At 39.6% G+C, this 63,394-nt stretch overlaps 2 protein-coding genes and 1 long non-coding RNA gene across 4 annotated transcripts; 1 reads left to right on the top strand and 2 right to left on the bottom strand.

The window, feature by feature from the left end:
- Positions 1–6,130: 6,130 nt before the first annotated feature.
- On the bottom strand, positions 6,131–22,231 carry tmem201 (transmembrane protein 201). Of its 2 annotated transcripts, XM_028583345.1 has the most exons (11): positions 22,002–22,231; positions 20,868–20,988; positions 20,529–20,723; positions 20,253–20,432; positions 17,557–17,921; positions 17,219–17,452; positions 12,631–12,842; positions 11,929–11,991; positions 11,532–11,819; positions 11,166–11,294; positions 6,131–7,443 (listed from the first exon to the last, which is right to left on the bottom strand). In XM_028583345.1, the coding sequence occupies exons 1-11, from the start codon at positions 22,109–22,111 to the stop codon at positions 7,346–7,348; spliced, it is 1,995 nt and encodes a 664-aa protein (XP_028439146.1). In that variant the 5' UTR covers positions 22,112–22,231; the 3' UTR covers positions 6,131–7,345. The 2 variants fall into 2 exon arrangements, with proteins under 2 accessions (XP_028439146.1, XP_028439147.1); XM_028583346.1 differs by lacking the exons at positions 6,131–7,443; positions 11,166–11,294; positions 11,532–11,819; positions 11,929–11,991; positions 12,631–12,842 and having other exon boundaries at positions 13,615–17,452.
- A 1,001-nt stretch (positions 22,232–23,232) lies between these two features.
- foxl2l (forkhead box L2-like) lies at positions 23,233–24,755 on the bottom strand. Its single transcript, XM_028583695.1, has one exon. It carries the CDS (start codon positions 24,546–24,548, stop codon positions 23,766–23,768), a length of 783 nt encoding a protein of 260 aa, XP_028439496.1. The 5' UTR covers positions 24,549–24,755; the 3' UTR covers positions 23,233–23,765.
- Positions 24,756–34,864: 10,109 nt separating this feature from the next.
- LOC114559457 (uncharacterized) lies at positions 34,865–47,783 on the top strand. The gene is made up of 3 exons (XR_003693094.1): positions 34,865–34,973; positions 40,079–40,213; positions 47,408–47,783. It is a non-coding gene; the product is annotated as an uncharacterized LOC114559457 (long non-coding RNA).
- Positions 47,784–63,394: the final 15,611 nt, after the last annotated feature.

Below are 63,394 nucleotides of genomic sequence, written 5' to 3'. Positions count from 1 at the left end.
AAGTTCAACAAAGCAAGCAAACGACTTCTAATCGTTCCTCTTTATATGATAGTTAACATAAATATATTTAGGAAGTATTCAGATCCTGTGAGTCAAAGCACCACAATGTAAAAAAATGTAAAAGTCATGTTTTAAAAGTGCAGAAATGTACTTGAAGTATCAAAAGAAAGAAGGACTCAATGCAGAAAAGTGGTCCCTGTGATGTGTCATGGCCTAATACAGTTTTGTATTATTATTACTGATACATTCATGTGGTAGTCGCAATGTACGGATGTATTTGATCTAGGTGGAGCATTTTTTTTAAATCTATTTTATAGATATATCACAATCATCTAAAATAATGCTTCATTCTTTATAAGCTCATCAGATCTTTCGTATGTCAAATATTTATCTGTAAAGTATCTAATAGCTGACAAATACATGTAAAGGAGTGAAAAAGTACAATATTTCCCTCCGAAATGTAGTGGGATAGAAGTGGCATCAAATAAAAATAGAAACTTCCTCAAATTTTAAGAACAGTATGTACTTTGTTCGATTTCTCCAATGGATTTGGACGGTTGGTCAGATAAAACAAGCAATTTGAATATGTCACTTTGGGCTCTGGGAAATTAGAATGGGCATTATTATATAGACAAAATCTAATCTAATCATCATCTAATCAGAAAGTAAGAAATCGGCCAACTAATCAATAATGAAAATAATTGTTTGTTGCAGCACTAATCTCACGTTGTCACTTCAATCTCTAAGGACGGTTCATCGTCATTAAATTAAGAAAGCCTCATTAATTTATTAAACACACTTGCGACCTTGCACACTGTGACATAAAATAGGCAAGACGCATCTCCTAGTTTTAAAACATTCTTGTCTCAGAGGTTAAGTATATTTCCAGGTACTATAGTGTCACTTAAGAAAGTCCAGCCCTCTGTAACGTGACTGTTTTTTATATCAATAAAAGGAAGTTAAATTGTGCAACCTCTCTTTAACTTCCATTTAAAATATGCAACCCATCATAAAACAGAGAGAAAAAATTTCAGAAAAGGATACATTTCATTTTTGTATTGTGGCTGCAAATTTGTTACATGCAGGTCTATAAGAGTTAATAAGTTCCAAAATGTAAATTCTTCTCAAATATGAGCCAATAGAAATTTAAAGTTAAAGGGTTCAGACGACCTCTAACGTTTATAGTACCACAGTGAACTTTACTGTTATGCCAGCCTTCATTTATCTGGAGTTTTCAAGAGTTGGATGTCTGTAATCAAACGGAAACTCTTAGATGGGAAAGCTGCCTTCCTTTTTCATATTTCCATCGGGTAACCATCAGACCAGTGGCAAGTTTAGTTTGCAGCAAATAGTGAGCAAAGACACCACTCTCATGGAAGTGGAACCTAAACCGCAGTAGTACTGTAGAAAGGGGAAATGCAGTGGCCATTATCAACAGCATGACATACTTCTTTTTCTTTTTTTTTTTACTCTCAGGAATTTGACACACAAAGTACATCATTCTTGGACTTGATATCTATGCCAGAACACATCACAGTAAATAAAAAAACAAACATAATATTTGTCAGATTGTTTTGCAGGTGTTAATCCCTCATGTGTGCTCTGAATCTTGGTGGTCTAGTAGCTCTGGTGAAAACAGGAAGTGATTGTACAGAAGAGAAACTTTTGGCTAGAGCTGCAGACTGAGTACAAACCTGCTTCCCACCCTTCAGTCAGTGAACTATTTTCAACTATAAAACCCTGTCAGTAAACTACTCTACCAGCTTTGTTAGGGGAACCGCAATACTGTAAGCATCAGAGTCAAAGAGTTCAGATCTGTTGTGCTGGGATTAAAATGAAACTGCAGGTATTAACTACAGAAATTGAATAACAGTTAACTGGATTCAATTTCCAGTAACTGGAAACTAGCCGTATTATTTGAACACACAGCAATTACAGCCATCACCAGAATCACCAACTGTTTCAGTGCAGGAAAACACCTAATACATATATAGACAATATATTTACCCTGACAATGAGCGAACACATTAATAGGTTGGTCATGTGATATTCAGATGTGTGACCTATTTACTTACACGCAGTGCTCTGTGTGTGTGTTTGTGTGTGTGTGAGGGGGGTTTGAGAATAGGGTCTTGACTTCCTGCATAAGCATTCTTCTGGCCCTCACAGCCAGAGAAAAATAGTCAAGGCTTTAAAATAAAAAAGGTGCTTTTTCTTTTTCTTCAGGTCATAGTCGAACCCAGGCCAGCTGCATCGAGACATTAGCCTCTATATATGAGTGCCTGCTCTACCAACTGAGCTATCTGGGCGTCCATCCCTCTCCTTTCTCTCTTGGCCGATTGTGCAACATAATGGTGTTGTCATTTTGAAGGAAATTCTCATGAAAAAGATTAAATTAATCTCAAAAGACAATCTGAGTTGAAAAGATTACGTAAAAAATAAAATAATACAGGAAGGTTAGATGAACAAATAAAAACGCCAAATGCAATGCTAGAAAATGAAGTATGCAACACCAAAAATCATAAAGGTGGAATGAAGAAATTGTCATTCTTACACATTGTTTTTGTATTTATTAAACTAATGAGATATAAGGTGTAAGTCACTGAGTTTTAGAGGTGCTGGTAGGTGGATTTTGTTACCTCTGGACAGAGCCAGGCTAGCTGTTTCCACGTTTCCAGTCTTTATGCTAAGCTAACTGGCTGCTGATTTCTGCTCCGTATTGAACAGACAGATATGAGATATTAGCAAGAAAGCAGATAAGCTTATTTCCCAAAATGTATTCCTTTGAGCCATGAATAACCTTCTTCTGACTGATATAAAAGGAAGGGCTTAAAAATGATCCTCGGTTAGAAGAAACTGGACCTGACTGCCAATGGTCAGAATCAAAGATGACACCATTTTTTGCCGATTTAGTCTCATTAAGCTGAAAACAGCCATCCAACTTAATCCCAAGGGGCTTTAAATTACACTGATTTTGGTTTTAGAATGATATATAAGAGCATGCTATTGGTGCAAAGAAGTGCATGCAGTACCTCAGAATGATTTGATAAAGTGGAAGCAGACTGTAAAGAAATGACACCTAACATGGATCCTTGAGGGACGCCTCAGAGGATGAGAAACTGCCTGTTGACTCGAACAGTTGTCTGTAGCAGGCTTGCGCACAATTCAGAATTGAATTGAGAATGACTCCTAAATTCCAATTCAATTCTTGAATTGAATTTGAATTTATGTCAAAAACAGAATCCAGAATTACAATTTGAATTTGAATTAAAGGAAGCAGAATTGCAATTCAATAAAAATTCTAAGAAATTCATATACATAATTTAAGTGAAGTGTTTACCAAAGCTTTACAATATATGTCAGATATGATTGCATTACATATTCTATCAATTATATTAGTTTGAACTACTTGTACAGATTACATTAACAGGAAATGTTTCCCCCCTGCAATGAATGTTAAAAGCTTTAGTCACAGAACAAATGATTAAGTTTGATTTATTGTAATTGTTATTTTGTGGAACATGATGGAACATGACTCCATTTCCCAGAATGCTTTACTTTAACCAAGTATTTAAAATGGTTGCCAAACAATTTGAGGTGGACATTTATTTGAAAGCTTCTTTTCTACACAATTTGATGGTCAACACTGGACTTTTTAAATTTCAGAAGTCCCTTACAACTTCAGATTACAAACATTTATAGATTTGACACCTGTAATAACAGCGGCATGGAAAATAATAGCAGGCCTAAAAGGTCATCTGTACTAGTTCATTTTGAAGAACCAATTCCAACAAGAACATCTGGATCACAGAGCCATATGCAAGCACTGCAGTGCTCCAGTCTGTGGCTCCATCATACTTCACATTTCAAAAGGCATCTAAGTTAACAGACAGACACAGTCTTATTTTGAAAACCATCTCTTGTTGGTATACTACTGATATTTGATCTCATCAGTGTTGGGGTCACTACTCAAGAATGTGTAATACACATTATTCACTTAACAAAACACAATGCATTACCTTATCACGGTGCAGACTCAATGATAAATCTTTTGAGGAGCTATTGAGAATTAGATGAGTGAGCAACAGTGTTGCTCAGTGAGTTTTGCATTGGAATAAATGCATTTACAAAGACTTTGTGTTATTTGATTACTTTGAAATGAAAATAACATTGGAACAAAACTAATTAAACACCATTGAAGGGGTAATTTATGTCAAGAATTTGATCATTATCTATATTTTGGAACAAAATGTATGCAGGGTTGAGGAGTGACTACATGTAATGAAATTATGTTATTAAATTACAAAAATGTAATAGTATTTAGTTGTATTAATGAGGTAAAATGTGTAATTGACAAGTAACTTAGAATGGAAGTGCTAAAGAAAATGCATAAAACCAGAAGAGCTTAGCTCAGGGTTAAGGAAATGACATGAGGTATTAAGCACAACTGACCGGTGATGAGATTATTATTTTTTTTACCTGTGATTACATATGAACACAGCTATTTCAACATTTTGGATAGGAAAATTTTCAAAGTATACTTATTGCATACCTTTTGTTAATGGCTGGATGCCATTAATAAGAGTTTTAGTGATTTGGGTAGATCGATAAACTCATGAGCAAGCAATTTAGGAACGCTGAACATAACTGTCATGTAGTCAAAAAATTTAATTCAGTCAGATCTAGGTATGTTAGAGGGATTAACAGACAACTCTTAATGTTTTACTACCTGCGTACATAATTAGTTTTATTTTTTTTTTGATTTGTAGGTGCAAATCTGTTACACAATGTGAGTGCATCTCTACATTTTTGTTTTAAACTTGTGTTATCTAAATCCACAGAAGAATTTTATTTGTCCTTGACCGTTTGTTCAGCTCCCTCCCAAATTCAGTCTATCATTGCTATGGCAACATTTTCCTGTCGATGTCTGACTTCCCTCAAGGTTTCAACGTAAGCTCAATGACGCAAACTTTCAGTTTACCAAGCCAACCATCACACTGAAATGTTCAACAAAGACACTCAGACTAAACAATGTTAAGGGAGAGATGCTGGTGAGTGCGGAGAATATAACGTGTGTAGACACACATTATCTAGTAATAACTAATTTATGTACCTGGATAAGTAGATACTTAATACATCACACATAATGGAGAAAAAAAACTTTATTAAAAAAGCAAGGGTCCAGACGAAACAAGCCAGTGTTCCTTACATTCACACAGACCATACAGCTGTTGCAGACAAACATTTGCATTGCTAAACAATGGAATAACAACCCTTCAAACCAATAGCGAGAGAACATAAATTCATACTTCTTGTCAAAGAGTCTGAAATGGACAACCTTTGATTTGACATAATGGTGTTGTGCACAAAATACTTCATTGCACTTTAAATACAAACTCAAAAATATATTCATTTTATCTTCAACTGAAAGGTTAGAATTGTCTCATTGAGGAAAATTCAAGATGGTTGAAAAAACATTTACATTTTAACATGTACATGATCCTTTAATGAATGAGCCTTCATTAGAGAAAATAAACATACGCCAGGTTATACATCAAGAACAAATGCACAAGTCTGTATACAGTATGTTGAGGTTACATTACCTTTCAAAAACCATTATTCATTTTAAGGTTGTCTAATGATAAAGCTGTCTAAGCCATTAGTCAACTTCCAGTTATTTAGAGGTCTTTCAGTAGCAAGCTTTAGTTTTTCTCAGAAACTTAATTTAGTTTAATTAATTATTACTTTGGCTCAAGGTAAGAACTTCAAATAAACTGCACTTTCAAATTTGCATTAGTTATCTGAGGCAAACCACATAACCCAATATTTCCTCAAACAAAATGATTCCTCTCAAAAATCAAGTGTGTTGTATTTCAACTTGTTAAATGTTAAATTTAAACACCCCAAAGCCTAACAACAAAATAAGCTAACTAACCTTTTTATACACATCTTACACATGTCCAATATGTACAACTTGTTGTAACTCATGTTCCACACACACACACACACACACACACACACACACACACACACACACACACACACACACACACACACACACACACACACACACACACACACACACACACACACACACACACACACACACACACACACACACACACACACACACACACACACACACACACACACACACACACACACACCTGTGCTCCTCAGCTCTAACAATTTCAAATCACATATTCAAAATACAACACAACCAAACACAAAAAGTTGACATACACTTCAGATAAAAACAAGTGCAAATTGTATTCCAAATTAATATGTAGATGTTTGACTAAACGTTCTAAAATAGGTTCTGTATAAATTAGTTCACAGCTCAGTTAGGAGTAAAATCTGAATTGTTATGCAAACATGTCAATGTGAACATGATTTCTTTTTATAGATTGGAAATAAAACCTTTTTTTTATATATATATATTGCACTTGACCTTAGGAGTTTTGCCTCCTTACAAACTAGCCTGTGAACAGGATATATATAAGAGATAATGGAAAAGGAAATGGTTTAGTGAAAGAACTATTTCTGTAGTGAATGATTGGGACATGTGTCACATTGGTATGAGATATTAATGACCATAATATTAAAAATGTTGACTGTAAACCGTATAACAAAACAACCGGATAGAGTTTGACACACCACTCTTTCCCAGCTGAATATACATAGAGAGACAATGGCAACACCAGTGCTTTGAAATTATGAAACTATGAAGTGAAAATGTGTAAAAATATTCAAAATGCAAAACTAACTATACGCCACAAGCGTATCATGCTGCTTAATGTTTAAGGTTACATTTTTGGCAACCAGAAATGTTATTTAATTTGGAGATGTAATGCAGCCATCACAATCAGTATAAGTAGGTAAGACATGACTCTCTGTGTCCAAGCAGCATCAACTGAACAGTACATGTTTATTGCAGATTTCACAGCATCAGTGCAAGAATTTAGCCTTTTAAATCAATTACACATGTACCGGTGTTCATTTAAAAAGGAGCAGTGACAAACTAAAAAGGACAAAACCCAACAAGACCAGATCAAAAAGAAAAAGAAAATGTATGTCAATCACAAATTCAAAGGCGTAATATTTGATTTCACCACAGTGGTTTTTTTTTTAAAACTCCAATGAAATGGGAGGTATGCTGTTGAAAATCTGACATCTGTATTTTCAACATAAGCATCAGCAAACAATAAATAGCTGCCAGAAATGGGATGTTTTCTGGCATTGCTGAATAACCTCCAGGTCTACAGACACGACAGGGTTGTCAAAGGCCAGAGGCCGACTCACTCTGTGCAGGTCACGAGAGAACAGCAGCAGACCCATCAACAGTTCATCTCCAGTTGTGGTACATGTAGAGGCAGGCGAAGCACAGGTTGGATGTTAGGCTCACTAACAAAAGCCCCGGCCAGATGAGACGCTTAACGAAACCTGGAGATGTCACAGTAAAAGCAAATTAAGTTCATGAGAATCGTCATCTTTATGCATCATTAATGTGGCATGAAGGTTTTCCAGTTTGTGTAAATGTTTTTCAGTTTTACGGTCAGTCAATCCATTTTCCTTTAGAACTGATACAGGTGTGCAAGGTACCATGAATATAGTTAGGCAAAGGTAGAATTAAATAATGTAACACAGAATAAAACAATGGAACGTTTGTAAATACAAAAAGATAAGAAAAAGTTGAGTTCAGTTCATAGCTCTGAATCTTAAAATAAATAAAAAATTAGGAATCAAAGGGAGTCTAAAGCGAGAGAGTAAAAATGCATCTTCAGATTTGATTTAAAACTAGCAATTGTATTACATGATTTGATACGGGGTGGGAGGGAATCCCAGAGTTTGGGGGCTACTACAGAGAAAGCTCGGTCCCCTCTGGTTTTTAGGCGTGTCCGGGGGATGACAAGGAGTTGTTGGGTTGTGGACCTGAGTTGCCATTTAGTGATGTCATGGACATCCATAGTAAGGCAGGTCTGTTAATATACCGGTCGGTCAATAATATAAAATACTGTAGATCAGTGCTTTCCAACCCTTCTGGGTTCACATACCACTGTAAACATTTAGGTTGGTTTGGTCAGAAATTCTACTAGCTAGGCCTTTTACCTGAAGTGTGGTTAATGTTTCAAAAGTCATCCATTACTTTTAGCTAATCATTTCAACTGTTAGCTAAGTCAGTAGGCCACTTTTAACTATTTTTTTTCTACCATTGATTACTTCGCTATATGTTTAAACATATGTGTTGAGCTGTCTTAGCTGATATGTTTTAAATCAATCATAATTAAATTATTATTTTGATTAGTTAAGTTGCAATCTTTCCAAGTACCCACTGGCTACAGCAGAGATACCCCTTGCGGGGAATCACTGCAGGTGTTGTGTCAAAGACCCCCGTAGATGTGTTTCCTGCTACATGCAATCTAATTGGAAAAGAACAGCCAATCCGAATTGACCTTTTGATTCTGCGATTGGTTGGTTTTGTGGCACACTTGTAACGCTGTGAAAATCTGAACGAGCGTGTATAGAGTTGAGCGCGCAGAGAGAAGAGGTTGAGAGCGAGGGAGAGATGACCGGAGCACAGCAGCGTCTACCTGTGAGCAGAGAAAGACATGCAAATACATTTATTGTGCATGAAATAGGTTTTTGTTTACTCAAACTAAATTATTTTTTTCGAGTGTTAATTTCTGTTCAAAATGCAATGTAATGTGCTTGCAAAATATAGTTATCTGTGCTCAAAACATACAATTACTCGCTCAGGAATGTGACCCATATATAACACCATACACGCCCCACAAAATGTAGCAAAACGTTTAAACTGAAATGGGGGTGCGTTGGAACACCCTGCTGTGTGTGCAAGCGCACTGCCTTTTTATTACGAAAAACATTCCTCAGAGCTAGGTTGCACACAGTTCCGATGAAATGTCAAAATGTTTTAAGATTGAACGTGCCCCAGTTGTTGTGTTACAGTTGTATGCTCATGTCATACAACTTTGGTCAGGAAGTTGACGTAGTAGGTCTGCATTGAGACTCTGTACAATCTGCATCCATCTTCCCGTTTGTTGTTGGCAGCCTCACATATGTTTAATTGTATTCATACAGTTATCGTATGGGTTACACAGTTTTACTTTGAATTTACAACAGGTTGAATCATGCTGTAGAAACATCTCAAAGATGATCAAGAGAAATGGGGAGGCACCTGAGCTAAAGTTCAAGTTCCATATTAGTTTTTCTTTTTACAAATTTGCAACAAAATCTAAAATCCTGTTTTCGCTTTAACATTATGAGGTATCGAGTGTAGATGGATGAGGGGGACAAAATGATATAAACGGCTTTAGAATAACACTGCAACATAAAATGTGAGAAAAGCATATGTCTGAATGCTTTCTGAATGTACTGTATGCCTTGAAACCCTACAGCGGTGCTGTGTGCTTGTATTTCATTATGGTTTCTCACCCTCTTGGCTCACGACAATCCTTAATTCTTCAGATTCTGGTCTATCCATACAGTTGCTCATTCCTCACACTGTACTTAGTACAGTAACACCACATACTGGTTACAGTTACATCATCTCTCCTCTCTGTAGTATCTGCCGAGTGTTTCCCTTATCTGGCAGTATGACTGGACCAACACACCAACTATTCCTATGGATCAAGGCAGGGGGAACACTAAAGCGGTTCAGGAAAAAGATTCCCACTGGGACCCTTCCATATTTTTTATTCCCCGTCTCTTAAATTCACATTGCTTTAAGAGGGAATCTCTTTGCGGCCAGTATGGACATAAGGTACAATTTCATTGATAAGTAGTGACGGCATAAACCTGTAGAAAGCGATATTTCATTCTGCTCTGTCTGCTCAGTTCACTCTTGTCCACCGCGCTGTTTTACGCAAACACAGCTCTACTCTGCAAATAGCAAATTTTTACAAACAAGCTAAAACAAAAGCTGTCAGTTTGTAGTCTGTTTCTTAGTTTGCCGGGAATCTGAAAATTTGGACAAAGTCTTGTGAACCTCACTGCTAGCTGAACAAACCAAACTCCGCTGGAGCGGTAAATCTATGGAGGTATTATAAGTGGCTACTTAATATGCACGTCAATGACGCGATCGTTGTGTTTGAGTTCTTCAGTCTTGATGAGGATGATGCTGGTTGTATTATTTTGCAACAGCATCTTTCATTGCAAATGAGGCATACATGACGAGTGCATAGCCTGCTTATCAGTCATTCATCATTAAAGCTGGGCTTTTGGCTTTTCCACGTCAACTTTTCCTTTCAGCCTCTTTGACAGTGACATGTTTACCTGCCAACAGCCATTTCTTTCTGCAAGCATTTCCACCAATCAGGACGCTGCATACTACAATAATGTTTCCATAATCACAAACTTTAACCATCACTCCTCAGTGAACTGCCTCCTAGTCTGAGTCATTATATAGTTAATGAGCCAGTTATCATTATGGAGTTTCCGTGTTTTTTAGGAGTTTGCTCACACAAATACATGTACAAAAAAAAATATAGCATTAATTCAGTAAGAAAGTGAAAATTTCGAACAAGAATAGGCGTATTAGGTATAAATTCATTTTATTTCAAAGTCTGGCCCCCAGAGTGTCTGCTTAGAAAAATTATGGCCCTTGAAAAAATGTAGTTGATGACCCCTTGCCTAAAGGCTCTGACACACCAACCCGACGACAGAAAATGCAGTCGGAGCGACTGCCTCCCCGAGTTAGTCAAAAAAGTGCCTCGGAATACAATCTCGTATTTTACGAAAATAGTACACCAAAATGTGTTTCTGAAAACATTTTGAGCGAGAAATAGGCCATGCAGTTGCTGAATCGGTCTTCATTTCAGATTGACAAAGGTCAATTTGAAAGATTTTCGTCAGATTTTGAGAGGGGTCACGTTCACCCCACTTGTCATTTCTGGTAATTGGTCATTGAGTCCGACTGCCCACTGGGCGATTCAACAAGTCAAATCTGCCCAAATGAAGGTCGACGGCTCTTCCGACTGACAACGGCACAGAACACACCAACTGTCTGACGGCCGATAATCGGGTTGGTGTGTCAGTGCCTTAAGGTCACGACACTTATGACACCCAGTAATCAACAGGCATAAAACCAAAATGAAACGCAGTGTCGTGGACCCATTTCCCTGCCATGTTGTAATTACACTGCTTACCTTTTGGAGGAGGGGTGTTCTCAGGTCCCTGTGTAGTAGTGCCAACCAGGCACGCGGAGGACCCTGAGGAGCTGCCTCGCTTCTCTTCCTCTTCAATTACACTGCCGTCCCTTAACAAAGAACTCAAATCTGCAAAGCAATGGAACCAAGTAAATCGTGAGGCTATAAATAAAACCATCTCAACATGAAGTTATTAAGGAACAGGACATATTTTCTCTCTGTAAAGCCACTATACATAGGATTTGGGAATGTTTGCCATCTGGTGGTGATATCATGAATGACACTGAGGTAGACAGTAATTCATGTAGCTAAAACCCAATACAATGTACATTTCACTTTTAACATTTTAAGCTCAGCTGTACTTACCATTTTGGCTTTGGAAGGGCGATACGTCAGGTGAAAAGCAGCCACTGTAAATGGAAGAGGCCGACTTTACATGGAAATGTGACGAAGACACAGATGGGGACATGAGGGTGGGGTCTGGCTCCGTTGAGAAAAGCCGGAGTTTCCGTCCACTGATGTTGAGGCGAGCAGGGCTGATGAGGGGGCGCCGTCCGGCAGAACCTGAACTGGATGTAACTGACCCAGCTATTGAAGGAGTTGGAGAGGGGCCCGGGGATGATGGGCGGCTCCCAGTCATCACTGAAAAGTAGTCTGTGCCAAAAAAAGCAGCGAAATGTCAAACAGGTGCTCTGAAAGGGTGAGGAATTGTTTAAAATAGAGGGATGAGTGTATACCACAAAATCACCTGAAGTTTTAATACCTGAGGGAGGGGAGTCTTTGTATTGTGAGGCCCGTCTGCTTCCACTAAACAGGTAACCAGAATCTGAAAATATACAATCTCACCATTAACCACAACCATAACCCAGGGCTTTCCTTAAACCTGCAGAAACACGACTCAAAATAAAAGCTAATGTTTTGTGTCTGATAACCTAAAAGCTAACTTTATGCTAACATGGTCACATTATTCAAATAAAATACAATATATAAAATGGATCTAAAGCAATAAATTGACCAGGGTTGAAATATTAGCTTATTGCAGATATATCTGTGTGCATGTTGGCCGATAAGTGAAGAAATCAGTATTAAAAAGCCAGTAATAAACTGTCTCCATTACAGTTTAACCTCCATGCGGCTCTGACAAGTTTTATTCAAACTGTAAAAATTTTTGTTTTGTGCATTTGACCATCTTTGCTAAGAAATGCCAATTCTTAAATCCTAAATCTTATCAATTATAAATCTTGTCTGTATAAAAGGCTATACATTGCAAAAAGCAACTCAAGAGCAAATGTGTCTGAGTAGCTTTTTTATTTTTATTTATTTTATTAGGTATGAAACCACAAAAAAGGCAGTAACCTAATCACATAAGTCGTGTTCAGATTATGCCAAAAGGCATCTGCATCAGATGATTAACTGCTCTTTTTGGTCGGTCAACTCAAACTGAATGAAATAATTTCAATGTTACCGGTCCTGGTGAGGGAAGGGATGGTGCCAAGGCAGAGGGCTCTGCTGAGGCGCCCAGGCAGAGATGAGGGGGAAGCCTTGCGCTCGCAAGGACTCTGCTGATGGCGGTTGATGAGCTTGGCAATGTTGGGTGGCGGGGTGGGGACGAAGGAGTCTGCCAAGTTCGGAGCCTGGCTGTAAAAGGGGGGCACTGCAACGCTGCCTGCAAGGTATCTGCAACACAAGAGCAACGCACTGGTCTACTACCCGAAATCAAAATTATAATCAAAATGTCAAAAGGTTGTAATGCTACAGATAAATGGTTCACAAAGAGCATTACAAATAGTGCTTTAAGGACATTACATTTTCAATTTGTGATTTCTTGTGTAAAGAAAGTATTAAAAATGTGATTTATTCTTTCCACACCAATGTCAATAGACCACATTCTTGACATTAAAATATAAACTCTGAATTACGTTCAAGTGCAAGATGTCTGAAATCAAATTGGTCCAGAAACGCTGTATCATACAGCTCCGATATCCATTTAATGCGAGCACTTTATTAATGGCGGCTGTCACTGAAATGCTGCAGCTGTCGGACAACGTGCAGCAGCTGAAAGCTCCTAACGAACAAAAGCTCTAGGAGAAATTCTGCCCAACAATACAACTCAACTCTCACACACAACATGCAGTCAGTGGCCCATACATGTTATTTGTCAACATAGTTTTCTATTTAGTGGCAATCAAGCTTTGGCTTTCTAGAAAAACAAATCACAGCAGTCCTGGCCAACATTAAGGTGATATTTTCCTTTGACTCCAATGCTGTGTAACAAAACTACTTTCTTTAAAAACTGGGGAGAAACATACACAAGTGGACCAGACAGGGTGCTTGTGTTGAAAACAAACAGAGAAGACGGATCCTTTCAGCAGTTGTTTTATTACATTCCATTTACAGCAAGGATTCCTACTAAGTCTTCAAATTGGAGCCCGGCATTAAAAGACCAATTTCAGCATCTGAGCATTCAAAACGCAGTATGTTTCATTGGGTACAGTATGCATGCTGTATGGAACCCTATCAGCATGGACGGAGCTCCATTTGAGGCTACTACACAATATATAAATGCATAGTAACGGATCAGATTGAGATATAGTTAATTAGCTTATTTAGGCTATAGTTTGGAATTGCAAAGTATTGCTTCATTGTGTATAAAGTATGAATATTTGGCATAATAACCTCACCACAAACTACATTTTTAAGTACAGAGTCTTTTAGTGTTTCTGCAACATATTCACACACATTGCTAAAACATTTAGAAATGACAACCTTGTTAGCTACATACTGGATATCCATAGTAAAACAGTGCAGTAAAAACATGGATATTCACAGCTCCATTAGAAAAAAAAAGGTAGTTCTACAGCTATCACTGTTAAGCACCACAAAATGTTTGTAGTAACAATATAATACTACAGTTGCATTTGGCAAGTTGTGATTAACATAAAAGTTTGAATGTAGTGCTTCTAGAGCTAAATACTTGACGGTTTACAGTCATACAGCTTAACAGGTAGCTAGAGAAATTCTCTAAAAACCACACACACAATTAGATAAATACAACCTGGAAGTTCATAGTGAACACAAACTTTCTAGCATGGCATCTAAAACTTTGGCAAAGATAATACATTTTAGATGTAACTTATGCAAACAAACAAAAAAGGTAAAAATATACAATATTAAATATTTGTCTTACTTTGAGAATGCAGACAGTGAGGTGCAGACCTGTGTAAGCTTAAATGCAAGTCCACCCAAATTAAAACATGTCACACAACGCTTCTCCAGTACACCACACTTTATTCATCGGACGTTTTCAGTTATCTTGACTTCATCAGGGTGGATGAATAAATTGGATAAATTTTTATTTAGCCCAAATTTAACCAGGTAAGACCCATTGAGATCAATTATCCCTTTTACAAGGGTGACCTGGAAAAGAGTATTTGAGAAGAGTTGTGCGACATTTCATTTTGATAAAATATTATTTTTGTCAAGTGTTTAAGATGCAGTTTGTCACATGATGCGGTTTATGGAAGGTAGAAAAGTAAGTGATAACGCTTACTGATAGATGCTATAGCATGATAAATCAAAGTATCATTCATCATGCTAGAACACTATATAGCACTGCAATATTTGAAGTCAATTTTTCAGAGAGAAAAGTCAAATCATGGAACATGGAAATTACTTTGAGTTGTAGAGATTATAAACAGAGTCAATACTTTCCTCATAACCTACAAACAACATATTTAAAGTCTTACATTAAGCAGTACTTTTGTTGTAAAAAAAAAAAAAAAAAAAAAAAAACACAAATCCCAAAACTTTGAGACTACTATACCAAAGGCGCTGGTTTGAGAACATAACTCCAACTACAGGACAACAAGACATGCAATTTAAACCACCAAATACAACCTATAAACACTTTCTACAGCTATTAGTTTGTAACACATTTTCATATTACGGTCAAGTAAATATACCCCTTCACTACAATACATTCCATCAAAGTAAAACAAAACCGGTTAATGGAAATAATTTGGCGAGAGATGAAATGTTAGCGCATGCAACTAGTAAGTCCATCAGTGTTTTTAATACATTAACATGCAAAGGGATTAAGGGTAGCAATAGATAAGTGCAATATAAGTCTAATAATTTTAGTTGCAAATGGTAATGCAGCAATTTCAGATTTACTATAACTAAAAATATTACAGTCCAGCATTACGTGACTTGACTTGGTTAAAAATATTAAAATCTTAGGATGAAAGATAACCTGCCTGGACAAGGGTAAACCCTGCACGTTAAGTACTTCTAATACAGCTGAGTTTGAAATGCCTGATCTTGAATGAGCGCAACATGTTAGGTATAAACTACACACATCAAACTACATTGAGTCTTATAACTTTGACTTACCTACTCAGCAGAGCACTTGCTTGCTGCTTGGAGTTTACATTACAATTGAAGCATTTCCCGCCAAATATAATATTCAGTTGCAGAGTTGAGGCCTTAATAATGTTTGCATGTTCAAACACTGTTCCAAGGACGCCAGACTACTTCTTAGACATGATCAGAGCAAATGCCAAGACAAGTACCTGCCAGGTAGGCACTACTTGTAAGCATCAGCTTTCAAAAACATAATTCAAATACAGAATACAAAGCAGAAAAGGGGTCATTGGTTTACAGTGAAGGTCATGCTTAATTTCAAGGCAGAGGAAAAAAATGAAGCATGATCCAAATAATAATCACAGGGGTACAAGATCACAGCAATGGGGACGGACAAGAGCAGCAAGTAGCAAATAGCAAGACCTTTTAATTAACAATTTGGGGGAAAACATTGATAAACTAGTGACTGCTTTTCCTAGGCAGCCGTTTATATTTTCAAATGGCAATAAGCACATGAACCTTACACTACTATGATTTAACATTTCCATCGTAAAGAAAAGGGGAAAAAGGCTACAGTTAAAACTATTGATCGAGATTCACAGAATTTGTATGCAGTGGTTATCGGGATAAAAATGCAATGGCAGCCACTACAAAGATATCACACATGGAAGTACTTCAGTCAGCTCTGTCGTGAGAACTGATCAGTTGCTTCAGAATGGATGTGTTCCTAAGAGACTCCTTGCGGACATCAGTTATAAATAAATAGAGGCTTCAAAGAACTCACGACGAACACTTTTTTTTGACATATCCAGGGTCATTCTTTGATCAGAAATTGTAGATGATGTGGCGCAATACAGGAGGGATGTGATTATTCAAAAACCGCATCTTGAGTATGGCCTGCAGTGTCTTCACATGCAATGAGCTGTAGTTAGTGATACACCAGGAGTGTTAATAAATAAATGAGTACATTCAAAATGCTCTTAAATTTAGCGTAGAATACATAGTTTAGTACTAGTTTGGTACTTGAATGTTACAATATAGCTTAAAAACAGTCCACCACACGTTATAGTTAAAGAATTATCAATGAGAAAAGCTAACAATAATAATATCTTATTAGTGTTGGTTTCTTAATAATTCTTGATTAATGTTTGATTACATGATTCCTGGAAGTCTCCTTAGTCAGTTTCTCTCATTAAAACACACCAAAAATAAGAAATCTATCATTGAGTCAAAGACAATTCGGTTACCAACCAGATGGATTAACAATTGTGAGTGGTTCACATCACACTATCTTTTTTGTGTAATAGTACCCTTTACTACTAAAAGATTAAAAACTGTCTCTGTTTACACACAGACAACTGTAGACCATGTGTGCTTGAAGGTGAGGCTTTGATGTGATTTAGCAAGTAGCACTGGTGTTTTGTTCCTATCATGGGCCACACACACAATCCTATGCTTTAAGTTTGCCATTCACATGTCATTACCTCAGTCATTCGCACACAGCAGTAAAAGAGGTGGTTACGAGTAAAAAAGTGAATTAAAAACCGCTTGTCCACTGTTCTGTTATGGAACACTTCTAGATTGTGTTTTTGGAACTGGTTCTAATGAAGACAAACCTCTCATGGAAAGAGGACTCTTTACAAAATCCCATGTTTCAAACACAATTTGAACATTACTGCTCAGATTCTGACCTTCGATATCTGGCTCTTCTTGGACCCAGTGGTTTGCGAGTTGCCACAGCAGCGGCAAGGCTGACAACACAACAGAGGGAGACAGTACTGAGCTTGGCTGTGTCCATCCAGCCCGAGGCGTCAGTCAAGTAGCTGCCCATCCAGCCCGAGGCATCGGTCAAGTAGCTCTCAGCCAGGTGGAGGCACAGAATGATGAACCACAGGACAGAGGCCACGGCATCAATTCTCCTCAATCTGTAAAGGCAGTAACACAAAGGATTGCAGTTTTTTTTTGCTTAAATTAAATTTGTCCAGAATGATCTTTCCAAAAGGCAAATAAAGAGGCGGTGACTGCCTACCTCACAGGTCCTGCTAAGAAGATAGCAGTGAGATAGGTCAACAGGCCAATGGAAACTACAGCCAGCTGGTTCTCCTTTCCATGCTGCCACACCAGCCTGGCATTTTCTATGGCCTTGTCTGGGACCAGCTCCAGCAGACCCTGCCATACAGGTATGCCTCCACTGCTTTCGTTGTTAGGAGTGGATTCATTGTGGGGCTTAGGCTTTGGAGGAATGACCCCACCACTTAATGTCTGTGGGCCACTAAGCGAAGTAGGCTGGTGTGGCAAGTCACACAAAGATGTAGCAACTAGGAAAGCACATATCAGGAAGGCGAGGGCCCGTAAAAGTATGACCCCCGTAGGAGAAGAAGCAAAATAGGAGCTCTGTGGGAGAGAGAAGAGGTTTTCGATGTAAATCCTGACAACATATGGAAATCAATAAGCTATGCAAAGACTAATGTTGACATATTATAATAAAAACAGGCAGGCAACAATACACTATGAAGGTTCAAGCACATTCGTGTTTTCACTTTGACCAAAGACTACACCAGCGGTGTGAAAGCCAATTAAATGAAACCAACTTACAACAACTCTTTTTGCACCAAAACAAAGTACTGAGGGCTTTAATTGTTTAAATGTGTCAAAAAACAGTAAGTATTTAAGACTAATTATTACTGGTGTGGCGGAAAGAAAACAAGAACCCTACACAAAAGTCCCATCCAAATGGAGTTTAAATATAAAAATAAGCCTGACATAAGTGCTGCTGTATTACTGGTGTTAAAAAAGGTAGTTGACAGCTGGTAGTGATATTGTAGTGTTGACTATTGGTGCTTTCACAACATATTTACACAATGAGATTTTTGATAAATAATCATCAGTAATGTGGATATAATGACTAAGTGGGTAAAGGCAAATAACAGTTACAACAGTCTGGTATGTTCAGAAAATGACATCACTTTACTGTAATGCAGCCTTTAAAACCAGGAAAAGACAACACTTAAGCCATTTATGATATTATGATATCCAAAATCTAAGACGATATCTAGTCTCATATCATGATATCGATACAATATCGATATATTGCCCAGCTCTACTCCATGATCACATTCAGGAAATCACCAAATTAGCCACGGTTGAGCGAATCGCATCACCGCTCTGATCTACAAGGAGACCCACGGTGTGCTGAAGGGGTTTCTGGAGAACGTGATCTGTGATGCCGTCATCTAAAGGCCGTTTTACAGTTGTGTGGAGGCTCCACGCAGAGCTCTCGCCGTAGCCTACGTAAGTGGCCTGATGTTTATACTTGTGCGCTGGTGTGTGTGTCGAGCCGGCATGTGTGTGCGTGGGGAGTGGGTGATAGAGCGAGGGAGAAGTGAGAGAGTGACGGCGATTACCTTTGGAGCGAGTATTGACTGCAGAGTCATAGAGAGAGAAACAAAGTGTCTCCTCTGTGTTTTCTGACCAAGGTGGGAAATCTGTAGCAGGAAAAGTTAACCCTCTCCTTGATTTCACGTTGTTTATGGAGAAGGAGAACCAGGAAATGAGCCGGGGGAAATGAAACGCTACCAAGCCACGGCCAAGCGACGTGGGGGCCTACGGTAGTCTACTGCATTCAATCAGAGCGAGAGCATGACATGTAGTTTTTTTTCCTTTATCGCAAATGCTACAGGCATTTTTTTAAAGAATAAAATATGACTTTTCATTGTTTAATAGAACAAAAAATATTAAATTCACTGTGGCCTATTTAAACAATTCAAATTGTGCAGCGGGAACTATATTGATTGGTCATTCTAACCGAGACAATTAGAATTTTCGGCCCTCATCATTTTTTTTTTATTTTTTTTTTCGGCCAATGACCAGTAATTACCAGACAACGGAAACTCAGATCTCGGGTAGAATGATTATTTGATTTAGTCTAATTGGCTGAAATGTAAACAATCTGCACACCACAGCATATGGTTACCCATCAAGTAGGGGTGGTACGGTTCATGAAAAAACATCCGAACCGCTTGTCTCGGTTCGGAGCGTGTGTACGCCGCACGGTTGTCAGTACACTTTTAATGTGCACTAACCACTTACTGCCGTAGTGCCCACTTTCGACACCTATGTTAAAACACTTACTGGAAATGACGAGCGGGATGAGTTTGACGAACGCAACACATGGCAGCTGATTGGACGATCGCGTCACATGGGTCTTGCTGCTCCCGAATTTCAAAACAGATTGTCATGGCGGCTCGTTCAGAATACGATCTCATATTGTACTAAAATAGTTTACCGAAACCTGTTTCTAAAAACATTTTAAGCGAGAAATAGGCCATGCAGTTGCTGAATCTGTCTTCATTTCAGATTGACAAAGGTCAGATTAAAAGATTTTCGTCAGATTTTGAGAGGCACCGAGCCAACCACTCCTCAAGTGGAGTGGGGTGCTACTGCTGCAGGTCACGTCACATGCAGAAATGTCAAGTGGGAGAGAGGCTGCCCGGAGTTGGAGGATGATGTGTGGGAACATTTTGGATTTCACGTTACCTATGATGAAATAAAAGAACCGTACAGAACCGAAAACCGTGACCCTAAAACCGTGATACGAACCGAACCGCGGGTTTTGTGAACCGTACCACCCCTACCATCAAGCCTTACTGTGTTTCATGTCAATTCATTCATTCACACACATTGCTTGTCAGGCGTGTGCAGTTTTGGACTTCAAATTACACTGACCTTTACAAAACCCTTGTCGGATTCTCCGCTGCGCCGAAGCTGTTGGTTGAGGAGCACTGTTCGAAGTTGACGGTTTTGATATTTTATGTAGTACTCCACCGCTGTCTGACACGGCCTACATAACTTATAGGTCTGCTCCAGGTGGTGCTTGTAGGCTTCAATTTCCTCGTCGTAGTTCTCCTACAAAGAAGACAAAAAATTATAAATGCAGAATGTATTAGTCATGATAACAATTAAGACAGTGCTGTAGTGAATAGAAAAGAACAAAGTACATACATCATCCCTTGGGATAAATGAGGCCAACTGCTTGATCTTTATAGTCTGGTTGTTATTGCACTTCCTGCATAGCAGCATCTGACAGTTGACCCACTGCAGTGTCTTGGGTGTCTCAGATGAGGGAAGGCTACCAGATACTCCATGGTTCAGATTCTCCATGTACTGAGCTGGGATAGGTTTGTTGTAATCCCCATTCTGAAAAACAACACAGATCAACAAAAAGAATAGTATAAAAACACCTATCTTACAGCACTGGCAAAATGAAAAAAAAAAAAACAATTCACTGCAATTTACTGACATGCTTAGAAAATAATTCAGAAGTCCTGTACTTTAACTTACCTCCTGGAAGCCATTGTACTGGTCACAGTTGGGACAGTCCCAGCAGTTCCTGTTCCCATAGGGCACCACTGTGTTTCGATCACAGAACCAGCAGTTCACATTTGCATGGGTTGGCTTCTTCCTGTAAATAGGGTGAAAGTCTTACATGAGGCAGCAGGATACTGTTAATTAGAATCATGTTTATTGCCAAATTGAGTTTTCACTTGCAAGAAATTTGCCTTTGTGTTTTTGGCGCATACATTAAAATATTCAAAAGGGAATAAACAATGTGGCAATGTGCTGCAATAGTCAAGAACATAAACAGAATAGATATATTTCAATAAAAGACATAACAAAATAACAAATACGTACATTATAACAGTTTTAGAAAGGGAAAGAATCAAGGCTTTACGGTTTAGTGCAACGTGTGCATAAATATTGATCAGGGGATGTGCAAAAGTTCCCAGTATGAAACGTTATAATATGCGCAATGATCAGGGGTAACAATCCAGTATTGAAACATGCTTATGTATTTCTGAGGTACAAATGTGTCCCCACAGTGGGATCCAGAGGCATCACTAGTGATAGCATCACTATTATATCAATGAGGCACTATCTGTCTTACATACGGAATAAGTGGAGTACACGGTTGAAGATCATTTCGAGGTCCTTGAAGTGCTAGCTAAAGTTTGGGATGCCCTGAAGTTATTTTAGTAATGCATAGACTCAAAACAATCACGTTGAATCAACGCGTACATAATTCTTCACACAGTAGTTTCCTAAGAACCAAAACTAGAAAATGTGTGCATTCAAGTAGCGTAAACCACTAACGTTACTTATCTGAACGTTACTGTCGCAAAACAATCTGGTATTAGGTTAGTTAGCACCACGGTCGCGCTTTGGAGGAGGGTCTGGCAAAGCGAGACTAGCACCACGGCTAGCAAAGTTAGCGCTCCAGCTAACATAGCTAGATAGCTACATAGACGATTCTTGGGAAAATAGGAAACATATTTAGACATGTGTGTATTATTTCTTGAATGTCAGTTTTGAAACAAAAATGCAAATGTTAAAGACTGTTAGCTAACTTGTACTAAGGTTGACGTGAATCTTGCTAAAAACATGCGCCGCCGTGCAAAGCCTTGAAGTTAACGTTACCTGGTGGCGATTTTATATATCAGCGCTCCACCGGCGACAAACGCCGTAGCTCCGACTCCACTGTACATTAATTCAGGATATTCCAACAAAAGCTGGTTAAACGCCTCCATTCCCACTTAGCTATATTAGCAGTATGTAAGCTAACAAAACATGAGGAATGTGGTGTACTATCGTTATAATGGTAACGCAAAACACGGCGCGAGAGCGCACGGGGCAAGCGATGCCCTTTTGTTCACGCCCATGTAACGGAAACGGAACTTGCGTAACTTCCTGGACGCGTTCCAATCATAGACAGGTTCCAATCTATGGTTCCAATGTGTTTTATCAAAGAATTTCTAATATCCGTAAACCGGCTTTGGTTTTATTAATTCCTTCTTGTCGACTGTACCCATGGATGTATTAAGAGAACAACTGTAGCCTACCTGTACCATACATTAAAACCACCCGTGTTTAAACCATTTCACAAATCTTACGGTTTTCGCCATATGTTGAGTGTTTTAGGTGGCAGTATTTATTAAGACCGAAATCAATCACACTTTTATTTAATTCTAAGCATCACGTAGTGTTGTAGACGGAGAGTATGATAATGTTGGAATGTGTGAAGTGACAATTTCTCTCTTGGTTTCCCTCGCTTATGGTTTATGGATACTACTATGCATTACAATTATTTTAAAATTAATAATACATAGAATCTACAAATAAATGTAACCTATGTTTATAAGTTAAGATAAGAATACATTAAAATTAGTCCCACCTGTTACGTTATAGGCATTATAGGCTATACATTACATGACATTATATTATTCTGAAATGGGCCATATTGGATGATAAGTAGCCTAGCCCAAATGTATTTTTGGTTCTTTAAGTAAAGTTTGATGCTTTTGTATTTTGACTTAAGTAGAATTTTAAATACAGGGCTTTTAACAGAGTAGCCTAATAGAAGAAGTAGCCTAGTAATATTGTATTCTTCCACCACCATCATTTCAACAAAGCTTAGGCTACATCTTGAGAGATAAACTACGTGACAGTTCTATGCATCAGTTGCTATAATAGAAAATCATATTGAAGCTTACATAATAAGCCTACATCTAAAATTTAAAAAAGTTATGCTCTATAGCAATATTACTAGTTTTACAATGAATGAATGAATGAATAGCCATACTGAATAGTAGAGGAGTCAATCAACGAGAGTATTTGATGCAAAAATAACATTTTATTTTAACAAACATGATGTATTTTACATCACGTAAACATTCACAATCGAATAAGAAAACTGATCAGTGCTTCGGTGTCATCAACTGTTGCATAGCAGCTCGGAGAATTGGATAAAACCAGAGAAAATAAATAAATAACATAGGCCTAGTTACAAATGTAGCCCATAGGCCTATTCATAATAATAAAAAAATAGGAAAATAATAAAAATGTAATTACAAGTTATTTTATTATTTGGTTGCAAAATAATTCTCCAACAAAAGAGGCATACACTAAGCTTCAGACTTAAATCAACTGTCTTCCTGCAATTATTAGCCTACATCCAAGTGAGTAGGCTACTGACTGTAATTTCTTGGCCTATCAATAAACTTAACCAACAGCTTATGTAAAAGTTAATAAACAAATTAGTCCTGCACCTTATCAACCCAAACAATTAACTTTACCTGACAAACAAATGACAGCCCAACTGAAATGCGAGAAACAGATGAACCTGGAGTAAGTGAACTGGCAGTCAATGGACTGTCTGTCAATGGTCAGAATAACTCAAACCCCCTACTGGTCCACTGAATAAGCGAGCGGCGCCTCCGCTTGCCAGGTGGTGAGCTGCTGGTAGTTGCATGCCACCGAGACGCTGCTTCCGCCAGGACTCATTGGCTGGGTCACTCCGCCGTATGGATACCCGTTGTGTGGCACCAGCACAGCGGGATGGTGGTAGGCGCCGTAAGGAGAGTGATGGAAGTGGGGGGGCGAGCAGAACGAACTCACCGGACCGCTTGGGGACACGCTGCGGGTGTGCCCAGTGATGACATGGGGTGTTGGGTATCCGGTCGGCTGGGACAGACTCCAGGAGCTGCTCACATAAGGCTGCAGGTAGAGCGGCTCGGGATAGTCCACGGAGCTCCCGGTCAGGTAAGGCACGCTCTGGGTATAGGGTCTTCTCACCCTCCTCCGCCGCCGGTAGTTCCCCTTGTCAAACATGTCCTCAAATGCGGGGTCCAGCATCCAATAGTTGCCTTTCCTCTCCCCTCCGTGTTCCCTGGGAATCTTAACGAAACACTCGTTGAGAGACAAATTGTGTCTGATACTATTTTGCCACCCTTTTTTATTCTTCTCATAGTAGGAGAACTTGGAGATGATATATTCGTATATTCCGCTGAGCGTTTGTCTCTTGTCGTGGCTGTCCTTGATGGCCATGGCAATGAGAGCCACGTATGAATACGGCGGCTTCTGCTGACCGGTCTCCTCCGCACCTTTGGGCTCAGAAGGGTGCGAGTTGGAGCTGATGTCCAAGAGCTGCACTCCCTGGTCGGCGGGGGATTCCTTCTCTGCATCCATGGCTCAGGTATCGCTTGTGCGTCCTGCAGGGGCAAAGAGCTGCAATCTGCCAAGGCAGCGCTATATGATTGTGTCCGCAGGTGCACACACTCCTCCCACAGAGCGCATGCAGTTATCGTCTTCTTTCATCTCGCCGAGTTTCTCACGGTGTTGATGCTACTGTATGGGACTCGTGTACAGTCTGTTTAGGTTGAAACAGGGGTCACAGGACATGTGTTTTAACATCAGGGCCGCCGACACCTTGGGAACACCGGGTCATTTGGGTCAAGGGAGGGGCCAAAAGGGATCATTCAAAGGTTATTACCTTTAAATAATCTGCTGGAATAATTTGTCAAAAATAAGATCATGGGCCTATTTGTGAAAACTTTATAGGCTATAGTAGTAATACTATTTGTGAGTCGCATTAAAACTTGCTTTTTTCAATTTTCCCTTGACATATTGGTCGAAAACTATTTTACTTTCCCTCCCTATGCAACTTGTCTGTTATAATATAAGATCAAAAGTTAAACATAGCCAGACCCTCCCCTCCGTGACACTGAAACAATGCTAAGTATTGGCATTATTCAGAAGAAGATAATGTCTTGACTATGCATTTTTGGAAAATAATAATAATAAATTAAAAATGAACAAAACAAGGCTTGAAAGTGTTTTGTGGCCAGTTATTTATCACAAGTAGGCATATGTAGCTCAGTCTGCTTTTTATGAAGTTTAACCACTTATTTTAAGGTACATTAAAGAACTTCTCCCATAAACTTGCAAATAGAGAAATCAAAACTTACATTCAAAATCATGAAATCCAGCCCGCACTATATATTTATATCTTATATTTATTGTTTAATCTGTAAAAGATACCACAGTGTAGAAATACCATAACAAGTGTTATTTTTAATTTTACATATATTTTTAAAGCTTTACACATTGTATCAACTCAGAAGTGCATGATAGTTGGGTATTCCAAGCACTTAGTATGTTACAGAAAAGTATAGAGACTTGCAGTATCAGTGCAGCAAACACCAACCACATAGTGAGGCATGAACAGAACAGCAGGCCTGTCTGTCTGCTGACAATGGTAGATAATGATCACCTGCTCTCACCAGACAGTCTGTCTCCACTGAACTGATAGGGAAACACAGATCTTAAAAAGTGAGCAACAAGTGTAGAGGCAATCAAATCTTTGGCATGATTAGAGGCCATTTTGGATTGGCCATATCACTGTAAGGGTATTAACTGAAGTTACACTGAATGCCTTTCTTAATATTACAACCAACGGGGGGGGGACCCAAATGCAAGACAGAAACTCAGAGAATGGAATGGATAAGAAAAGGTGTATTGACTGGGTTCCAGGTGCTATGGTGGCATTCTCATGTTGAAAAGTGCAAAACGTAAGGAAAACGAGACAGGGGTATTAATGTTACCGGCTAGGCTAGCCTTTAGTAGCTGTGTTTCTTTGGTATACGAGCCCAGGTTAGCTTTTAGCCGTAACACAAGGGATGAAGGTGGATGAGGGGGGAAGTCTGGCTGGCAGAGGCAGAGGGGGAAGAGGGGAGCTGGTGTCTGGATGCGAGCATGGCTGAGCAACAGGCAGGCACTGATCCTGGAGCACAGAGAGACAGGGTTAGAGACGAACCGGAACAAAAACACAGGAGATAACTTTTAAAGGCTACATAAATTGAGAAGAACAAAGTAAAAAAAAATTGGCAACTTAAAGACAAGATCAAGTACAACAGGAAAGTCAAACCGAACAATAGGAAAAACAAGAGAAAAAGAAAATTCCCCAAAGAAAGTGTGACAAAAGCTAGAGCAGGAGCTTTTTGCTAGGAGAGAAGAAATAAGGACATAGATACTCATAAGGGAGTAAGTAGGCCTACATATAACTCAAAGTAGAAACAACACCCCGGGACTGTTGAACATCTTAAATCATAGACTGTGTTTGTTCAAGTGTTACAAATACTAAGAATAATTCAGATAAGCCATTTGAGCTGAGGTCAAACAGTGACAGTTGGAAGCCCAAAGTGGCAGTTAGAATCAATGGCAGCTAAATCAGCCAAATTGTTATTTTATACATCTGTAATACATTTACTTCCAAAATGAATTAAAGAAACCTGACCAATGCGATCAAAACAGCAGCCAACCCTCCTTCTTTGTCCAGAGCAGAACATGAGGGACAGCATCAACATACACTATCCACCAGACATTAAAATTGACGCTGGAAGATGCACATTTAAACAGGATCTCCTTAAAGGACAGCCAGAAACCCATTTGCTGATCTTTTTTTATAGTGGCGAATTGAAGATGTCTTGTCTATTCATTTTTTTAATAAAATTTAATACAATTCAGTCAGCTACAATACAGAATTAAGGAGACCATGACTCTATTAAACCCTGCCATTATTTTTAACTACATTTTAATGGAGAATCATCACTCAGACTCTAAAGCGGTAAATACCGATGATAAGCGGTAAAACCGTGAGGTAGGGTAGGGCGCAGAGCTTCAGAAGCAAAGCACAGCACAGGTAAACGTCATCTTTGCTTCTGGCTACCTCTTTATCTCATCGGTTGCACTTTGAAAGTTCAGTGGCAACAAGGTCAAAGTCAAAATAATTTGAACTTTGAGCCCAGCGCTCTGTGGCAATTTCAAGCGCAAGGGTAGCGCTTCCTCCGAGTTGTCTTCACCACTCTCCCCCTAGGAAAACAATGGCACAGCCAGGGCAGAGCAGTTTTACCGCGAATCATGTGTAAGCGGCTAAAGAAATGTAGGCCTCTATAATCCCATGTTTTCCAATGACATCATTCTGACCCGACAAAGAAATGCATATAAAATGATACACCAGACAATGTTTCAATGGTGCATTCATAAAGAATGAATCACTGTTAACCTTAAGAAATCTCTGCAAGGAAAGGTTCAGGCCACCCTGTTCTGTAAACTAAATAATTTGACAATGTACAGCTTGTTTGGTGCATGTAATCAAGGTATAAATAATGAAAAATGGTTTTCTTTTAGAAAATGTAGGCTTCATGGCCAGAGAGAGTAAAGGAGTTACTTTTCTTGACTCTGGAGCAAATTATGCTCACATACTGTGCAGGAAATTAATCCTGATGGACTCATATGTCTCATCTGCTCTCCAGAACTTCCCTCTTTGATTTCTTAGTTTTTAATAACTAATGACAATGACAAAAGGAAACTGGACTGCGCTCTGTCCTTTCTCTTACAGAGAAAGCTAGATTTACCTCCTGATGTATGAGCGAAGCAAGGCGCCAGGCTAAACACAATCTGTGTAGTTAAAGTTATCTGAGACTAAAGAAGAATGCAGCAAAACTGCCAAAAACAAAGATCATGAATGTTGCTTGGACAACAGAAGAATAAAGAGTTACAGTCCTCAAACATCCTTAAACAACCCTCAAGTCTGACCCAGAACTTTATTAAAGAACTATAGTCATGTGTCTTCAAGTGATACACAGCCTTAACATTTATAGTGAATTACATAAGTTGATTATAAATATTTATATTGGTGCGAACATACTTGTATTTACAGCGTCAAGTGTTTAAAGTTCTTTCTTTTTTATTTTCAATACAGCAATAGTTGTAAGAATCATACAGCATCCACTCTCTGTATTCCTACATCAATTAAGGTCCTCAAAGCACAACATCTCTAAAATCAAAGGATTATTAAAGTTGAGAGTGTGCCACCCACCATCTACTGTAGGTAATACAATGACTCAGGATAAGTACCTCATACAACCCCACTTCAAAAGATCCAAACTATCCCATTAAGGGTGGTTTTCTATTCAGTTTTTTTTGTTTTTTGCAAAATATCTCTGTCATGTTATTGTGTATTAACATCATTATATAAAAATGTAAAAACTGTAAGTCAATTCAACAAACCTAAATTGTATAATGACTTTCCAATAAATCATGAATGTAAACTTACAGTTAACAAAGTTATACTAACACAAAAAATTAGCATGTACTAAAAGTTATATGCCACTGACATAATGGATTATAACATTTCCTGTTAATCTAATGATTATTCTGTTATTATTACATTGACAGGAACATTGAGAGCATAGGCGTAGATTTGCTCTCTCAATATTTATCTTTCTCCGTGAAATGTACCTGCCTTCAAGTGCGGTCGGAAATGTCGAGAATGACCTGATGGAAAACAATAATTTTGTCTACTTGTGTTACATTGGGGGGTTAAAGAACACAACAGGTAGGTGAAAATAAAGATACATTTATGTAAATTTAAACTTTGGAACTTCTGGCATTAACAAGGACTCATTCTCTAATGGGTTTGTTGTTGGGATGTACTGTAAATGATTTCTAAAAAAACATCCCGAAACACGTGTGATGTTTGGAATATGCAGAAAGTTTTGAACAATACAGGAGAATAATTATTTCCTTTACATAAAGAAAGACCTTTTCACCATAAATTGCTGCATAAAAATTCACCAGAATGCAGGAAATGAAGTGTTTGACGCTCAAAATTTTATGAGGGATTTATGACACAATTAAATGCAGATTGATAATACTGGAATATCAAATATATATATATATATATATATATATATATATATATATATATATATATATATATATATATATATATATATATATATATACATACATATATAAAATAAAGTACACAGTAACACATGTTTTATGTGGGATAAGTTTGTTTCTTTCTTGTTCAGTGTTTTCAAAAAAGAAACACATTCTCTGCATAGAAAGTTACTGTACAACTTAACAGTTTTTAAGTATTGGTACTTTACTTGAATATTTTCCTTTTGTGACACTTTTTGCTCTACTAATTTTTGGAAGGAAATATTTTACTTCTCTATTATGTTTGTCTGACATCTCCTTTGAAAAACATACAGTATGATGACTGTGTATGCATGTGCTTTAAAGTAGCAAAACAGCACCACCTGAACCAACATTGTAATGACACCTAATGTAACAATACTGTAACAATCTGAGAGGGGCCTGTCTTTTTGATGTATACTTTTAATTTGTATTCTAGAGTCAATAAAGTAAGTATATTCTACATGTTTTTACTTATAATTGGGTCTTTTTTTACATTCAAGTATTGCTTGAGTTACCAGCAGTCAGAATGAGCACTTGAAAGAAAGAAAACCTTTATTTTCTACCTGCAACTATCTGGAATTTCCCTGCAGTCATACCACAAATACCTTTTATGCACAGATGATGTCTACACAGCTGCACTCGTCCAACACTCGTCCTAACAGATCAGGCCGCTCAACACCTTTGCTTCTCTTCTTCCTGCATGCTGACATGGGTAGAAATGTTGACTGGTATGTATTGTTAAGATTGAGGCAACAGGATATCATGATGTTTGCACGTTAGATAAGTGATATTGTAACAGGTGATGTTTTCTCAGCTCCGGGCTTAAAATTGTTACTACAAAGATCACTGTATGGCAAATCGTCCTGATCCTGTTCATGACACATTACAAATCAATTTTGTGTTGATACAACTAAGTAATGCTATCTCTTGAGAGATATTTGCTTTTGGCTAATGTTAAGTATTATTTCAGTAAGTAGTTTAGGCCCTTTTCATAGCAGACCTTACAATTGTCATAGTAAAAAATGCACAGGTGTTACTAGTGTTACTAGTAACATTAACAATGGCTCCGTTGTATTCAAGTGTCTCAGTGAGCCATGACAGTTAGACAGTGAGCCAGCATGCACAATGCCGGGACCTTAACACAAATTCAAATACCGATATCTTACTATGAATTGCTTTGGTCTAACAATCCGTCATGTAAAAAATGATGGATTATATTTCAACCTGACAAACTTTTTGTTTTTGTTTAGTTTAGTCGGCTTCTTCCAATGGCTTTTAAAAATGTGTCATCAGGAACTGATTACTGCATAAAATCTACACGCAGAAGATAAACGTGTAGTTTGACTGCAGTTTGGCAAGCAGGTGTGAAATCTGACTCACCAGGACACCTGTAAAGCTGCAGTGATGTGAAATCAGTGATGAAAGGAAATGGCAATATGTGTTGTGGCTTTTGTCTAAACACAAGGGCATGTGGCCGACCAAAGCAGACTCCTCGACTGACAGTAGTAATTTTCAGCACCACTCCCAGACCTCCCTAATCCATGGATTACAAGAAACCTGAATTCCCTCTGTTAGTGACAGAACAAACAAAACACTTGATCAGATGTGATGGGCACTCAGACAGACAAAAACATCAGAGTCAAAACAAGAAGGTCTGAGTAAAACGTTTTTAGTCACAAATGTTGTTTAGCATATTTCACATGTTCACATCCTGAACATGATACTCATTTTGGGCATGTATGGATATTTCACAGGTGATACGTGTAATAATTTCTTTCACTCCTCAGACTATGCTTGTTGGCTGAAATCCCATGCTAGGTGCGGCGCTCACTCAGGTGATAAGTTGCTCTAGTTCCCTGTTCTGTTCATGATGCCATTGACCCGTGCCTCCTCCCAGAATGCATCCCTTTGTCAGGTATGACAGCCTGTCAGCCAGTCCTATGCCAATTTAACCCTGCAGTCCACATCTCCAGTAAACCACTCCCAACTCCAACCTCGACTTTTCTATTTGCATAGGCTGCATAAACTGAAGTTATCACACTCATAGAAGATGATAAATGTTGATGATTACCTGCCAAGATAAAGTCAACAAGGATTCCTCAGTGGCAGATTGCATGCTTACAGTGTCTTTTTTTGGGGGGACTGATAAAAACCTCAGTATATAATTGAATAGCCTCACAATTACACAGATAGTGTTTTTCCAATGTGCACTTTACTTTGCTGAGGTTCTCATCTAAAGAGACTTTTCAGCATCTCATCGAATTATTACTGGACAGAATCAAACTGACGATCTTCCTGTTTGACTTGTTTCCGCACTCCAGATCAACCTGTTGCCACATGTGTGTTTATTTGAAGCCATTATACAAAGTTTTGCTACAGTAAGCGCTTGCCCCTTTTCACAGAACAAATGGGAGTACTGATGTCAGATAGTAGTGAGGTTTGTGACATGTCACTGAAATATGATTTCTGTTGAACACACCACAGCCTCTCCCAGTTAGCATGAGTTCAGATTACATTTATCTGATAAAGACACTGCCAAATACCAAGCTTGTCTGAATAAATACTATGCGTGTCCCCACATGAGAATATTTCTTTTCAGCTCCCTCACAAACTTTGTTACTGTTATTGCAGTATTAAAACATACTTCTCTTGTTAGGATTTAGGACTTAGGATACTTTTATTCTAATTGGTTTAATTCCCCATTAGGTAAATTATCTAATATTTAAAGGAAAGGGAGAGGTTTTCTGCACACTGAAATTTTCCAAAAAAATTAATTGATGCAATGTTTCCACCTACAAGTCTTTGTAAGACAAATATCCATGCGAACAAAAGCAGGTATATACACATACAAAAAATGACCTCCAGCTTCACCACCAATTAGGAGATCAAAACGATACAAGATAACACATAATCTCCAAATAATGTCTTAGTGTGACCCATACAGGACAGATATGTGTGAGGACAGATATGTGATACATGTGATGATTTTTTTTTTTAAAGAGAAAAATGGTCTTCAGTCCTTTCTGTACCCAATTGGGGCTTGATGTGCACACTATTCACCTTCTGTGCTTTGAAAAAGTCAGTGCAGTATTCATTCAGTCCGCTTCTAATTGTTACTCTCCTATGCCATCTTGTGGAGGTGAATGGAAAACTACTTATTATTCAGATGAGGCCAGTAGAGTCCTCAATCTTAACACTCCTCAACCCCAATCACAATGTTAATTTATTTGATTGATACATCAAATAAAGATTATAAAAAATACAATAGATCTGCAACATAAAAACATTTTAAATGCACCATCTTCAGAGGGGAAACTTGGTATTGCAGTAGCACAAAGACAGAGAAGTAAGTACTGATAAATAGAGAAAAAGTAATTAAAAAATAAATAAGGAGTAAGATAAAATAATGTAATAATTAAACATAGAAATAAACAATAAAAAAACAATACAAGAGCAATTCAAGTCAAAATTACAAGGCAAGCAATATGCACACAGTACCCACATCCAGTGTTGCACCTTAAACTAATAGTGTAGTCTCTAATCAGACATAGTTGTGTGATTGGTTGGAGTAAAGTCAGCAAAGTATATACTAGACACCATAGTTTGTGCTCCTGTAGTATGATACAGGATTACACATGAAACATTATATTACATCTATTATACATATTTATGTCAAAAATATTCACATACAAAAATATATGCATTTTATGTGATAAAAAAATCTATTTAAATAGTTTGGTGTTAATACAAGGTAAACAAGGGTTAACATGTAGATGGAGTAATATTCTTCTTTATTTGTATTTCTGGCAGCAGAGGGCAGCAGACTGACACTCTTCAAGGCTGCAGAACGAATGTGTGAATCTTCTAAATTTTTGAAGAACCTGCTTATATTGAATGTCAAGATGTTTTTACACTACCATGTGAAATATAGTGTAAAATGCCTGTTGTAGTGTAATACATGAACTTTGTTCTCACTATCACACTATCTAAAAGAAATCAGGAAGGATTATCATAAACAACAAATTAAAACATTTAGGTACCTAACAATAATGCTTATCATTCATTTTGTTATTACAGGTTTGGTTTATCTTGTGTTATCATACCAGTGAATACAATAGGGCAGATTGTCATTTTTTTCAACATATTTTTTTGCAGAAAATGTCACAGGTTTATGATTTTTCAACCCCATACCATGACCTCAGACATCAAAAATAAGGACGAAGGATGTAAGCTGGATGAATCTTAACATGTTGATACACTGTGGGGTGTAACCCATGAATCAAAAGATCATCAATACAAAGGGGCTTTCTATTAACTCAGGCAAAAGTGGGGAAAATGTTTGGCCATTACATGAATTCAGCCCTAAAAAAATGTCAATGCTTGTTTTGTTATGCCCTGTGGTGCCTTCATAGTTTTAATGCTCCTTGACTTGGTGAGAAGGTTGGTAAACAACATCCAATGTTGGACCTGGTGACCCCTCAGTTTTTGTCATTCCGACACGTCCCGTTCCAGATAACTTTGAAGTCAAAGACAAAAAGAGGAAAATGTATCCCCAGGGTCTTTGGAATTCATGTGAGGAACCACAAAAACAACACTTCATCAGGGGCACCATTCAGAATGGTGATCAGCAATATATGGGGACATTCAAATGAGAAGCATTGTGTGATGGAAAAGCCAAAGAGATTTGTCTCGTCCCTGGCCCCTTCCTCCTTTTTACCATCCTCTCATGAGTGACTTTGATGTGGACAAGATGATTGAAAAACAAAGCAGTGTGGCTCGATTTAATTCCAGTGGAGAATAGGTTAGTGGAATGAGTGGGTGGGACGGGGAAGCAAGGGGGAGAATGCAGTTTCATAAGCAAGTCACAAGAAAATCACATTTCAGTCAGAGTATCAATCTGCCATGTAAAGGGGGGGGACGTAGAGGAAAGAGGGAGGGAGAGGAGAATATACAGAGCAGGGTAAAGTGAGCGGGGTGTGAGAAAAGGAGCTCCAGTTGATCGCTCTTTAGAAAAGGCCCCCCACTCTCCTGCTGGGTCCTGCTCAGCTCTTGTCCTCCTGGTACAATGCTGGTGGAGCGGCTGCCCCCACCACCATCCCAAAACCCCCACCCTATGTGCCCCCCAACTGCCCTCCATGTGCTGGAGCTACGCTGACAGCCTGGACCTCAGACCCCAGCATATGGAGGCCAGACCAAGAGGCCTGCTCTTCAATGTGCTCCACAGCTGGGGCTCTGCTGGAGTGGACAGCAGAGCTTCATGCAACCACATGCTCTCTTCCCCCACAATGTTAAACTTCTTGATTGGTGTAGACAAGCCGAAAATCACAGATTTATAAGGTCAGTTCACCCAAATTGAGAAAAGAAAAACTAATTTTCTCATTTACGTCTAGCGATATCAGGCCATGCAGATACTGCTGGTTTTAATTGAATAGCTTGGAGATATATCTGTTTTTATATTTCTGCCAACTCCCCAATACAGAAGGTCTTTTTTACAGCAGACATTTCAACTTGTCATAGTAGATCACTGGATGGATTCCACTCCAGCTCATTGCTTTTGGTTACTTTAATATGACTTAGTATTTCAGTTAAAGTTAGAATAGGGCCTTCTATTTTTCTTGTTTTACAGCATTTTGACTGGTCATAGTTGGAAAAGCACAGGTGTTACTAATAACATTAATGATGTCCAAGTAAGCCATGACAGCTTGACAGTCAGCCAGCATGCACAATACCAGGACCATGAAAGTGAAGCAGCTAAGTGGAATTCAGCCATCATTAACTTTACTATATACACCTGTTCATTTCCTATTGTGACATGTCAAAACTCTGTGAGAAAGGCCTATGGAGGTAAATGGAATTTTGTTTGCGGGTGCTCAAAACATGACAATGTATATTTCCTGATACTGTCCACAGAACACTGTCAACAGTTTACTTAGAGGATATTTCTTTGATTGAAAGTTTACCTCCATTGTAGAGTAAACTGACAGCTGAATAGGCTGCACAAACACCATGATTATTATTCAGTTGCAATGTATATTGTTGAAGTAATCAAATCTATAAAAGTAAAAAAAATATAAACATGTAGCTATACCATAAGAACTGGACAACTACATACCGTATGTACAGGGTTATGGAACCGGTGGTGACAGTGCACGGCAGCGTAAAGAAGTCTGGAGAAAAAAACACTCTAAGCAAGTCAATGCCAAGGTTTCCAGGTCTTTAGATGCTCACCACTAAAATGACAAAGCATTTATTTTTTTTGTTTGGGGGGGGGCTTTTCCCTTTATTTTTTGATAGTGACTGTGGATAGACAGGAAAGGTGGGAAAGAGATGGGGGATGACACACAGCAAAGCCGCAGGTCAGATTTGAACATGGGCCGCTGCAAAGGACTCGGCCTACATGGGGCGCACACTCTTACTGGGTGAACTAGAGGTCACCCTGTGACAAAGCATTTGAGAATGTTTCCTCCTAACTTATATTTCAATATTTTGTTTAATACAACTTTAAACGGCCTCAATTAGGCACTAGAACAAGCAGATGCAGAAATATGACTAATAATAATAATAATAATAACCTTAACCATCTTCATTTAAAAAGTTAAAGGAAAATATGAGTAATATTGGCGATGAAGAAGTTGCAAAAAAAATAAAGATAAATACATACAGGTCCATTTCCACTTAAAGGGGGAAATGACATCACTGATACAACCACTGTTAGGCCACAGGACCAACCTGTAAACTGAGCTCCAGAAACTCTCTTATTTACACTTTCATCTAGACCCAATGAATCAAGTACACTTGTTGGTTGCAGCGAAAGCTTTAATTTTTGGCCCGTCCTCGACCCTTCAAATCTGGGGTGAACTAATGTTGACTCATGGCAGGAATATGTGGCCATTCTGATGCTAATGGCAGCTTTAACCACCTACTTAACCACATAGCCCTCGCTCTATACAGCTCCACTCAACCTGATCCCAGTGTGTGTGTGTATTTTTGTGTGTGTGTGTGTGTGTGTGTGTGTGTGTGTGTGTGTGTGTGTGTGTGTGTGTGTGCGCGCGCGTGACTGAGTGTGAATGCGTGAGATAAATAGATGGAGAGAGAGAGAGAGAAAAGAGCAGAGATAAAAAAGGGGAAAGTGACAAGATGGTGAGGTGGGAGGAAGCACTTGTTAAGTTGTATTATTCAGTATAATGCTACAGTACAGTAATGCAGTGTTTGTCACAAATAAGCATGTTGATTAAGGCAAGCCACTTTTGTTCATTGTTATTGCATCTTAAAGCTTTGATTTTGTTACACACAGGATTGTGGGGATTGTGCTCGTTACCTGTCTGGGTGGCTTTGGCTGTCAGACTTGTGTTGGTGGAGACAAGGGTCACCAGTTGGCAATATGACCCTTTAATACCACGCGGATGCTTGCTGCTTGGCCTGGCATGGCACAATACAGTGCTGGAGCAAGGACAGGTGGTCATTAAAACTGCTGTAATCCCCTCCATGAATAGCTCATGGGCAAGAGAGAGAAAGCAAAGGAGGGAGAGATAGGGAGAGAAAGACAAAGAGAAAGAGACAGACAGGGGAACAGGGAGAGGGAGAGGTGAGGGTGGGGAGCGTTTGATGCTTGGACCGCGGGGCTCTTTAGCACAGTCTGCGGGCCGTGCTTCAGAGCGGATGTGTTAACAGTTTCAGGCTCAATGGAGGGAGAAATCCCCACAAAGGGAGGTGTACAAATATTGTGGGAAATCCGTCCGCTCTTTAATATTTCATGAAGGCCCACAATCTATTCATGGGACTCCATTCCTTTGGAGGGGCCCACATTCAGGCTCACTCCGCAGGCTCAATGGGCAGCCCTTAATTGAGTGCCCGCTCATTCTTCATCTCCCTGGCAGATTGTTCCCCATGAAAGCCCCTGCCTCTTCATCCTCCTCTTCTTCTCCCTGAGAGTGGCCAAAGAAAAGGGGGCATGCCTTGCTGGTGGTGCATGTGGGAGGGTGAAATAAGTGAGGCAGGGGGGTAGTTGTGGATCAAATATGATAATAGGGCAAGAGGGGATGGTTGTGCGCAGAGAGGTGGGGGTCGGGGGCTAATCCTTGGGGTGGGTGATGGAGAGAGGGCGAGAGGAGGGGGTTGCATTCCCCTAGATGGCAGGAGTGTGTGTGGTAGCTTGTCTGTGGGTGTGTGTCTATCGGGAAAGGTTGTGTGTTTGTGTGTATGTGTGTATGTGTTGGGTAGGGCCTGATAAATGCTGCTTCACACAAAACACAGTTGGTGTCAACTGTCTTGTCATTTTTGCCTCTATTAGATAAAAGGAGTGGGAAAGACAGTAAGCAAGAGAAAAAGGAACCATGACATGCAGGGTTGACTCACAACTTAGCCTACAATCTCCTCCTAATGGGCAACCAGTCATGAACAAAGATAAATAGTGAACACAGACATTTTCATCTTGCATGTTCTGTTATTAGATTAACAGAAACAGCCCACTTAGACACATGGGTGTTTGGGGTTCTGCTTACCTCTGTGTGAGTCAAAACTTCTATGTTTTTAAAGGGGCACTCCACTGATTTTACACATGGTGATAAGTTTACTCTTTGGGAGGAGCTCTCCCCACCCTGTAAAACAGTTGAATGATGTCTTCTGTGGCTCTGAAGGGGTAACCCTAAAAGACATAGGTCTTATGCAAGATGCTATTGAGCTATATAATGGGAAATGTAGGATTCAATGTTTTTGGAGCTTCACCTACTAGGGACTAAAAGGATATCTCGGCCTCTGCTGCTTCAATTTTGACCATTGATTTAAAAGTCTGTCTTCTTCTCTTATTGACGTGTAATACTAAATCTTTGCAGTATCCCTTTAAGTGGACTGTTGATATTAATTTAATCAAAGAAAAATGCAAGAACGAAATGTGTGAGTGTTTGTGAATCCAGTGCTAATTTATCTGGAAAATATCTTGAACCCCCAAAGTAGTGGAGCTTTCAGTATCTCGATCTCTTCATTTTGACTTCTCATCACTCCAATGCATCCAACTGTCTTGGCACCACCTTCAGTCGTGATAACAATGAAAGCAAGTTTGCCAAAATCTTTCACCAAGTCATAGCCAGAACATTTGATTTATTGCTCAGATCTTCTTTTGAGAATCAGATCTCTGGAAGATCAAAACGCTTGTCTGCGGACTGTGTGGATGAAGATCTTGCAGATTAATGTTAACACTCCATCATAAATGTACACCTCATGCCTGCACTGAGCGCTTCATCCGGCCTAAGGCTGCCTTGGTGTCCTGGCTCAAGGTGGATGGCCAGCTGGGAGTATGACCTGGGGGCTCGGGCATAATCAAGGTTTCTGTGGGCCTCCAGCAGCAGGCTCCTGATCCCCGATTAAAGGTCATCCTGCTCCTTCTAAGGGCCTGTAAGACCCTGGGAGCCTGGCTCGCTCCGAGTGACTCCCCTTCACCCTTCCGATGTGTGTCCAACAGGCTTATGCTAGTTCATGAGGGACGGAGAGGACATGCAGAGAGGAGTCCCAGAGAGAGGAAAATCCTCTACATCCACAACACAGACACACATTCACACACACACACACACACACACACACACAAACACTGGATGCATAATTTATCCTTGTGGTACCACGCCTGGTATCCAGCCCAAGCACCCCCCTGGTGGAGTGTGGCAGACCCATGCTAAATGGATTCTGCAGAGGAAGAGATTTAAAGCTTTCATAGCGCTCAGTGTGTTCCGGGCGGCTGCATCTCAGGGCTTTGATGGATTGTTCTCAGGTTCATTTCTGGATTTTTTTTGAGAGGTTTTCTAGTGGTAACCTGGCTGTGACTCAGTGCTTCCAGGGTTTACTGGGATTTGTATAAACGCAGGATTCAATTTTGTTTTAGAAGTGAATGTCCTGTAATCTTTGCAGGGTCCAGGCACACTTGTAGTTGTGGAGTTTGCTGAAGTATTGATGCTTTGAGGCTGCAGGAGGAGTAAGGAGAAGGTAAAATTGTACCAGAAATCCCCACCCTACTGTACTTAAAGGAACACGCCGACTTATTGGGAATTTAGCTTATTCATCGTAAGCCCCAGAGTAAGACAAGTCGATACGTACCCTTCTCATCTCCGTGCGTGCTGTAACACTGTCTGACGGTTCCAGCATTAGCTTAGCCTAGCACAGATCCTGCAAGTAACTGGTTCCAACTAGCCTACTGCTCCGAATTGTGACAAAAGTGACAAAATAACACCAACATGTTCCTATTTGTCACAGCGTGTACAAAAAACAACGTAACATGAGACACAGCCGTCTTCTGACAGTAAACAAACCGGGAACTATATTCTCAGACAGGCTTGCTGCGAGCATATCACTCCGCCCAAGTACTATATTCTTCCGCCTGAGAATATAGTTCCCGGTTTGTTTACAGTTAGAAGACGGCGGTGTCTCATGTTACGTTGTTTTTTGTACACGCTGTGACTCTATAAATCACAACATGTAAATAGGAACATGTTGGCGTTATTTTGTCACTTATTCGGAGCAGTAGGATTACTGGAACCATTCACCTGCATGTTCTGTGCTGGCCTGATGCCGCTGGAGCCGTCAGACAGCATTACAGCACGCACAGAGATGAGAAGGGTATGTATCGACGGTTACGGTGAATAAGCTAAATTCCCAATAAGTCGGCGTGTTCCTTTAATGGCAAAACAAATGCAAAGTAGCTCATCTTGCTTGTTAAACATACACTTAATTACGATTAAGAAGTTTAGCTGTAATTTGAGTCTCCTGCAAGCCGCCCTTTAAAATACAGGGAGAAACATTATTTGTAGTTGAACGATATATAAAGAAATGAGAAACAAGTGTAATACTGTGAATTTAGAACTGAGTCTGGAATTTTTCTGCAGTACAAGACCCTAGAAAAGCAAGGGGCTTTGGCTGAATCTTGTAATATGATTGTACTTTGCTTGTTAACCCAACAATTGCAGATAATTAAATCCAATGACATAATCCCTGGCGGCCCACGGACTCAGGAGGAAGTGGTTCAGGAACAGTCTAATCCAGCCATCTCCGGATATGGGACACTCTCACCATGCCGCTCCACTGGGCCTTTGTATCAGCAGGTATTAACGCCACAAATGCCGCCTGAGACTGAGATGGGTACATGATTAGGAGAACTGCTGACCGCCGTGGCTGAAAGCTCTGGGAAGGGGGAGTTGGCGTTGGCTTAAATTAATCAACGCATAACTTTGCACAACTTCTATTTTCCATGACTGCATCTCAGAAAACATTAGAACTGATCAAACCAATACTATTTACTTCTTCTTTCACTACATATCCTTTTTTATTTTATTCATTTTGCTTCTGAACAACACTATGAATACTTACCTTTTCTTAATGGCTCCAAGTGTTGTGTTAAAAAGCTTGACCTGCCGCAGCCCTGGTCTATAAATTAATTCTGCTAAGTGGCAGCAGCACACAAGCCCCAGAATTATTTATACTTTTACTATTGGTCAGGGTGTCACTTAGATAAACACGGCGGAGGTTCATCTCATCTGAGCCACAAAAAGCCAGAGTGTGCCAACCAATGGCTCCGCTGAACTTTGACCCTGATGGGTCACAGAGAGCATTTGTCCCTCGGTAATTGGACAGAAGGGCCCTTTCGCTCTTCATTTAACCTTTGCGGCCCAAATCTTTCTTTGCCGGCTACCATAAAGCCCCTGGTCCTGACCCAGTGTTTTCAGGCCTATCTTTCCACCCCCATCACAGGCCTTTGAAAGCCGGAGAAAAGCTGGAGTGTGCTTGCCCTGTCAGAGACAATGGCAGAGTAAGTGACCCCTGACCCTGCAGGCTGAGGCCTTTCTTCCTGGATCAGACACTGCCTTTCGCTACGGTAGGTTATTGCTCCCCAGCTTGGCAACAGAAAGAGGGTAAACACTTGTTAAGATTCTTCTTCTCTCGGCTCACCCCAAACTTCTTTTCTCTCTCGGTTTCCTGGCTTATATTTTATTCTCTTTTGGGGGGGGTTTGTGGGTCTGTTCAAGGATGGACAGGAGTTAAAGCAGGTCCCTTGTTTGAAATTCAGGCAGCAGCTTCATAATCTATCATCCTGACAGCTCTTTGTCACAGGTCCAAAGGAGACCGGAGTCACAGTAGCACTAACCATGGAGGAAAATACAAAATAGTTAAAGTAATGTAAATGGTTTGGACACGCATCTGCTTATGTTTAGAAGGATTGGACATCTCTTGAAATGGAAGTTTTTTGGACAAAAGCTTTTGTAAAAGTATGTGTATAGTAGACAGTAAAAGTATGTAAAAATGTGCAACGGTAGAAGTCCATGAAAAGAATATTACTATAGTTAGGAACTTTATTGTTTAAATATAACAGTATTATGTAAATGTTTGTAATTTAACATTTAAAAGTGAATAGCAGCCATTTTCATCGGCACAATAAAAATATTTCTATACAGGTTTTATTGGATGTGTTAGTGAGCTTCTTTTAAGTAACACAAGCTTGTTGACTGCATGGGGTTAATTCCGGTCCCAGTTGTTCAGTCCTGTTGGGAATCTAAATCCAACTAAATTGGGATTTCACTCCATACAGAAGTACTTCCTTTCCTTAATCTCTTGAGTGCTGCTCTGAATCTTTGTGTAACACTGCAGTGTTACCAGGGAGACCCTGTTGCCCTCCGTAACGCTGCTGCAGTGGTCACCGTGGCGAGACGGTGGACCCTGTGTGTCCAGATGCTGAGCATGCGGCCACAGCAAGAGGAGCATCCTGTGAGGCAGCCACAACCATATGGGCTGAAAAGGAGAACTCCTCTGGAGCTGCTGGCCTTCTCCTCAGGGACAGAAGCCTATTGTCCCAGCCCTGCCCTCCATGCCACTTAATGGTGCAGAAAAGCGCTGTACAGTATTGTAAGCTGCTCTCTGCTCCCTTTGCCCCATTGGGCCTTCAATAGCAGGGCCCTCTCCCTCTTACCCTCTCACTCCCTCTCACTCAGTGGGTGTTTTAGTGCCCTCTTCTTTCATCCCTTTCTTCAGCTGCCTCCTCCCTTTGCTACTTTAGCTGGGTTGCTCAATGTTCGCTTGAGTGATGGTCTAATTGTCAAGGAACAATTAAGCCATCTGATTTCTCCCCTCTCCTCTTGTCATGTGCACTTTGTTTTAGAATGGGGCCGCCTGAGTACAGGAAAGGGCTTGAGGTCACTTCAATATCTGTCTGGGCTTGTCCACCCCCACCATGTGGACCTCAATTACACAGAACTTCCCAGATAGAGGTCCATTAAAAATATGATACATAACCCATTCATTTCTTCTTGATATCAACAATTTCATGAATGCCCTGATGATGAGCTTACAACTTGTATTCATGTCTCTTCTGACCTATCAACAAGCTCGTGGACAAGTCAGACCTCCCAAAGCAAGAGGAAAAGGGATTTATTGGCCCTTGTCTAATAATCAATCCACTTAAGGCCTCCCCCCTTGTAGACCCAATAAATATGTCTATGCTCCTGTAGACACCAAGAAATATGTTCCCTTTTAATAGACAGGTGAACCAAACAGCTGGGAGACAGCTTTGCCCAGGATGGGATGTCTGCACGCTTTTAGCCACACCACTCCTATTGTTAGTGTAATGTCACATCTGTGACCCTGTCTGCTCCCTTCTCCCGTTTTGTCTTTCATCCTCTTCTTTGCTCATACCTTCCGCTCCATTTCATACTGTCCGGGTTCCTCCCTATGCCTTGAAACAAGACTCTGCACCACAGCCCTGCAATAAGACAACCAGACCCTCATGTCAAATCCTGTTGTAATTTGTTACTCCTGCACCGACATGCAGGTATTTCCGACAATGAAAAACAGTAAATGTAAACTGAATTTTTACCAATCAAATTTGGTTTGCGACTGCATGTGTGCAGTCTGGATGATTTTTTTCCTACCATGTTTTGATCTTGCAGTTTCAGTTAAGACACTCAAAGCTGTAGATTATGCAATCACAGTGATATGTAGATTCCCTCATTGGATTTGTCGTCATGGGATGCATCACGGCACAAGTGCTGAAATGAAGTAGCCACAGGAAACACTTTCTGTCAAACTTTATTATGTGATTTTAGTTGGTCTGTATCTTCAGAGCAGCACTGACAAAAGGAAAGGAAAAACGTAAATAACTGAGAAGGGAGATAATGTGAATGCAGAATGCTTCTATACAGGACATGAGGGGTTACTGAATTGTTTGTTGGGTATATGAAAATGTTGTGAATCATATGCTACGGCCTTTGTGGACACCATATCTCAACTTAATTGAACACCTATGGGAGATTTTGGAATTAGACAGCACTCTCTACCACCATAAAAAAACACCAAATGAGGGAATATCTTTGGCAAGAATGGTGTTAATGCCTTTATTAAAGAGCTCCAGAGACTTACTTACTCTGTCGTTATTCTGGTAGCTCAGGTCCCTTACTAAAACACACAAGTCCAAAATAAACTGGAGGATTAGGAGTATTGAGTCCTTGTTGTTCTTGAGTGCAATATTGGATCGCAATTTTACATTTTATGTTCTGAAATCACATATTTCAGCTCTGCACTTTTTATTTGGACTTGGTGGACTGTGGAAGACAAGGGACTATTTCTTTTAAGACTCTGATGCCACACAGTGAGCGTATTTGTTTAAACACTTACAGAGTGAACTGTTGGCCACTGATCTACTGTATGCTTAACTTACAGTTAATCAAAAACCTCAAAATGTATGGTTCTGATGATATCCAACATAAGATGTAGTCTGCACTGTTGAAAATCAACACATTCATTTTTGGGACGTTGACGGTTAGATCAGGATGGGGAATCCTCGAGGGTGGGTAAGGTAAAACCAGTTTGAAGTTTTGTCTTAAAGTGTTCTGGGTGGGAAGGAAGGTTCTTTTATGTGTTTAAGTCTTTTGGTTAAATAACATAATGCACTTCTATAATAGTCTATGTGGAAGGGAAAGTGTAAATTAGCCACTTTCTCATATGGATTACACCCGCAGATGCAAAACTGCTGAGCTTTGCATTCATTTCTTCAACCTGTAGGCAACAGCAACTTCCTAACTTTCCTTATTTATTGGTTAATGGCACTGTGCTTTCACTGCAAACCCACATTTCTGAACCACTAGTCCATCAGCTGGTGTAGTTTGTCAAAAATATCACTGAGTTTGTACCTGCTCAATCTTCAAAATGTTTCTGGATTAGAGCATTAACCAGTTGCATAAAAACATGGTTGTTCTTTTCAGAATCAGTATTGTTTTAATGGTCAGTACATTGAAAAGTTATTATGGGAGGACATTTCACTATATGCAGAATACCTGTAAAATCATTACAAACAAAATATAACCGAGTTCAACATCCAGACAAATAATTATAGTATTGTATACACACTATACAGTGTTATAGAAAGTGATGTTTATTGTCAAGGCATTTGAAATTAGCCTATTTGTGTATATGGGGGCTCAGTGCCTTTCTCAGGGGCACTTGGCAAAGATAGATTTAATATAAAGTAGATTTAATATAAAGTAGATTTAATATTCCTTTTGATAATCCACAGTTGGTTATGTTTAAGTTGAAGCTATCCCAACATAACCACTCTTTAGTGTTCTGTGTTTGCTTCTATAAGCAGCGTTTCAGACCAAGGCCTGTACACAGTTGAAGTAACTCAAACTGAAAAACGTGTGCAGCTTGATAACTTTTTTTAGCACCCTTTTTTATTATTCAGAGTATTTTTCACATCCCAGCTAGTGGTTAATGATCAGCCTGTGAGGGCTCGCTGTGTGACAGCAGTGCAGGGCACTGTGGTGCTAATGAGAGAAGAGGACGGCCAGGCCTCCCCTACCACACATACAGCCCTTTGTCTCTCCCTCTGCCCCCCATCATTAGCTTAATGTGGCCCTCTCCCTCAACTAAAAAGGTCACTGCCAGTTTGGCAATGGGTTCACAGATGCAAATCCCTGCCCAGTGCTAATGGAGGTAAATGAAAATTAATTGATTCTCATTCAAAGGCCTTTTCAGTTGCCTGTTCTCCCTCCGTGTTTTCTTAAAATGCAGACCTTGCCTCTTCAACAATACACGCTTGCCCCTCCACCTCAACAATTCAAACATATTGCAATGTGCTTTCCATTGCTATGCAGAGTGGAGGACACAAAAGCGAGCAAGGGAGCACATCATCCTGACACCTAGGTATGTATGAGATGCGTACCTTTGCTCTTTGACCCAGTCCATAGCCTGGGGTGTGGCCTACTTCTACAGTTAAAAGGCAGAGTTAATTTTTTCGCTTACCTGCAAAAGGATAGTGATGAACTCACATGTATTATAATAAATAATGTACTGCAATCCTACCAGTTTCAGAGCTATGTCATCATACTGAATTTAATGTTGCTTTTTTGAAATTTCATTCTCTCCAAAAGAGAATGTGGCTGTTACTGATTCGTCCACCAAAACCAAAACATTTGGGAATGGGCAAATGCTAATTGCAGACACTTTAATCATGCAGCATCTACCACTACCTTACGTCCATATGACTGACTTGTAGCAGCAGAGTTAGGCAGCAAAGACAGATTAAATTCTCTCAAACAGGTTGAACAGGGCTTCACATGCGAGCCTGTCGGGGTCACAGGCTATGAAACACCTGCTATCATGTATCCTTAAACCTTCCTTATCGCTTAGGTTACTCATCACGAAAGACTATTCAGCTTTCCAAAGTTTGAAAAAAATATCAACGTCATCACGGTTATCTCAGTTTGGGCTTGAGAATTACCATTTTAACAGAAAGCCTGCATTTTAAATTAGAGGTGTGGGATTAGAAAGAAGTGACTATTTAGACAAGGAGGTCTACTTAAACTGATGGTTCTGAGTAATTTCCTCCTAGGGTCCTTTGCACCATGACCTCGAGCCAAACACCCCCCCAGAAGCTTTTTACAGCTGGGTCTAACATTGGGAGAGTTAGCGTAGCAGCGTTATCAGCTGAATAGCTTAGCGCAGGGGCTAATGGACCCACGTTTGTATCTCGTAAATGACCCCACTAATAATGCCCGAAATTATATTATAATTTTTATCTACTGTAGTACAAATAGGTTATGTACTCATAAAACGATGGATTGGAAAGTTTGTAAGTACACCACAAGTTTATGAACACTTGCCAGCTGGCTTCTGCTCTCTGCTGTTGTTGCTGCTGCCGGCAGTAAGACTAGGGCCGTCTACAAATTACAACACCGAAAAGAGATGAAACAAAAATATTTTTTAATTTAACTTTTTTTTTTAACTAAGTACTATAGTATAACTAGCAGGAGACAAGTAATAACTGAGGTAAGTTTGGAGACTTTACCTTATTTAATCATTAAATTAATAAATATTTTTGTTGTATCTCTTTTCGGTGTAGTAATTTGTAGACAACCCTAAGCACTGTCTAACTGCAGGTAGCAGCAGCAGCAGCAACAGAGAGCAGAAGAGAGCAGGCAAGTGTTCATAAACTTCTGGTGTACTTACAAACTTTCCAATCCATCGTTTTATGAGTGCATAACCTATATGTACTAGTGTAGACCTTTGGTATCATTTTGGGCATTATTAGTGGGGTCATTTACGAGATACAAACGTGGGTCCATTAGCCCCTGCGCTAAGCTATTCAGCTGATAACGTTGCTACGCTAACTCTCCCAATGTTAGACCCAGCTAAAAAAAGCTTCTGGGGGGGTGTTTGGCTCGAGGTCATGGTGCAAAGGACCCTAGGGTGAAATTACTCCGAACCATCACTTTAAAGATGCTATCCAGTGTCATGCCCCTTGAGGGTTTTCTGGCTTTCTTTTGCATGTCTTTTTTACTTACATGTCCGTATATGTATTTACAGTTTTTTTTTTTTTTTTTTTTTTTACATGTGCTAAATAAAATAAAATTGACATCAAATCAGTTGCATTATGTGAATTGTAGGATCCAGCATTTTTGGAGCCTGATCCATATTAAGAGACTAAAAGTTAGGATAAATTCCTCTGCTGCTCTGATTTTGACCGTTCTGTCTTTTGTGAGTTCCCTAACTCAGGCTATATAAACTTCCTCCTTCTTATGTAACATCTTGAGATTTGATAGCAGGCAGGTCATCAGCTCCATCAACACCTCTTGATACAGCTACGATAATGAGGTATGACAGATGGAGATGTCAGATGTGGAAGATAAGGAAGCTCGGCTCACTGGGTCCCTTCTGCTCTGCAGCCTATTTGTTTACTAATCAATCGATCACCCTCTGTTTTCCTTTTGTGATTAACCAAGCCTCCTTTTCCTTCTCCCCCTCTCTTGCAGACCGAGGAGCAAAAAATAGAGGACTTGTGAAACATTAACCAGACGGAGGAGAAGTGACAATGATGAAATGAGCCTGCAGGGATGATGCCGTTGTTATCTAGCAATGGGACGATTGTTCCTGAGCCTGTAAAGTGCAGTGGAGTGAGCTGAGGGGTCACAGTGGACTTTCTGACAGGCTTTATCTTCTGGATGAGACAGGGGCTCATTATGCTGATATACAAGACCATATTAGACAAATGTACGACTTTCAAACTAAAGAGACAAAAGTAAATGCATTGGATTTTATGCCTTTTCTGAACAAACAGGATGTCACTTGCAGCAGTGAGACAGTTTAATTCTTTAGGAGCATCTGAGTTGACAAGAAAGGATGTATAGCTGTAATAACTGTGTGAATGTCTCATTGCTGTGTATCTGTTTGAATTTATGGAAAGCTGTGAAAATTGCCTACATGGTGTTTATCTCACAGAGTGAAAAACATCACGACCTCCCAGGAAGTGCTATTCATATAAAACTGAATCACATTCACTGACTTTGGCCAATGACATAGCTTTACATCATTCCACAGACCATACCGTGAGACCACAGCGCCCATCAATTTAACAAGCAAAAATGTACAAAAATAGTCCCCCGCCCCCCACCAAGACACACACACACACACACACACACACACACACACACACACACACACACACACACACACACACACACACACACACCCGCCCTGCTCCAAAGTTCACACATACAAAATAACACAAAAACCAACACGTTTCAGAATCTCAAACCAATCAAACCCAATAAAACTAACAAAGCTGGGCAAGTTTTTTGAGTAGGGTATGAAAGAAAACGAGAGATGGCCCTACAATGAAAGCTTGTGAAAGGAGGGCCATTTGCTAAGCTATCATTCATGAGGTATGGGTCCCATGCCTGTACAAGCTTGCTCCCAGCTCTACACACTTGTTGCCATTGTGACACACTGGCAGAGAGAAGTCTCTGTAGTCCCGGGGATCAATTCAAACCCTGACAACACCACACTAAACCAGGGTGCCATTTGTTCAGAGGAACCCCCCAAAACCCCTCTCCCCATCTGTCAGGGGGCCTCCGATGCACTTTGTGTCCATGTGTATGTGTGAATGTGAGTGGGTGGGAAAGGGGGAGTGAGAGAGGAGGTTAATCAAGATTGGGATGCAGACGGGAGTGGGAGGAGGGCCTGCACAGATCAGCAGTGTGTGTGTATGTGTGCGTGAGAGAGAGTGAATGTGTGGTAGGGGAGCACGGTCATTATGCTGATTTTCCTTTTTTCTTTCAAGACATTAGAAGAATACTTTCTTTTACATCCCCTTTTCCTTCAGACAGGCAGTCCTCTGCCACCTATGCTGCCCACTTTTATGCTACGGCAAGGGTGGTCAAAGGGACAGAAATCTGGGAATCAGGTCAATTATGGATGGTGGCTTGCTGATAAGAGAGAAAGAAAGATGGAGCAAGACGGCTGTTTTTTGATCATTTGGTTGAACACTGCTGGGTCACAGCAGCAAGCCTGGCCTGACCTGGCCGTCTGTTTTGTCAGATCTGTTGTGACGCTCCTAACTAGATCTGTTCTCACACAGAGATCCCCCTTGAATGCCACATAAACTTGATTTTTTTTTTGCATGGTAGTACTCCCTCCAGTAGATTCACACGCATCCTTGCACACCTGCAAATTCTCAAACCACAGCTTTGTTTTCTATTTGTGTCCATGCCATTGATAATGCAGAAAAGACGCGACAAAGCAGGACAACTATTTGTTCTGTACTTAATTAAATAACCGTAAGAGCCCCTTTCAAACGCTTCCACGCGGCAAGCCACCTCAAAGCACAACTCCTGTTTAGTTCACACATCCGTGGCCCTAAAAACCAACCGGGCACAGTTTCCCGCTGACCGTAGTGTTCGATTGGGGTTCATGTTGGTTCTTGCTCACAATGGGACAAGTGCTGACCTCTGGCCTTGGTACTGACCCCCTCTCTTCCAGGGGTTAGGTGCTGAGACAGATGTGGGTAAACTTCCCCATGTGAACAAGAGAGTGGGGCCCACTTGTTAAAAGACTCTGTTTTCTCCCTCGTCTAGGAGAAAGTAAACCAGAGTGGAAGGTGGGTCTAATTGGGAAAGGTCTGGATATGAGGGTTCAAATAGCAGTGGACCAGCTACGGAGAACAATGGATATAAGTGAGGAAATGGAAGACTCATGAAAAGGTTTGGTACGTCCGTGCTCCTAATTGGAAGGATGAATGTGTAATGATTATAAAAAGAGGCTTTCACTAATAGGTGCAACTAATCACACACCTTTCTATTGAACAAAAAAGGAGCATTCAGAACTGAAATTCTCAACTGGAAAATAACATTTAGAATCAGAAAAAGATTTCTGATACTAAAGGAGACTCATATAGTATCTTAAAACCATTACAAATTAATGTATACTGTAAAATTGCATATCTTTCCCAGAAACTAAAGAATAAAACTAAACCCAAAATAAATCTAGATTCTTATACTTGATTGCCTATTTCGTATTTTAAATTATAAATCTGTACAATTCAGTTTTTCCCTGCTTTTCTGATGTGACACCAGTAGGTGGCACTCCAGGTCTGACGGCTTTAAGGTGAATGGAGTGAGTTTGTCTCAACACTGAGCTACAGGCTGAACGAGCCCTCAAAAATATCACCCTGAGATCAAATAATGAATCGTATGAAATGTATGTTTAACGTTGTCTCCGGCTTGTGTTGTACTAAATATCAATTATTTCTTGTGTGTAAATTGTGTCAGTCAGTCTTTTGCATAGTTGATAAGTGATTCTCAATACTTTTTTAATAATTGACTACAATTCATTTGCATTTAACAGCAGAATGAGTAATTTGAAAGTATGTTAATCTGTCCCAAGACAAAGACAAATCTCTTGAATATACATACAGTAAAACCCCAAATGAGCTATGAGGGGGTCAACATCTCTGTTTCTATTTTATTTTACACAGCTAGATTTCATATGTGATATTGTACATTTATCTCAATTTAATTTATTTACCTACTTTAGGTTTTGTATAAAAAAAATTCAGTATGGGTGAATAAAATATGATGGGTTAGATCAATAACACAAAAGTCACATACATATTATTACATATAATAGACTATCAATGACATTGATGATTTTTTACTTCAACTAACCTTTTAGTTTGATATACACTTTAATACTAACAATTAAATGCAATTATTTAACTTCTCACATGATTGTATGCTTGGGTAAGTTACTTGAGTACCTTTCCCTCTATTGTTCCTTGTGTAATGCCCTTAAAATGTGAAGGATTAGGTTTCACATTTGTGCTCACTTTGATCTCACTTATTCAAAGTCAGTCTTTTGTAAACTATAATTAACAGATATCAGGGAAAAACAGTGATAAGTCCTCTTATTACATATTTCTTTTCCACTTACTAGATTTTAGTGAGTCTGAATTTCTCAAATTGGTTGTCTGGGTTAGCACTAGTAATTTTTACATGCCAGTCAAATACCAAGCAAGGATTCTGCTGGCTGCTGTCTAATGAGTTCTTGTGAAACTAATAATTAAAAGCATTATACGAGTGGGATACCAGTAGAGAGACAATGGCTGAGAAAGGTAATAAGAGGCCATTTAAATCACCCAAAAGGGACAGCCTGGTTGGGTTCAGGGGAGACCTTTTCTTCAGCCTTTCAGACACGGCCCAAAAATGTGAGGGGTGTCTGCCCAGAGCAGCATCTCTCCCAGTGTGTCAGTGGATGTACGAGAGCCGTGAGTGTCCTGAGTGTGAACCTTTCAATTTTTCCGTGGCCGAAGAGTCATAAATGTCTTGTTCCTATTGTGTGGGAACTCATCTTGGACATTGTCCCCGTGGCTCTGCCCACCAGTAGCCAATAAGTGGAACATGGTCTCCTATCGAGCAGCAGTCTAGCATTCCTGGCATTTCCAGTCGGCTGTCTGGCATAAGGTCGGAAGAGACACTGTCAAGCAGAGAAACCTTGTTTTGGTCCTTTTTCCTGGTGAGGAGGTTTTGGTTGTCTCCAGACTGGAATGTCATTGTCCTCAGCATGTTTTTTAGTTTAGAACCAAAACATACTCATTTTGACCTGATGCAGAGACAGAACCAACGACACAACTACCTAGTACTACACTATAACAACTATAAATATGACCACAAAGACAAGTCTGGCATAACCTTCTGTTTAGATTTGTGACACTTTTAATTGCCACACTGCATTGTAATCTGTCAATTTTAACATCCTCTTAAAAGGTACATTTTCAACCTTGAGTGTACCCAAATGCTCCTAAATGGAAATTACTTTACAAATCACAAAAGATTATATTTAAAAATAAATATAATTTATAAAAGGGACATTTTGACAGGATGAAAAGATTGATACTGCTCTTATGTTTCTACGGTAAATATGAAGCTACAGCCAGGAGATGGTAAGCTTAGCATAAAGACTGGGAGCAAGGGAAATGAGCCAGCCAAAGTTAAAAAAATTAAACTTGAGAAGTTACCTTATTTGTTAAGTGGGGCTGGTAGGTGTATTTTTTTTTAATTATCTCCTGGCACTAGCTTTATATTTAGCCTGTTATTTTATATTTATCATACAGACTAAATCTTCTTATCAAAGTCTTGGCAGGAAATATTGAAAACAAGTTAAAACCTTTTCTAAGTCAGTAGTCCCAACCTGAAGCCTCACAAAGAGGTTGCAAAATAGTAAATCTGATGGGTCGTGAGATTAACATTTATCCGACATGAAACTATGTTTATCTTTTTCTTGCTTATCAAATGATTAATTTTATGTCTAAAAACGGAATAGCTTTAGCCCTTAAAGGAGAAATCCGGCGCAAAATGAACCTAGGGGTTAATTACACGTGTGAGTCGACAGTTCTCTGGGATATGTTTTCATTCTTATCAAATATGACCAGTTTTAACCACTGCTTAGCTTATAAAGCTAGTCGTCAGGGCTCTGGTAAAGTAAAAAGAAATTGCCACTAACAAGGCTCAAAATAGCACCACACTTCAGCTGTTGTATAATGAGGGTCCCTTCATGTAAACTGTGAACTTTGTAAGTGTACAGAGAGTTTATTAAAAAGATAGTTTATACCCGTGCCCCGACGACTAGCTTTATAAGCTAATTAGCGGTTTGCACTAAAAACTGGTTACATTCGCATGAAAACATATCCCAGAGAACAGCCGACTTGGTACACGTGTTATTAACCCCTAGGTTCATTTTGCGCCGGATTTCTCCTTTAAAGCATCTAAAAAATGACTCAAATGAAACACATTGTAAAGGAAGAGTCCCTCTTTGGTTGAACTGCGCAGGACTTGAGTTCAGACATATTAAGCCTGTGATAAGCGCTCAGAACTTGCTTTTTCTTAAGGGGACATATGTCAAAAAGGTTGGAAACCAGTGCTCTACCTCAAAAAAATATGACTTCTTTACAAATGAAGCAGCTCCAGAAAGATGTTGATGACCACAAGAAGTCTCTCGACTGATTTCTACCTAACATGAGTTCTGTTTTCAGGATGGATTTCCTAGTCAAGGCCACCCCTCACAGTCTAATATCTTCCATCGCTGGGGTTCCTTCCTGCCTCTGCTACTTCAGCTCCAAATTAAATGAGTAGAGAGGAAAGAGGGTGCAGCACCCCAGGCTGTGTCCTGTATCCCGGTCCTGTAGCCTAGTGAAGGCATCTGCCTAATAAACACTCCAGTGGGAGTCCTTGCCTTATTATGAACTCAACAGTAATTCCAAAGATAGGTAACCAGGGACTTTTTTGTCCTTGTGTCAGTAAGAGTTGGGGATAGATAACTTTTACAATGGTGCCATTTTGCCTCACCGTTTTTAATGAAAAGTACTCACAGAGACTTTACGTTACTTTTGTCCTTTACAGCACTGTTTGAACAGTTACAAAAAACATATGTTACGTTAAAGTTTGCATCAAAGTTTTTTTCTTTTGGTGCTTATTGTTTTTATCTGCTTACTGCCCATCATCTGAATGATATTATATTTTCTCTATTTTTTTCTGGATCATGGAACAAGGAGTTTGCTTGCTTAAGCAGGGAGAGAGATAAACATTTTATTTAAATATTAGTTAATGAGTTTCTGCTCTTTTTATTTGAGAAGGGGAGCTGAAAAGGCTAACTTAAGTTTTATGCTGTCTTCTTCATGCTCTGCTGTTTATTATTGTGCGAGTATGTAATCTGGGTGTATTGACAAATACTTGCAAGCAACATGAAGGCAGTTCAATCCAAAAAACATCTCTGTTAAAGTTGACAGAAACAGAGAAGTCTCTTACTTGCAGTCATAAACATCGCAAAGACACCTTTACTTTTCAAAGTAATTAAAGTAACCACTTTGCTGGCTTATTAAAAAAAATTTACTAAATAACTAACTAACTGCAATTTGAATCTTATTTTTATAGTCGTGGCCATCCTTCCTATTGTTCAAAACTTTTAAAGTCTACAGCCACGTTAGCGTCTCTGTGGTCTCGCATTGCCAGACAGGAACAATGTAAATATGCTGATGTTTACCAGGTGTAATATTTACCATACCATGTTCTCAATCTTTGTTTAGTATGGTATAATTAACACTCAACACAGTTAAGGCTGATAAGATTGTTATTAGTTGTGCAGGTATTTGATCATAAACCAAGATGTTGGACAAATTAAGAATTTGACCTGATGATGTCACTAGATGAAAAGTTAAGGGATCAACAAACCTTCAGTTCCAATTTTCTTTTGAGAATCCATGAAATAGTTGTCAAGATATTTATCGCAAAACCAAAAATGTTAACCTGATTAACAATGCAGCTAGCGTGGCAACAACATTGTACTCATCAAGTTAACTGCTGAGATGTGGGAGCATGGTAGCACTGCTAAAGAAAAGTCCATTTGCAGTCTGACTTTGTGGTTCAACAGCGACATACATTACTTGCCACAGTTGTGCCTGGATACAGTTTTCCTGTGCAACAAGGGATTATTACCAACATTTTGGGTGCGCTCACTGCTGTTTTATCAGTGTTTTAGAAGTGGTTTAGATAATCTGGCCACTCTGTTTACAACCAAAGATTGCAGTCTTGGTTTGGTTAATGATGTTCCCAGATGTCAGCAATTACTTTAGTGAGCACAATCGTATTACTATTAAATTATAGCTAAACCTATTAAAGTCAGACTTGTGTTGGAATAACTGGAAAGTTCATTTAATCTCACAAACTCATAAATGTAGACTATTTATTCTGTCACCAGTGGTTTGGTCCTCTAAAATGACACACAGATTCAGATTACAACATTTGGGGAGTCTCTGCCTAACTAACAAATCTTCCTCTTTGCTCGTAGATGAGGGGAAAGTTGATGAGGAGCATTAACTCTTACTTGCAGTCATAAAATAAAGTGTTAAAGGGGAAACAGCATGCACTGTATGGAAGTGAACCCTAAGGCCCAGTGTTTTACCGCTCTAGATTTAAAGTCTCGTTACTGGGAGATTATTATACTTAATCTAGTAAAGAGGAGCGTGAAGTTCCGATCTCCCTCAAGGCTTCTGAGAGTCCTTTGAAACAGTAGGGGAATTCATCCGAAGCTGGCCATATGTTGCCTCCCTCGTGCCTCCTCTCTGAGGGGGGAGAGGTGTGTCTAATTCTCAAGTGAAGCCCATTCAAACATCACCTGAGACTCTTAGCTGGCAGGTAGCGCCTCAGCTAGCGGTCAGAGCAGTTCCATGTGTTGTTAATGTGCTGAGATGTTGATGATGGAGCACCGGGTCACCCGCGGTGTGGAGGAGGGTGAGCTTTGCCTCGGGGCAGGTGGTGGCTGGATAGCAGTGGAGCAGTGAGGTGCAGAGGGTGACCATCATGGGAGCCCTTTGAACTGCAGGCTGCAGGTGGAATGTGCTTAGTCAGCAGGACATTTTTTCATCCTGCTTAAGGGGTGAGCCTGGAGAGTAAGGCTAATGCTAATTGTTCTTGATGTGGTGGCCTGTGACTGAGATTTACCAGTCACCCATTGTTCATATTCACCAGTAGCAACCCAGACTCTTTCTTTTTGATTTGGTAAACCAAATGCTCGCTATTATAACCCAGCACTGTTTTTTTAGAAGGTTTGCATTCATCAAAAAAGTGAAAGCAGAGACGATTCAACAAACAAATCTAAAAACAGATTCAAATTTTGCAACCACGATGCCTCTGCATATATGTATGATATCATTGGATATAAAACATTAAATTTAATGTATAGGTCCTATTGACACAGTGCAGGCCCAGGAGGACCAAGGATGTAGAGGAGGAGTCAGTCTGAGGGACACAGCTGCTGTTTTTACTAGCTGAATTAAACCACAATATCCTCCCTACTGTTTCATTCAACAAAAATATCAGATTATTGTTCCTAGTTATTGAGGGAGATATGCTCGTGATCTTCGCATCGTTGAGGATACATTTTCAGTCTCCTGTGTCTGCTATTTGAAAAGAAAAACAACTAGTCCAACAAGAGTCCAAATTTGTTGTAGTTGTCCCAAAGTGACTCACTTATGAAGAGATTTCCGTTATGGAATTAATTTTTAAGAAAGAGCATCATAGCCATGAAAGAGACACAAATACATTTCAGAGGATTAAATTTGCATAACAGAAATATGCAAATTTAATCCTCTGAAATGTATTTGTGTGGCAGTAGCTCAGTGACCCTGGTAATAGATCAGGTATAGTGTGGCTATACAGGGCAAGACTGAAATATCATTTCTTACGGATATAATGTAAAGATCATTAAATGGTTTCCTGATTAATAAGAATTAAAAGCAAGAACATGATTATTTTATAATACTGTCACCTGCTTTGGTTGGGTGGGCTTAAAAATTATTTTTTTTACATTTTTGCAATTGTTTTCTTTTTAATTGACCCATTTAATTCTATTGTTTAAAAGGAGCAGATGTTTAGTAAATCAGGTTAGGTGATCCTCAGTAGGACAGCAGAAGTTAACTCCCCAACAGCATTATGTGAAACTATTTGAAAAATTCACTATACGTATGTGTGTAACTCCAAAGCTAAATTCCATTAGAATCGTTCCGATACCGTGATGTCAAACAGCGATGGAATCCCTGGATGCAGTCGGCTTGACTGGAGCCTCATAACTCAGGAGACTTGCTATTTCTTTGTGTCTGTGTCTCCCCACATCCAGGGCGTCTGACCACAGGGGCTCTAGACCATCGGAGTAGTATTACACAGAGACACACCAGCACACCTCAGCCTCACCCCCGTGAGTAAATACTGATTCTAAGCAAGCAACTCCCCCTAAACAAGGGTGTGATTTGTTAGTCAAATTGAAGAGCAGCTGATGAGATATTGAATTAGTATATGGTGGCTAGACTTCAAAGACAGCATAGACAAAAAGGTACTTTTTCCATAATTGTTTTACAGACTGTTTCTACTGTGGTGATACCATCAAAACAAACAGTTATAAACTTTCTGTCTGACTTTTATGAGGGGGAATTGGTGAAAGGGGGCTCCCGGTGGGTTAAAAGAGAGAGGTGTGCCTTTTCTCAAAGAACAATTAAACAGATTAAGCTTGATCAACTCAGGACTGTTGGAGCATATACTGTATATCATATGGTGCTCTGTGCTGTATGCTATGCTGCAGCAGCCCTGTCCCCGCTGTGTGTCACACTGCTGCTCACAACCAACAGATCAAGGCCTTGGCCCCCACGGTCCCCTGTTAGCCCCCAGGCAGCCTCCAGGTGGGCGCTGCTAATGAGCCCAAAACGTAGCTCCGGCATGGGCCTCATCTTCCCAGGGTTGGAGGGGACCATAGAGGGGGCAGAGGGGGTCTGTTGGCTGGGTCAGCACCAGGCGGGGGGCTGGGCCAAGGAAGAGAAACACAAGAGGGAGAGCTGAAAATCACACTTTTCAGACCTTATTAATGGTGAGTTTATATATGAGTGTGGGAAGATCGAGTGTGAGGGCCGTGTAAGGAAAAAGGTTGTGCCACGTTGTGTATTATGAAACAGAAGTCCATTTTGTCCTCTTTGATCTGTGTTTATTGTAATTGACTACACAGTAGTCCACTTGTTTCAGTGCATGTTGAATGGGCCAGGCGGTAGGTTCCATTTGCCTTTACAGTGTGAGAAATACCAGAGTAAACAACCCCTCCTTCCTCCGCGATGTGAAACATGTGAAAGAAAGTGCAGTGACTAATGGGAGTGTTTGTCTGATGCTGCCAGCCTTTTCTTTTGTTTCCTGGGCTTTTGATGTGATTGATACATGATGTTTTCAGAGACACAAATTGTGTCCTCCCCAATGTTTAGCCCAAAATAAAAGTTAAAGGGAGGGTGTGATGCTCCACATCAGAGGGAAAAGGAAGGGCAGGGATGTTTGGGATTTAGAAGGGACTTTGATGATGGGATGATGTTCAAGTTGACCAGTTAATATTTTACTCTGGACCTAAAATAGTCCCAGCAACTTATCCTGACCTGCTAGTGTGTGTCCTTTTTATTTTACCTCTGGCCTTGTGCAGGAATGTGCTGAGCTCAGCCTCAGCAAGAAAACTGTGACATAAAGGATCAAGTCAGGGATCGTCACTCCACCAGTGTCTTGCAAAGTCAGCATTTCTTGCTCTCAATGTGGTGGAAAGTGATTTGTCTGTAGTTAATCAAAGTCCTGTCTTTTTAACGAAAAAATCTGTTCTTATAATAATAAGGAAAACTGTATTAGTTGATTAACTGTTTTGTAAGCTTTAAGACAACATTTAAACCAACCAGGCCCTACATGGACGGCTGTGCCAGAGCTCAGGAGCTAGCAAAGTCTCCATCAACCTCTGCAACTGTTAGAGGCCTCTGAAGACATTAGGGGTTTAGAAGAACACCCAACAATCAAAATTAACATTAACAAAATGTTTACTATCTAAGCAAGTTATTACAAAAAATATGAAATTAAACAATAAAAAGGCTATTAAAGTGAATGACCACCAACAGTTGATTCAGAGATTCAGGTGTGTTATGCTAGTAGCAGCTAATGTAGCCTCGAGTTGAGGAGCGGCCGACAGAGGTCTGATAAGATCACTTCTTTCTAACTCCACAACAGATCTTTTCATTTTCCAACTTGTAGTCTTCCACCTTAAACATTTATTAGATTTCACACAGCTTCTGAGCCACAAAAGGCTTTATACTACTTGTTTCCACATATGCAGTAAAACTCCCCAAGACCTGTGAACAGGTCAGAGAGTTCCCCTTTAAGGCAAGTTAGCCATACATTACAATAAACTAGACAAAAAAGATATAAATGCATGTATAAATATATTCATATTACCAAATGGAAGAATGTAACCACATATTCCTAATGATGATAATAAAAAGTCAAGTCAACAGCCTGCAGCCTGTCACCTCGTCCCTCAGCATGCACTAAAGAATAGGCAGAGATTATGGCTTTTTTTTTGGTTCTCTAACCTCCATTATGGGTGTAAAAAGAGTTGGTATTACTGGGGCACCATTTTTGCACATGTTGGATCTCCTGTGGTGCTGGTCAGTCAGAGTGGAATACCCTTGCGTCATGGGTTCACACTAACGCCATAAAGGAGTCTTTGTCACTGATGAGAGGGGTCATCCCTCTCCTCCACTGGCTAATAAACGTTCACATTCTGCACTTTTCTTATGATTTTGTTTAGCTCACGACGCCCCAAACAAAAGTGCAAAGACTTGAATTATTCACAGGGAAATGAATAAAGGATTCATTTGCATTGATTTTGCTCCTCCACAAAAGGAGTAATTTCTTGTGCCCAGAAGAACTAGAGAGCAAAGCATTTCTTGAACCAACAAATTGAACAAAAAGATCAATGGCATCTTTTAATACGGCTATCAAAAAGAATATTCTCAAAATTGGCGCTTTGTGTTATATTAGTTTGAGGGATTTTCCACTTTGTAGACTGAATCTGACTTTTGTGTGGAATTTACACTTTTGGTCAAAAATTAAGAAAACAGTCAATTTGAATAATTTGGCCTGTGAAGGTTTGGAGGGGTTCTTTTTAAATAAAAATTGATTGATGAGTTGGTATGTTAATGTGCTGACAAATGCGCCTCTTTCGGCTCTGTGTTCGTCTGTTTGACTTATTTAGCAGCATTCACCACAGCCTGTGAAAAGTCTTGTTCTTCTTTTACATGCGTTTGCTTTGGCTGGAATGGATTAGACACAAGCTCAGTTTAAACCAAAAGACTGAAAAAAGCTGATTTTCTGCCTGATTTGTCTTTATTAAAACTATTTTCTTGGCTCCATGATATCTTTTACAAAATATAAATATGTTCACCTTATATAACTGTAAAATTGGTTGTATGTCATGTGTAAAGCAAGCTGGAAAAAAAAATGAATAGGACAAAATAAGGTTAACAGGAAAATATGCATATTGTTGCACTCAAACATCATTTCTTTGACACTAAGTCAATTTTTAGATTTTCTTTGCCCTCCACGTTTGATCCTTTGTCTTTGCAGTGCCCACCCTCTGTTTTAAATCCAAGAACTTGTATGCAGAGGGATGAGGGGGTTGCCAATCCCATGGAGTGCAACCTTGTTCAATAGTGCCCAAGAGGGCCATATCTGTCATAGCACATTCCACTGTGGAGCTATGATATGAATGAAGGGCTGTGGTGTGCCCAAGCTGCAAGTGTGGAGCTCAAAGGGCTGCTGAAATGCTGTAATGTAATTATGTGGACAGTCTCTCAGATCCATTAGCTTGAAAAGGTTCTACAGCCCCCATTCAGTCAGTGGGCTGCCATGTCTTTTCTCAGGGGGGGCTCTGAAGTCATCTAAAAAAGACCTCCTCTGTACTCATTGTGCTCATTGTCTTTGTAAGCCTGTTATTAGTGGGGGAATCAAGTTACGGCACACCACTGATGAGAACTTCAGAGGTTTTACAGTTACAGGTGGGGGGTATATTCTTAACTGGGCATCTGTAGCTATTAATCAAATCAATTTGAAGGAAAAGAATTGATTTTACCGTGGGGTCAAGAACTTTTCAAACTTTTGCCTCCTTTTATGACTCCCTCCAATTACTAAATCTGTTTCAAAGTGAATTTTAAGTTCTTTATATGTTATTAATGTAATCACACAGTGTGTTACTGTTATGCCATTGTCTTTGTCTGTCTATTTTGATCCTGTATGAATAGTTGAGGACATGAATAGTTTAAAACAACTAAATCAAACTCTCAGAAAGCAAATGTACTCATATCTTGTAAAATATTACAGACACTAACCTCTCCTGTAAAAATTTTTCAATGCTGCGGTTTTCAAAACATAGTTTGTTTCGAATAGTAAGTAGGCTCACAACAACGTATGATTTTTTTCATTTGACAGTTGAGATTTTTAGGATTATTTCATACAAAACAGTGTGAATTTCCCCATTTGGGGATTAATGAAGGATTTTGAATCTTGAATCTTGATATGATGACCTAACTGGGTAATTACGGGTTGTTGTTTTCTATCCACTGCGTGTAACAGCCATATCCTGTGAAATCTAAACAATAAAAGTGTATTTATTTCACTTAAAAACTATTTAACAAGTTGGCCGTGAAAACTCTACTCTCACCCGTGTCTAGATAAAAGTGTAGATTGCATTAGCGTTGTAGTTTACAAAACTTCCCTCAAACGTTAATTTAGGAATCAAATTAAAGGTTCCAGCAATTTCCAAAATTTGATTTAGCGCTTTGTGTTTACCTAATCTCTGGCTTTCACACAGACACCAGTGGAAATGTCCAAATGCGTCACTGCACAACTTTAAAGGCCTTTCCCATGCATAGCAGTCTAGTGACCCATTCTAAATAACCTATATCATTGGGGAACTGCGGTTTATAAAGGAGTCCATTGGGACGCCTGCTGAAAGGTTTTTTTTTTTGGTGGAAGCCTGGATGAAAAGTGCAAAGAGGAGGATAAAGAAAAAGTATAGGAGATGTCAGGACGCCTTTGGAAGGAAAACAAACTGCAGAGACCAATGTGAGTTGACTTAATCTGATTAGACTAACCTCATCAACAGCCCACTTAAAAGGGAGAAGAAAGCCCTGAATTGGGGCGAGAAGCAAGAGAAAAGGGTCCCTCTCTGTTCAGAAAGCCAAAGAGGCTCCTTGAATACACCACATTGTACTGGACATGCTGGTCTGCAGATGGCAAAATGACAACAAGCCGCTTGAAAAGTGAGTCAAATATAATTGATCTCAGGGTTTTTTTCTGCAGGTATGAAAACAGCCAAGGGAGTAATGCGATTAAGGAAGAATAAAGTGAAAGCGCATGAAAAATTCCACTTTCCCTCACGTTTGTAGTGCAAACATGCAGCTTTGAAGCTTTCGACTGAGTGCACCCACCCCTATAAGGCCATGAGAAATATTTCCAAATTCATATTAATTTATTTAAATTCTGACCTCTTATAAAGCACCCTGCAGTCCTGGTAATACATCAAACACGGAATAATTGAACAGGAAAATAGCTGTTTTAAAAACAGCGCAATTGATGGTTGTAACAAATTTTAAAAAAATAACGAGAAAAAAAAATGTAATACATCTGGCCACTCCCAAATGTATGAAATCCCTAGCAACAATGCACATGGAATATCTCATCCTGGCAGGGGGAAATCCCTTCAGATCTTTTGCCAATGTTCGTGAGGAATAGAGCACATATTGTTGTACAAATATTTGTTAATATTTAGTTTAATTAGATTCCATAATGAACCATCAACCCTGTGTTTGTGGTATTCTGCAAATCCCTCTACTTAAAGTGGGAGGTGAATGCAGCACCCACAGGTGTCCTTTCACTCAGAAGCTCAGATCGGCTGGTGTTGGGTTTCAGGCTTTACTTGTTTCAGAAACCCCACAGCACTAACTGGTACAAACAGGACCTTTGAAGTCTGCTGTCATCTCTGACGTGGAAACACAACTTCACATGGTTGTGATCTGATAGTCATCATGTTTCTGGATTTTACTTTGTGTCATTAGAGGTGGAGGAGTATTCAGATCCTTACTGCATTACGAGTAAAAGCCCTGCACTGAAAATGTATCTTCAGTGAAAGTATATAGCATTAGCAAAATGTACTCTCCAAAAGTAAGAAAAAGATCCTAGGGAGTGTCATGCTTTTATCATGGCCGTAGCTACCCAGCTACACTACGGTTATGTCCTCTGTATATTCTCTTGGAATTTGTTTACATGCAAGTTTACATTCTACTACTAGAACTATTCTACTATAGAACTGATTGTTATATATTATATTATTGGAATATTATATAGGATACATCAATATGTAAGCAGCATTTCACATTTACATTTTTTGTCTACAATTTGAATCTGTAAAAGTAACTAAAGCTATCAAATAAATGTAGTGCAGTAAAAGGTTTCCCTCTGAAGAAGTATAAAGTAGCATACTATGGAAATACTCTAGTAAAGTACAAGTACCACACATTTGTACTTAAGTACAGTACCTGAGTGCATGCTGCACGTACATTCCACCACTGTGTGTTACCCACATGTGACAGCTTCTTTAATAGGATTTATGTACCAAAGCAAAGTTTCCACAGGTTTAGCAGTTTGGTCACCGTTCTGCGTTGCATCTCTGAAATAGCCACAGTATCTGAATCAAAGCAAAACACATCCACTAGCACTTTATTGGGAGTGTGTATAAAGGGATTGTCCAGCCAACACTAGCTAATACAGATATAATTGACTCTCCTTCTGCATTCAGCGCATGGATTTAGAGAAGCGCACAGGCTCATTGTACAACAACAAATTAAGCAGGCGGCAGTCAAAAGGAGCTGCTGAGCATTCACCGGATCTGGACAACAGACTACTGAACTCTGCTAAATCTGCAAACAGCTTCTCTCTCCTTTTGGGCCCTTTCATCTCCCCTGACATCTCCTCCTGCAGACCTCCACCTCATAACGCTAAGTCAAAAAGCAAGTACTTTTGGCTCTTGTCTGGTGAATGTTGATTGTCTCTTATAAAACAGCAGTGATT

The sequence above is a fragment of the Perca flavescens genome, chromosome 7 (assembly GCF_004354835.1).
Source record: "Perca flavescens isolate YP-PL-M2 chromosome 7, PFLA_1.0, whole genome shotgun sequence".
NCBI lineage: Eukaryota > Metazoa > Chordata > Actinopteri > Perciformes > Percidae > Perca > Perca flavescens.
Note: the sequence above shows the minus strand (reverse complement) of the source record. Positions and strands in the feature narration are given on the sequence as shown.

Bases quoted from the DNA above. Each gene is read 5' to 3' on its own strand.
- foxl2l (XM_028583695.1), bottom strand. From the start codon at position 24,548: ATGGATGCAGAGAAGGAATCCCCCGCCGACCAGGGAGTGCAGCTCTTG.
- tmem201 (XM_028583345.1), bottom strand. From the start codon at position 22,111: ATGGAGGCGTTTAACCAGCTTTTGTTGGAATATCCTGAATTAATGTAC. The intron at 20,433-20,528 runs GTATGTACTTTG...TCTTCTTTGTAG, and splicing joins CATTTATCCCAAGGGATGAT to GAGAACTACGACGAGGAAAT. The intron at 12,843-17,218 runs GTCAGAATCTGA...CTTGTGTTGCAG, and splicing joins AGAAGAGCCAGATATCGAAG to ATACCTTGCAGGCAGCGTTG.